At 44.3% G+C, this 60,948-nt stretch overlaps 1 protein-coding gene across 1 annotated transcript; it reads left to right on the top strand.

Moving 5' to 3' along the window:
- The first annotated feature begins 841 nt into the window (after positions 1-841).
- Positions 842-38,037, top strand: LOC310867068 (NACHT, LRR and PYD domains-containing protein 3-like). The gene is made up of 19 exons (XM_083776862.1): positions 842-940; positions 4,196-4,290; positions 4,443-4,556; positions 6,599-6,712; positions 10,264-10,377; positions 11,936-12,049; positions 13,335-13,448; positions 20,735-20,848; positions 22,148-22,261; positions 23,215-23,328; positions 24,512-24,625; positions 26,052-26,110; positions 26,425-27,825; positions 28,276-28,792; positions 29,692-29,865; positions 32,250-32,423; positions 32,505-32,660; positions 35,478-35,518; positions 37,043-38,037. Exons 2-19 carry the CDS (start codon positions 4,214-4,216, stop codon positions 37,612-37,614), a joined length of 4,197 nt encoding a protein of 1,398 aa, XP_083632988.1. The 5' UTR covers positions 842-940; positions 4,196-4,213; the 3' UTR covers positions 37,615-38,037.
- The last annotated feature ends 22,911 nt before the right edge of the window (positions 38,038-60,948 follow it).

Below are 60,948 nucleotides of genomic sequence, written 5' to 3'. Positions count from 1 at the left end.
CAACCGTTCTCAATGTGTGAAGGTCTTAGTTTAAGACAAGACACACCAGAGACAACCGTTCTCTCAATGTGGGTCATTTGGCTTGTTGTCATCAACATTCTGTGTAGGCTAGACGTGTCATGATCAGTTGTTTGTGTGAACCAGGTAACCAACCAGTTTAACAACCTCTTCTCTTTCCTTGTCTGTCTGTCTGTCTGTCTGTCTGTCTTTCTCTCTGTCTGCCTCTCTGTCTTTCTCTCTGTCTGCCTCTCTGTCTTTCTCTCTGTCTCTCTGTCTCTCAATTTTCAACAGGCTTTATTGGCATGACATTTTACAAGTGTTGCCAAAGCACAATCACAGATATGACAAACAACAACATAACAACATAATATCAATGAAAAAAAAAAAAAAAAAACATTTTTGCAGCCAAAACTGCACATTGTTTCTGTTCCCCCAGAAGGAGTGGTAATTTCTCCCTTTCTGACGTCTCTGTCATACTTCGGAATTCTGGGAAATTTGTTTTGTCTGTCTCTCTCTCTGTCTGTCTGTCTGTCTGTCTGTCTGTCTGTCTGTCTGTCTGTCTGTCTGTCTGTCCGTGCACATTGTCAAAGTCTTTCTCAGGTTTGTATTAGTTACTGTGGTTAGGTAGTCTGCCACAGTATACTGTCTGTTTAGAGCCAAATATGTTTCTAGTTTGTGTTGTGATTGTGTGAGTTCGTTCCAATGTGATGCATTTATCTTTTCTTTAGTTAATCTAATACTCTCTCTCTGTGTCTCTCTCTCTCTCTATGTCACTCTCTGTCTCTCTGTCCCTCTCTCTCTGTCTCTCTCTGTCTCTCCGCCCATCTCCACTTTATCTAATCAGAAGTCATTTTATTATCCAGTCCAAAGTCTACAGTACAGAACCAGAACCAAGGGTGGTGTACAGTACAGAACCATGGGCGGACAGGATTCATGACAGGTAAAGATTCAAACAAACATTTGATGACTTAATTGTAGGTCTACATCATACATGCATGTGTTATGACTGACTGCACACAGGGTCCTACGCATAACATCTAGTTATGACTGACTGCACACATGTAGGGTCCTATACGCATAACATCTAGTTATGACTGACTGCACACAGGGTCCTACGCATAACATCTAGTTATGACTGACTGCACACAGGGTCCTACGCATAACATCTAGTTATGACTGACTGCACACAGGGTCCTACAAATAACATCTAGTTATGACTGACTGCACACAGGGTCCTACACATAACATCTAGTTATGACTGACTGCACACAGGGTCCTACAAATAACATCTAGTTATGACTGACTGCACACAGGGTCCATCTTTGTGGTGTGAATTTGTCCCCAGCGGGACAATAAAGATGAGATTTCATAAGATGAAGCGATGAATTAATATTCATAACTGGACATGTAACATTTTATTCAAAGGATTTACTCTTGTTTTCTTTCTTAAGATTTATGTTTTGGGGCTTTTATGCCTTTATTGATAGGACAGTAAATCACAGCATAGGCCTATGGGGAGTAACACGCAGCAAAGGTCGTCAGGATCGGGATTCGAATCATTGCAGCCTAGGGCGCCCGTACCACCACTGCACCGGTGACCCGGGGTGTCTTGTTGGTCTTTTTATCGTCTACTCGGGCTTATGAGAACACCACAGACAGTTTGAAGTTGCTCGAAACTCCTTCAACTTGTTTTGTTTCATAAATATGTGCTGCCTTTGGAATGGCAGTGTTTGGTAAATGTTTAATAATTCTGTCATTTAATTAAGTTACGTTAAAAGGTGAAGTGTATTGTAACAGGTTTTTACTGCCCTCCAGTGGTGGAAGTAGAAAGTGAAACGAAACTCAGTAGGGCCAGCATTTCCAGTAAAACGAAACTCTGTAGGGCCAGCATTTCCAGTAAAACGAAACTCAGTAGGGCCAGCATTTCACCACGGAACAGTGAGCTGTGCGCATGGTCTGCTGATAATTATTCTTTAATGCTTTGCCTTGGACATTATTGTATGTAAGTACTTTGAAGTTGTAGTTAATCGGTTCAAAGAGTATATTTAATTTAGGATGTGATGTTTGCAGAATGCCTTTGTAGTTGGTTATTAATTATTATGTGTTTGGAAATTGTGTAAACACTTGTGGTCTGCATGTCAGTTTACTGCTGCAGTAGCAGTAGCCATTTTCTGTGTTTGATTTCAACATTGTGTACCTAGTTCAGCGCAAATAGCCTACTAATAACTATGCATACTATATTACTCACACACTCACACATATTGCCTGTGTGTTCATTCATTTGTTCGGGTATTTCTGTATATATTTTTTTTTTTCAGTTTTACAAAATTACCTGCAGAGACCCAGTAAATTCAACAAAGTCAAGCCTTGTCTGTTTATTGGAGGATGTCAGAACACTGTTAACTAGCTGTCTATAGCTACACATGGGCACGTGTTGTAAGGGCAGCATAATCAATATGCATTCTGTAAGGGCAGCATAATCAATATACATTCTCAAAGTTTAATTTAGTTTGACTATTTTTGGGGCTTTTTGCTCTTATTGTTAGATACAGTAGGTTGACGGGCAACGGGGAGACACACAGCAACGGTCGTTGGGATCGGGACTCGAACCCACGCCTCGCTGTCGGGCTGGATTACCAGCCTAGGTGCCCGGCCCGCTAGGCCGGCGCGGGCCTGCATGCAACTGTTGTAATAGGCTCTGCATTACACACACCCCTGGCCAATAGGACGCATCATGGCCTGCATGCACCTATTCTAATAGGCTCTGCATTACACACACCCCTGGCCAATAGGACGCATCATGGCCTGCAAGCACCTATTCTAATAGGCTCTGCATTACACACACCCCTGGCCAATAGGACGGGTTCCTACGGCACCTACGGCTACCTACAACCAGTGTTGATTTTGTTTCGACTGAAACTGACGACTTTTTTCACTGGCAAAAACTAAATGAAAGCTAAGCTATGATGACTAAAACTAAGACTAAATATATTGACAATTTTGTCAACAAATCAAAAAATATTATACATTATACATTCAATATACATTAAAAAAAACAAATAAAAACTACACTAAAATGTCAGGAAGGGACCAGTGGACAAGAGATCTACTATTAGTCATTTTACACTTGGACTCATGCTGAAAATAGCAGATCTACAATTTATCTATATTGTTTATAGCATATGAGAGTTTATGAGTTTTGTCCCCTGTGGTGAGAAAATAAAACACAGACTGGTTGTTAGAGGGTTTCACTAGACATTATACCCACAGACTGGTTGTTAGAGGGTTTCACTAGACATTATACCCACAGACTGGTTGTTAGAGGGTTTCACTAGACATTATACCCACAGACTGGTTGTTAGAGGGTTTCACTAGGACATTATACCCACAGACTGGTTGTTAGAGGGTTTCACTAGACATTATACCCACAGACTGGTTGTTAGAGGGTTTCACTAGGACATTATACCCACAGACTGGTTGTTAGAGGGTTTCACTAGACATTATACCCACAGACTGGTTGTTAGAGGGTTTCACTAGACATTATACCCACAGACTGGTTGTTAGAGGGTTTCACTAGACATTATACCCACAGAGTCTGTGGGTATAATGTCTAGTGAAACCCTCTAACAACCAGTCTGTGGCACAGACTGGTTGTTAGAGGGTTTCACTAGGACATTATACCCACAGACTGGTTGTTAGAGGGTTTCACTAGGACATTATACCCACAGACTGGTTGTTAGAGGGTTTCACTAGACATTATACCCACAGACTGGTTGTTAGAGGGTTTCACTAGGACATTATACCCACAGACTGGTTGTTAGAGGGTTTCACTAGACATTATATCCACAGACTGGTTGTTAGAGGGTTTCACTAGGACATTATACCCACAGACTGGTTGTTAGAGGTTTTCACTAGGACATTATACCCACAGACTGGTTGTTGGAGGGTTTCAACAACTTGGGATTCCCCAAAAGGAGGCAAAACACCATATATGCCAGAGAAACTGTTACTTTTACCCATATAGTGCTGAGTGACATGTCTATTGTATCATGAAAACACATCCCATGATTTTGTCAAAGTAACTCTACTGCACCAATAATATTTGTGTCCTTCGATGCATCTCCTTTGTGTTGACATAAATAAATGGTTAAATAAATAAATGGTGTGTGTGCGTGCGTGCCTGTAATCTTGACAGGTTTCCTGAAGACCAAAGATGAGTCAGTGTGAGGAGAGAGAGGAGGAGGGAGCTGACAAACATCACATCCACAGACCAGAGTCTCCACATACAAAGTATGTTAATCCTGCTATTTGATTTTACTTATAAACATCACTGTTACATTTTATTTTGTATTAATAATAAATAAATAAAATTACGCTCCTTAACTTATTCACATATTGTACACATATTGAATAAATGGGTTCCTTCGTTTCTATGATTCCAGAAGTCTGTACCACAGAGCAGGGTCTCCAACACCCAGCCTTCTGTCTATGAAGAGTGACGTGTCTAAAGGAGAACCTCCTAACTTCAGTAATGAACCTGGACCTCCACACACACAGTATGTCAATCCTCCTGTTCACAACACTATAAAGTATGACGAACAGCAACTGTGTGTGTGTGTGTGTGTGTGTGTGTGTGTGTGTGTGTGTGTGTGTGTGTGTGTGTGTGTGTGTGTGTGTGTGTGTGTGTGTGTGTGTGTGTGTGTGTGTGTGTCGTACACAGCATTTAGTCAGGGGATATTAATAAAATCTGGGAATACATTTCTTATCAAGAACTTTCTTCACTAATGTGTTTGTAAAGGTGTCTACTAACATATCTATAGTCACCAATGTGTTTGTAAAGGTGTCTAACATATCTATAGTCACCAATGTGTTTGTAAAGGTGTCTACTAACATATCTATAGTCACCAATGTGTTTGTAAAGGTGTCTACTAACATATCTATAGTCACCAATGTCTTTGTAAAGGTATCTACTAACATATCTATAGTCACCAATGTGTTTGTAAAGGTGTCTACTAACATATCTATAGTCACCAATGTGTTTGTAAAGGTGTCTACTAACATATCTATAGTCACCAATGTGTTTGTAAAGGTGTCTACTAACATATCTATAGTCACCAATGTCTTTGTAAAGGTATCTACTAACATATCTATAGTCACCAATGTGTTTGTAAAGGTGTCTACTAACATATCTATAGTCACCAATGTGTGTGTAAAGGTGTCTACTAACATATCTATAGTCACCAATGTGTTTGTAAAGGTGTCTACTAACATATCTATAGTCACCAATGTGTTTGTAAAGGTGTCTACTAACATATCTATAGTCACCAATGTGTTTGTAAAGGTGTCTACTAACATATCTATAGTCACCAATGTGTGTGTAAAGGTGTCTACTAACATATCTATAGTCACCAATGTGTGTGTAAAGGTGTCTACTAACATATCTATAGTCACCAATGTGTGTGTAAAGGTGTCTACTAACATATCTATAGTCACCAATGTGTTTGTAAAGGTGTCTACTAACATATCTATAGTCACCAATGTGTTTGTAAAGGTATCTACTAACATATCTATAGTCACCAATGTGTTTGTAAAGGTATCTACTAACATATCTATAGTCACCAATGTGTTTGTGAAGGTGTCTACTAACATATCTATAGTCACCGATGTGTTTGTAAAGGTGTCTACTAACATATCTATAGTCACCAATGTGTTTGTAAAGGTGTCTACTAACATATCTATAGTCACCAATGTGTTTGTAAAGGTGTCTACTAACATATCTATAGTCACCAATGTGTTTGTAAAGGTGTCTACTAACATGTCCCACATTGGTTTCTATTCAACCACCCTAGGGGAATTTTTGACAGCTGCTGAAAGTTGGGGTGCCATACAACCATTCTAAGGCAAAATGTTTTAAGTAGCATGTGACGTGTCAAACTAGGGTGTTTTCATGATTCTGAATCCATTCCAAGCATTAGTTTTGCACGAAAAACTCTCCTTGGGCTAAACATGGCCATAGCCGTCATCACAGATGTGATGAGGTCAGCACATTAGGGCATATTTGGGCAAGTGGCTATGTCCACACTATAGGGTCTATGTCCACACTAGGGGGTTTATGTCCACACTAGAGGGTCTATGTCCACACTAGAGGGTCTATGTCCACACTAGGGGGTCTATGTCCACACTAGAGGGTCTATGTCCACACTAGAGCGTCTATGTCCACACTAGAGGGTCTATGTCCACACTAGAGCGTCTATGTCCACACTAGGGGGTCTATGTCCACACTAGGGGGTCTATGTCCACACTAGAGGGTCTATGGCCACACTAGGGGTCAAACTAGGGGGTTTTCATGATTCTGAGTCCATCCCAAGCATTAGTTTTGCATGAAAAACACTCCTTGGACTTAGTGTGTCAGAAACGGCTTTCCATAAAGCAATTATACATTTTGAACTCACAAAAGTGACTACTGGCCAATATCGGCGCGTATTTTCCGGTACTTCTGTTTTGTATTAATAATGAAATAAAAAATTACGCTCCTTACGATAATTCACATATTGTACACATATTGAATAAATGGGTTTCTTTGTTTCTATGATTCCAGAAGTCTGTACCACAGAGCAGGGTCTCCAACACCCAGCCTTCTGTCTATGAAGAGTGACGTGTCTAAAGGAGAACCTCCTAACTTCAGTAATGAACCTGGACCTCCACACACACAGTATGTCAATCCTCCTGTTCACAACACTATAAAGTATGACGAACAGCAAGTGTGTGTGTGTGTGTGTGTGTGTGTGTGTGTGTGTGTGTGTCGTACACAGCATTTAGTCAGGGGATATTAATAGAATCTGGGAATACATTTCTTACCAAGAATTTTCTTCACTAATGTGTTTGTAAAGGTGTCTACTAACATATCTATAGTCACCAATGTGTTTGTAAAGGTGTCTACTAACATATCTATAGTCACCAATGTGTGTAAAGGTGTCTACTAACATATCTATAGTCACCAATGTGTTTGTAAAGGTGTCTAACATATCTATAGTCACCAATGTGTTTGTAAAGGTGTCTAACATATCTATAGTCACCAATGTGTTTGTAAAGGTGTCTACTAACATATCTATAGTCACCAATGTGTTTGTAAAGATGTCTACTAACATAGTCACCAATGTGTTTGTAAAGGTGTCTACTAACATATCTATAGTCACCAATGTGTTTCTAAAGGTGTCTACTAACATATCTATATTCACCAATGTGTTTGTAAAGATGTCTACTAACATATCTATATTCACCAATGTGTTTGTAAAGGTGTCTACTAACATATCTATAGTCACCAATGTGTTTGTAAAGGTGTCTACTAACATATCTATAGTCACCAATGTGTTTGTAAAGGTGTCTACTAACATATCTATAGTCACCAATGTGTTTGTAAAGGTGTCTACTAACATATCCCTAATCCCACATTGGTTTCTATTCAACCACCCTAGGGGAATTTTTGACAGCTGCTGAAAGTTGGGGTGCCATACAACCATTATAAGGCAAAATGTTTTCAATTTCATCATGCTTTAAGTAGCATGTGACGTGTCAAACTAGGGTGTTTTCATGATTCTGAATCCATTCCAAGCAATAGTTTTGCACGAAAAACACTCCTTGGGCTAAACATGGCCATAGCCGTCATCACAGATGTGATGAGGTCAGCACATTAGGGCATATTTGGGCAAGTGGCTATGTCCACACTAGGGGGTCTATGTCCACACTAGGGGGTCTATGTCCACACTAGGGGGTCTCTCCACACTAGGGGGTCTATGTCCACACTAGGGGGTCTATGTCCACACTAGAGGGTCTATGGCTACACTAGGGGTCAAACTAGGGGGTTTTCATGATTCTGAATCCATCCCAAGCATTAGTTTTGCATGAAAAACACTCCTTGGACTTAGCGTGTCAGAAACGGCTTTCCATAAAGCAATTATACATTTTGAACTCACAAAAGTGACTACTGGCCAATATCGGCGTGTATTTTCCGGTACTTCTGTTTTGTATTAATAATGAAATAAAAAATCACGCTCCTTACGTTAATTCACATATTGTACACATAGGGGAGGATGGGGGAAGATGAACCGTCGGGTAAGTTGAACCACCCCCTGTATCTTTAAAACTACACACATGAGTTGTCATGTGACCTCAAAATCAGGACACACCCACCATTTCAACCTGACTGTGAAGATGAGAGACACATGGACAAAGTGGAAAGTACATTTATACACAAAAAAGTGTTTTTTGCTGGTCAAAGTAAAAAAAAAACTTTTCTGGAATAATCATTTTTATGTTAAAGCAAAAGCACCCAGGTCTAAACTTATATATCATGCATGTTGGTGATATACCAATGTATAAAACCCATGTGAATCATTTAGCTAAACATTAGCCTGGAGCATTAAGCTAGCCATGTTTTGTCAAAAAGTGGCCATGGGGCAAGTTGAACCAATTCCTTGGGGTAAATTGAGCCAATTTTCTTAATGTGAATCACCATTCATATTTTTGTATCAAGTATTTCGTTAGCCTCATAGGATAAATGCCTAAGTCATTTTTTATGATTTTCGGATAATAAGAAAAAACACATTTTCTCGCAAGTATGTAAGAGTTTTTAATGCAGATTTTTTACAATGGCTTCCTGAGGGGTTAACAAAATGTTTTTTACAAAAAGATAAACATGAGAGTCATTCCATAACAAAAAAAAGTGACGTAGGCCATTTTCAAGAAAATAATCTGTGACTTAGGCATTTTTTAATACATGTCTACTAAACACCTGGGGGTCTATTAGAGTGATGTTAACTCCATACTAAACACCTGGGGGTCTATTAGAGTAATGTTAACTCCATACTAATCACCTGGGGGTCTATTAGAGTAATGTTAACTCCATACTAAACACCTGGGGGTCTATTAGAGTGATGTTAACGCCATACTAAACACCTGGGGGTCTATTAGAGTAATGTTAACTCCATACTAAACACCTGGGGGTCTATTAGAGTGATGTTAACTCCATACTAAACACCTGGGGGTCTATTAGAGTAATGTTAACTCCATACTAAACACCTGGGGGTCTATTAGAGTAATGTTAACTCCATACTAAACACCTGGGGGTCTATTAGAGTAATGTTAACTCCATACTAAACACCTGGGGGTCTATTAGAGTAATGTTAACTCCATACTAAACACCTGGGGGTCTATTAGAGTGATGTTAACTCCATACTAAACACCTGGGGGTCTATTAGAGTAACTGTTGTTTGTTGTGTATGCAATGTAAAAATGCCCAAGTCACACAAAGTGAGTTAGGCGGCAACGTAAAAATGCTCAAATCACACAAGTGACTTAGGCAGATCATCATTTTTGAAGATAGTGAGCTTTGTGATTGGCTGAGGACATAGGCGCTAATCCAGGACGATGCAGCAGCCCCAGGAGAGCACCTGTAGGCAGAAATCTCAATTTCGCCAAAAAATGACTTAGGCATTTATCCTATGAGGCTAACGATTTGCTACTCAAATTATACTGAATGACCTTTAATTTGGATGTTTGCTATATTGTATTAACAATATTGCAAATATTATAAGGTTCTGAATAACAAACTTTATTTAATTGTCTTTATATTGTTTAACCCATTCTGACCTGAGATCAGATTCATACGAGGTTTCCGCCGGACACACACTGGTCTGATGAACCCATTCTGACCTGAGATCAGATTCTAAAAATGTCAGTCGTTCTTCGATTTTTCAAAAATAGCAGACCTACAAGCTCGTAGCGCGCCACTCGGTGGCGCGCTATGAGCTTGTAGATCTGCTATTTTTCAATAGCTAAAGCATAACATGATGCCGACACCAAAATGGGTGCCCGGTCAGAATGGGTTAAATAATAAATAAACAGATAAATAAGACTATTTGCAAAAGGGAAAACTACTAGTGAATACATTATCTGTTCAAGTTTAAGCTCTTTACATTAAAATATCATGTGGTTCAATTTTGGATCAACTTACCCCTTACCTGGGGCAAATTGAGCCACTTTTTTTTGTTTTTTGTTGAAAAGGTCATATTTTCATGTCCCTTTGTCATAGCTGCTTACTCATCATTTCAATTGATAGAGGACATCCTGAAATATGTGTAGATCATTAGATTTGACTGCCATCTCATTTTGCCTTGCTTCCAGGACAACCTAAGTAAAAAGTGGTTCATCTTCCCCCATCCTCCCCTATTGAATAAATGGGTTTCTTCGTTTCTATGATTCCAGAAGTCTGTACCACAGAGCAGGGTCTCCAACACCCAGCCTTCTGTCTATGAAGAGTGACGTGTCTAAAGGAGAACCTCCTAACTTCAGTAATGAACCTGGACCTCCACACACACAGTATGTCAATCCTCCTGTTCAATATAGACCGATTCACAGAGGGGTGCCCTGGGCGCGGCCATTACTGAGGTGTAATCCATGGAGCAGGTGCTCCGTAGGCCAGGTGTAGCTAATCAGTGCTGTTGCGCTTAATGGTACACCTCAGTAATGGCCGCACCCAGGAAACCTTCTGTGAATCGGTCTATACACACTATGGACCTCATTCACAACAGCAGAAAGTTGACATTTTAAATAACTTATAACTGAAATAGCTGTGGTCAATGTTTACAGCTGAATGTTTAGGTTTAACTTTATAAGCTTTTTGTTTGTTTTCAACTAAGAATAATCACGTTTGAGTAGAACTTCCTATAGACTATGAAATTGCCAAGCCTGATATGATTGTCTATAAATCCTGCTGATCCTCTCTTTGTAACAGGGTTGATCATCACAGAGCAGTCTCTCCTGTACCCAGCTGTGTCTCCATGAAGAGTGACTCGTCCATGCATGGACTTATTGACTTCAAAGATGGACACCACTCTACTGATCAAAGGTTGAAACATGAACTCCATCTGGTGTCTGAATTGTGTACTCCAAGTCAAATCAAATCAAACTTTATTTCTAAAGCATCTATCTGAGCAGATCTAATGGGGAGGGGCAGAAATGGAGTAATGTGTTCACGTTTTATAGTGCCGGTGAGAAGGCGGGCAACTGTGTTCTGCACTAGCTGTAAACGCCTGAGTGATGCCTGGTCGATGCTAATATACAAAGAGTTGCAATCTATTATTGATTAAATCAAAGCATGGATAACCATCTACAGCTGTTTTTAGGGGAGGTAGGATTTGACCGTGGGGATGATTGGAAGAAGATAGTTTTAACGACGGAGCTGATTTGTTTATTAAGTTTTAAATCTTTATCAAAAATAAAACCAAGAGGGGGGACAGTGGTACAGCCGGTAGTGTTGTCGCCTCACAGCTAGAAGGTCCTGGGTTCGATTCCCGCTGTGGGCGCTGGGGGCGTGTTCTCTCCTCTGCGTCATCAGTGCCCATACCCGATGCGGGGTTGGCGAAAGGGCCTTTCTGTGTGGAGTTTGTATGTTCTCCTCGTTTCCCCTAGGGTAGGTACCCTCACATGTTCTCCCAGTGTCCCCTAGGGTAGGTACCCTCACATGTTCTCCCCGTGTCCCCTAGGGTAGGTACCCTCACATGTTCTCCTCGTGTCCCCTAGGGTAGGTACCCTCACATGTTCTCCCCGTGTCCCCTAGGGTAGGTACGCTCACAAAAACATGCAGTAATCCTGGTCGGAATGTGTTAAGAAGATAACTGTTACAATTGCTCAATTCAACAGACCCATTCAGGATTCTAAAAACACCTTCTCAATCCTGACCTAAGTTTTAAGTGTTTAGAGAGGCACTTGCCTTTATCTCCTTGGGCAAATCATTCCATTGCACCGTTTGCACTACATGAAATACAAGCTGCTGTTATGCTAATTACTGTCTGTTATTTACTTAGTATTATTTCTAGTATTATTATTCACTGTCTCTGTTGTTTTTGTATTGTTATTTCTATCTGTATGATTCCAGAAGTGTCCACCACAGAGCAGAGTCTCCAACTCCCAGCCTTCTGTCTGTGAAGAGTGACAAGTCTAAAGGAAAACCTCCTAACTTCACTAATGAACCTGGACCTCCTGATTCACAGTATGTCAACCCTCCTATAAATATATACAACACTATAACACTGTAACACTATACAATATACACTATTACACTATAACATATTTTATAGTGCCGGTGAGAAGGCAGGCAGCTGTGTTCTGCACTAGCTGTAAACGCCTGAGTGACGCCTGGTCGATGCCAATATACAAAGAGTTGCAATAATCTATTATTGATTAAATCAAAGCATGGATAACCATCTCCAGCTGTTTTTAGGGGAGGTAGGATTTGACCGTGGCGATGATTGGAAGAAGAGAGTTTTAACGACGGAGCTGATTTGTTTATTAAGTTTAAAACCTTTATCAAAAATAAAACCAAGAGGGGGGACAGTGACACAGTCGGTAGTGTTGTCGCCTCACAGCTAGAAGGTCCTGGGTTCGATTCCCGCTGTGGGCGCTGGGGGCGTGTTCTCTCCTCTGCGTCATCAGTGCCCATACCCGAGGGGGGGTTGGCGAAAGAACCTTTCTGTGTGGAGTTTGTATGTTCTCCCCGTTTCCACTAGGGTAGGTACCCTCACATGTTCTCCCAGTGTCCCCTAGGGTAGGTAGATACCCTCACATGTTCTCCCCGTGTCCCCTAGGGTAGGTACCCTCACATGTTCTCCCTGTGTCCCCTAGGGTAGGTACCCTCACATGTTCTCCCTGTGTCCCCTAGGGTAGGTACCCTCACATGTTCTCCCTGTGTCCCCTAGGGTAGGTGCCCTCACATGTTCTCCCTGTGTCCCCTAGGGTAGGTACCCTCACATGTTCTCCCTGTGTCCCCTAGGGTAGGTACCCTCACATGTTCTCCCTGTGTCCCCTAGGGTAGGTACCCTCACATGTTCTCCCCGTGTCCCCTAGGGTAGGTACCCTCACATGTTCTCCCTGTGTCCGCTAGGGTAGGTACCCTCACATGTTCTCCCCGTGTCCCCTAGGGTAGGTACCCTCACATGTTATCCCCGTGTCCCCTAGGGTAGGTACCCTCACAAAAACATGCAGTAATCCTGGTCGGAATGTGTTAAGGAGATAACTGTTACAATTGCTCAATTCAACAGACCCATTCAGGATTCTATAAACGCCTTCTCAATCCTGACCTAAGTTTTAAGTGTTTAGAGAGGCACTTGTCTTTATCTCCTTGGGCAAATAATTCCATTGCACCGTTTGTACTACATGGAATACAAGCTACTGCTATGATAATTACTGTCTGTTTTTTACTTAGTATTATTTCTAGTATAGTAATATTCACTGTCTCTGATGTTGATGTATTGTTATTTCTATCTGTATGATTCCAGAAGTGTCCACCACAGAGCAGAGTCTCCAACTCCCAGCCTTCTGTCTGTGAAGAGTGACAAGTCTAAAGGAAAACCTCCTAACTTCAGTAATGAACCTGGACCTCCTGATTCACAGTATGTCAACCCTCCTATAAATATATACAACACTATAACACTGTAACACTACAATATACACTATAACACTATACAATATACACTATAACATATTTTATAGTGCCGGTGAGAAGGCGGGCAGCTGTGTTCTGCACTAGCTGTAAACGCCTGAGTGACGCCTGGTCGATGCCAATATACAAAGAGTTGCAATAATCTATTATTGATTAAATCAAAGCATGGATAACCATCTCCAGCTGTTTTTAGGGGAGGTAGGATTTGACCGTGGCGATGATTGGAAGAAGAGAGTTTTAACGACGGAGCTGATTTGTTTATTAAGTTTAAAATCTTTATCAAAAATAAAACCAAGAGGGGGGACAGTGGCACAGTCGGTAGTGTTGTCGCCTCACAGCTAGAAGGTCCTGGGTTTGATTCCCGCTGGGGGCGTGTTCTCTCCTCTGCGTCATCAGTGCCCATACCCGAGGCGGGGTTGGCGAAAGAGCCTTTCTGTGTGGAGTTTGTATGTTCTCCACTAGGGTAGGTACCCTCACATGTTCTCCCAGTGTCCCCTAGGGTAGGTAGGTACCCTCACATGTTCTCCCCGTGTCCCCTAGGGTAGGTACCCTCACATGTTCTCCCTGTGTCCCCTAGGGTAGGTACCCTCACATGTTCTCCCCGTTTCCCATAGGGTAGGTACCCTCACATGTTCTCCCCGTGTCCCCTAGGGTAGGTACCCTCACATGTTCTCCCCGTGTCCCCTAGGGTAGGTACCCTCACATGTTCTCCCCGTGTCCCCTAGGGTAGGTACCCTCGTACCCTTGTACATAGCACAGAGTTCTACAGCAGAATTAAACTGCACGATAACAGAACTATTGCTTTGCTACTACTAAGTCGCCGGTAGTCCCGCGACCATTGTTGGTCGGAGCTGTGACGCGTGCGTTCGCCCTCCAGGGACTGCGACTTAATACTACTATTATTGTATCGTTTTCGAGTGGAGCTGGGCTTCACATCGTCTTCTTTCCCCGTGGGAACAAGGTAAGCAGACAACCCCTGTTCGCATAGGCTGCGTGCGCGCTGCTTCCCTGCAACACACACGGTTGCGTGCTACAAACGGCGACCTGAGCGTCCCGTTTTAGCACCCGTCAAAGTTGAACGGATAGCTCGTTCTCTTTGACAGCTTACGCTGTCTTGTTTTCCCACGAAGGCTGCGCCGCAGTGCTGGTGACGGCAAGCGTTAGCACTACCCGCTCCCAGCACGTGAGTCGACGCTAGTATTATTTGTTTACTACTTACCTATACTACTTATACTTATACTACTTATACTTATAAGTGTACTTATCTACTGCTATATTACTCTGCCTCTCTGAGCGAGTCTTTGCTGGCACTGGCCAGCTATATAGCACCGCCGCGTGCTACAAACGGCGACCTGAGCGTCCCGTTTAGCACCCGTCAAAGTTGAACGGATAGCTCGTTCTCTTTGACAGCTTACGCTGTCTTGTTTTCCCACGAAGGCTGCGCCGCAGTGCTGGTGACGGCAAGCGTTAGCGCTACCCGCTCCCAGCACGTGAGTCGACGCTATTATTATTTGCTTACTACTTATACTTATACTACTTATACTTATACTACTTATAAGTGTACTTATTTACTGCTATATTACTCTGCCTCTCTGAATGAGTCTTTGCTGGCACTGGCCAGCTATATAGCACCACCGCGAGGTTACGTCAGTAACCCCGGTTATATGAATTGGCTTGACTGATTTAGTCACTTGTTCTCAAATAGTGTACTTTAATTTCGGCACAGAGCCATTGCCACTTTATAGGTTGGTTTTTCTGAAATTATATATATATATAACTATATCATTATATATATATCATATATACTGGTCTCTGCTAGAGCACCCCTTACCTGGCATAGGCGGCGTGCGCGCCCCCTCCCTCCAGCTAAGCGGCCTTTAGCAGCTACAGTAGCCTCTACTGGCACAGGCAGCGTCCGCGCTCCCTTCCTACCAGTTTACGGCTCCACCCCTAGCGACCACTAGCGTCCGCGCTCTGGGCTACATCTGCGGGTTTCCAATGGACGAACCCCGCCACCACCTGTGCACCTCCTGCCAGGCTCCTCTGCGGCCAGAGGATGGGCATGACCTCTGCCCTGGGTGCCTTGGCCCCCAACATCTGAGGGAGGCACTCGGTGACAACCCATGTCACGTGGACGCAGGAGCGTCCAATCTCTCTCGCCGGTAATGAAGGCTAACAAAACCCTCCCCGGACAGAAGGTACGTTATCGTTTAAAGCGGCGCTATCCCCGCTAAACAGACGTTCATATGATATCATATACTTATCATGGCATAACCTCCTGTGTGTGGGTAAAGGCTGCGTTCGCGCCGCCTCCCTGCTCTGCATACGAGGTCTGTTCGACTGTGAACGCTAGCGCTTATTATAAGCGACTATAAGACTTGCCGAAGGATAAGAACACTGTCATATTACCTTCGTTTGTTGAACACGCTACTTTTTAAGCTTTGTTTAGCCCCTGCTTGTGATGGCAAGAGCCTTGCTGGCCAAAGCCATATACCGATATTGGCAGCATTCAAGCTTAACTGCTTTTGCGAATAGCTGTATTGTTGTTGTTATTATCAGCCCGGTACAGGAGCAGCTTCCTGCGTCCTCCCAGGGTATTGATGTTGCTACCAGTATAGTTTGTAGCAAAATAGTATTAACAGCTACTGGTGTACATAGCCTGTCTGGTTGTTAACCCAGCTGGCCCCCAGTAGTGGGCCTAGCTGAAGCTGCTACCAGTATGTCTGGAGCTCAAAGCTCCATTAACAGTTTTTTGCATATACAGTGGGTGCAACCTGGTTTGTTCCCACAGGTCGGATTAGTGCCCCTGGGTACCTGTAGGTCCTATTAGCCCAGCTGGTCCCCAGCACAGAGTATCTGGCGCTGCTGACAGCGTAGCTCACAGCTGCTACCAGTAGCTTAAAGTTAAAGCTGTTTATGAACAGGCTATAGCTTGTCTTGTTTTTTAGTAGCCTAGCTGGTCTCCAGCATAGCTCTCTAACTGGCGCTGCTACCTGTAGTTGTAGCCCAAGCGCTTATTATACTATTGAAGATAAAAAGCTATCTGTATATAGCTTGCCTTACTGTTTGTTGGCCCAGCTGGTACAGGGCAGGCAGCGTATGCGCTCCGCTCCTCCAGCATACGGCCAGCTTGATGTTACTTACTACTAATCGTTTGTTAGCTCAAGCATTTATTAACAGCTATTGGTGTATAGCTTGTTATGTTCATTAGCTGCAGCTGATACAGGCAGCGTACGCGCTCCCTTCCTTCAGCAGGTGGCCCCTATCGGTGGAGCTATCGGTTGTAGCCTTTTCTCCAAAACTAGCTTGTGTCGGTTTATTTAACCGAACCTGGCTGGGGTAGGCAGCGGTAGCGCTCCCTCCTCCCAGCATGAATGCGTAGTAGTGCACACGTGACTAGTGTATTGGAAGTGTCTTTTGTTTCGCTCTGGACTAGCAAACATAAATAATAATGCACTGGAGTTTGGATAAGCGTCATAGTGCCGTGATAAACGGTCACATAGGAAACACTACAGCTGCTACATAGCAGCGTCCAAACCTTGACTGAAGGCTACTTTATTATCATAAATTATAAGTAAGCCTCCGCCGGGGGTACAGGTAGCGTAAAGCTCCCCTCCCCCACCGCGACCATGCAGGTCGCACAGTCTATCTAACAGCAACGTTTGTGTGCTGTTTCTATGATGCACTTTACATCTGGTTGAATCTCAAAGTGCTGCAATGAGCATTTGCATAAACGTAAATGCATATTCACATGCTGCGGCAGGTATAGCAGCATTCAGTTTTTCGAGTCATTATATGCCGATCTAAGTTAAAGCCTCTGCTGGCACAGGCAGCGTACGCGCCCCCTCCCTGCAGCATATGGCCAACACCTAGCAAACCAGTAGCGTCCGCGCCCTGGGCTAGTTGGGACTGGTGTGCACCGGCCGGTCCAAAGGAACCGGTGCCACCACAACGGAGAGCACCCACTTTCGTACCTCGAAAGCCTCTGCTGGTACAGACAGCGTATGCGCTCCCTCAAGCATATGGCCAACACCTAGCAACCAGTAGCGTCCGCGCCCTGGGCTAGTTGGGACTTGTGTGCACCGGCCGGTCCAGAGTAACCGGTGCCACCACAATGTAGAGCTCCCACTTTTGTACCTCGTGTGAAGCTCTCCTTCAGCCGTGAGCCGACCTTGGTCCTGCCCCGTGTACCAGGAGGAAAAGGTCTGACCGCTGACTACAGCAGATCCGAGAGGGCTCAGCTATCTGCAGAGTTGGCCCGCATGAGGGCCATGCTCACTTCAGATAACACCTAGGCACCTCGGAGGGTGCCGAAGCGCCTACCTCTCCGATGCCACAACTGACTCGAGGTTGATGTGCTCTCCCCGACAGCTTAAGCTACGCACTTCCATGACTATGAGGAAGATGCAGAAGGCGGTGCCTCCCAGGCATCAGAGCCGGCCTCCCACTTCTCAGCTCATGCGCATAGCCGTGGAACGCATACTAAAGCAGGCAGTCGGCTCCTCCAAGCGCCTTCTTCTTGCTGTCTTCGCCGTCCCCCACGCCTGTACCTGAGACAGCTACAGGCCTGCCGGGCGAACGATCAGGGCCCTCTCCCATCTCTATACCGATGGTGAAATCCTGGCAGCCCTGCCCTGATTGGGAAAAGTGTCCTGAGACAACCCGTTGCGACGTGACACTTTAATAGATTTGAACGCACAAGGCGATAAGGGCTGGCCTGGGTTACATGCCAGCCACCAAGCCTGTCATTGCATCCCTCATTGTGTTCCCCAACGAGGCCCGGCGGCAGAACGCTAGGTGACCTCGACCCCAGTGCAGGAGCACAGACAACCTGCTCACTGGGGCCTCCCGTTCACACTTAATAGTGGCAACGTTAATACTGGCTCAGTCACCTTTGGTGTGTCACTGGAGGCATTGGCGTCATGTCCTCAGAGCGTGGGCGTCCATCGTATCTCTAGCCCGTCGCCAAGTCGGGTTTTCACAGTCAAGCTTGACTGATGAGCCTAGGCCAACTCTCCGTAGTCTCCCTGAGGAGCCAGGAGCACTAGGTGGTTCAGCCGGGCGAGAATCGCCGGAGCGAACCATCCAGGGGGGGAAGACCAGGCTGCAGCTTGCAGGCCTACGACACATCCCGCCTCCCAAAGGGCCGAGCTCCAACATTGATGAAATCATCTTGACTGCCCTCGGAGCTCGCGTATCACCGCCGGCCCACACTAGAGGCCAGCGTGTTCCCTGGCGTCCCACGCAGGGACCTGACTGTGACTGTGACTTTCCGGGCTGTGCAGTGCCTTCTGACGCCAGCCCCCCATATCCGGCGGGTCAAAATGGCCATTATCAGCAACATGACGAGAGCCCTACTATCAGACCAGGAGTGATGTGTCCTCCTGCCCAAGGGCGCAACAGGGGCTGTATATCCTCAGTCACACTAAGGGAAGTCCGATCTACATACTTCCTCGTGACGCAAGACAGACGGGTGTCGACATGTCTTGAATCTGATGGGACCCAACAGGGTTATGAAGTTTATGCCAGTCTACTGGGCCGAACACGGCAATGTGCTGGAGCGGCAAGTGGTGCGCTCCGCTCTATAGCACACATTCTCATACTCATGGGACCTTAACCGGGTACTGGACGCCCTGTGCGGGCCTACCTTCGAACCCTTGGCACAGGCAGAGCTGAAGTGGGTGTCATGCAAGACAGCCCTTCTCCTGGCCATTACATCGGCAAAGCGCGTCAGTGAACTGCACGCTCTGTCAGTCAGCGAATCATGTCTGAGGTGGAACGCAGACGGCTCGGGGGTCACGCTGTGGCCAAACATAGCATTCCTCCCGAAGGTGCTGTCGCAGGCTCACCTCAACCGGCCTATCAGGCTGGCTCGATTCAACCCCCCACCTGGGGAGCTGACAGACAAACTGGAGCTGTTGTGCCCAGTCCGGGCCCTGAGAGCCTACATTGAAGCTACTGCACGCATCAGGCGAGCAGAGCAGCTGTTCTTTTGCCATAGTGGTGTGAACAAAGGCGGCGCTCCCTCCAAGCAGCGCCTGTCCCACTGGATTGTAGACACAATCAGCCACGCCTATGAGGCAAGTAACCTCCCCGTACCATCAGGGGTACGGTGCCACTCTACAAGGAGCATTTCCACATCATGGGCTGCCATGAGAGGGGTGCCCTTGGAGGACATTTGTGCCGCCGCCTCATGGGCTTCGGCAGGCACTTTCTCAAGGTACTACAGGGTGAATGTTGCCACTCCCCACCCAGTGGACGTGGCCCTCTTCCCCGAATCCTCCGGTTCTACCCTTTGAGGTCTGTAATCAGGATTCCTCGTGACTTGGCTGGTATAAGTCATTCAGTGCTTAAAGCACCGCCTCTGGCGGTCAGCAGGGACGAAATAGAACGATAGTTACGTATGTAACTACGGTTCTATGAGTCCTGAATGACCGCCAGAGGCACTCTTGTCACTCAGAATCCTCGTGTTCTCGCGAGAAGATTCTGTAGGGACTGAGCCCCGGATGACTGCCGGAAGTTATAGACGACTCCGGGTCATCACGGGGTCAACCGACATTGTTGGTATAAAATACTCGAATGCGCATGCGCGAAGGGACGTATTCAGTGCTTAAAGCACCGCCTCTGGCGGTCATTCAGGACTCATAGAACCGTAGTTACATACGTAACTATCGTTTTAAGTGTTTAGAGAGGCACTTGTCTTTTAACCTGATGCTGCCAGATGAGGGCGGTATTGGGTAACCATGTTCCCCAACACAGCACTCATCTGGAATCTCTCAGGGAGTTGAGCTGACAAAAATCCGTTCCGTACCGGACCAATCAGCGTGAGCTAAGGGCGGGATATGTGCGAAACCGGATGTGAAGCTATATAGACACGTCAATATGATTGGTTGTGTTTGCACGCCCACACGGTGATAGACAGACGGTCCCATCCAATCATCTACCAAGTATCTTGAAAAAAAGGAACAGCCCCGTCATCGAATTTGCTTCCGCGATCCCAGATCCCAATAAGCTGTGAAACAAATTTGTGTAGCAAGCTTCTTGGATCTGGCAGCGTCAGGTTACTTGTCTTTATCTCCTTGGGCAAATCATTCCATTGCACCGTTTGTACTACATGGAATACAAGCTACTGCTATGATAATTACTGTCTGTTTTTTACTTAGTATTATTTCTAGTATAGTAATATTCACTGTCTCTGATGTTGATGTATTGTTATTTCTATCTGTATGATTCCAGAAGTGTCCACCACAGAGCAGAGTCTCCAACTCCCAGCCTTCTGTCTGTGAAGAGTGACAAGTCTAAAGGAAAACCTCCTAACTGCAGTAATGAACCTGGACCTCCTGATTCACAGTATGTCAACCCTCCTATAAATATATACAACACTATAACACTGTAACACTATACAATATACACTATAACACTATACAATATACACTATAACATATTTTATAGTGCCGGTGAGAAGGCAGGCAGCTGTGTTCTGCACTAGCTGTAAACGCCTGAGTGACGCCTGATCGATGCCAATATACAAAGAGTTGCAATAATCTATTATTGATTAAATCAAAGCATGGATAACCATCTCCAGCTGTTTTTAGGGGAGGTAGGATTTGACCGTGGCGATGATTGGAAGAAGAGAGTTTTAACGACGGAGCTGATTTGTTTATTAAGTTTAAAATCTTTATCAAAAATAGACCAAGAGGGGGGACAGTGGCACAGTCGGTAGTGTTGTCGCCTCACAGCTAGAAGGTCCTGGGTTCGATTCCCGCTGTGGGCGCTGGGGGCGTGTTCTCTCCTCTGCGTCATCAGTGCCCATACCCGAGGGGGGGGTTGGCGAAAGAGCCTTTCTGTGTGGAGTTTGTATGTTCTCCCCGTTTCCACTAGGGTAGGTACCCTCACATGTTCTCCCAGTGTCCCCTAGGGTAGGTAGGTACCCTCACATGTTCTCCCCGTGTCCCCTAGGGTAGGTACCCTCACATGTGCTCCCTGTGTCCCCTAGGGTAGGTACCCTCACATGTTCTCCCTTTGTCCCCTAGGGTAGGTACCCTCACATGTTCTCCCTGTGTCCCCTAGGGTAGGTGCCCTCACATGTTCTCCCCGTGTCCCCTAGGGTAGGTACCCTCACATGTTCTCCCTGTGTCCCCTAGGGTAGGTACCCTCACATTTTCTCCCTGTGTGCCCTAGGGTAGGTACCCTCACATGTTCTCCCCGTGTCCCCTAGGGTAGGTACCCTCACATGTTCTCCCTGTGTCCCCTAGGGTAGGTACCCTCACATGTTCTCCCCGTGTCCCCTAGGGTAGGTACCCTCACATGTTATCCCCGTGTCCCCTAGGGTAGGTACCCTCACAAAAACATGCAGTAATCCTGGTCGGAATGTGTTAAGGAGATAACTGTTACAATTGCTCAATTCAACAGACCCATTCAGGATTCTATAAACGCCTTCTCAATCCTGACCTAAGTTTTAAGTGTTTAGAGAGGCACTTGTCTTTATCTCCTTGGGCAAATCATTCCATTGCACCGTTTGTACTACATGGAATACAAGCTACTGCTATGATAATTACTGTCTGTTTTTTACTTAGTATTATTTCTAGTATAGTAATATTCACTGTCTCTGATGTTGATGTATTGTTATTTCTATCTGTATGATTCCAGAAGTGTCCACCACAGAGCAGAGTCTCCAACTCCCAGCCTTCTGTCTGTGAAGAGTGACAAGTCTAAAGGAAAACCTCCTAACTTCAGTAATGAACCTGGACCTCCTGATTCACAGTATGTCAACCCTCCTATAAATATATACAACACTATAACACTGTAACACTATACAATATACACTATAACACTATACAATATACACTATAACATATTTTATAGTGCCGGTGAGAAGGCGGGCAGCTGTGTTCTGCACTAGCTGTAAACGCCTGAGTGACGCCTGGTCGATGCCAATATACAAAGAGTTGCAATAATCTATTATTGATTAAATCAAAGCATGGATAACCATCTCCAGCTGTTTTTAGGGGAGGTAGGATTTGACCGTGGCGATGATTGGAAGAAGAGAGTTTTAACGACGGAGCTGATTTGTTTATTAAGTTTAAAATCTTTATCAAAAATAAAACCAAGAGGGGGGTCAGTGGCACAGTCGGTAGTGTTGTCGCCTCACAGCTAGAAGGTCCTGGGTTTGATTCCCGCTGTGGGCTTTGGGGGTGTGTTCTCTCCTCTGTGTGCCCATTCCCGAGGCGGGGTTGGCGAAAGGGACTTTCTGTTTGGAGTTTGTATGTTCTCCCCGTGTCCCCTAGGGTAGGTACCCTCACATGTTCTCCCCGTGTCCCCTAGGGTAGGTACCCTCACATGTTATCCCCGTGTCCCCTAGGGTAGTTACCCTCACGTATTATCCCCGTGTCGCCTAGGGTAGGTACCCTCACAAAAACATGCAGTAATCCTGGTCGGAATGTGTTAAGGAGATAACTGTTACAATTGCTCAATTCAACAGACCCATTCAGGATTCTATAAACGCCTTCTCAATCCTGACCTAAGTTTTAAGTGTTTAGAGAGGCACTTGTCTTTATATCCTTGGGCAAATCTTTCCATTGCACCGTTTGCACTACATGGAATACAAGCTACTGTTATGCTAATTACTGTCTGTTATTTACTTAGTATTATTTCTAGTAGTATTATTCACTGTCTCTGTTGTTTATGTATTGTTATTTCTGTCTGTATGATTCCAGAAGTGTCCACCACAGAGCAGAGTCTCCAACTCCCAGCCTTCTGTCTGTGAAGAGTGACAAGTCTAAAAATGATCCTCCGCACTTCAGTAATGAACCTGGACCTCCTGATTCACAGTATGTCAACCCTCCTATAAATATATACAACACTATAACACTGTAAGACTATACAATATACACTATAACACTATACAATATACACTATAACATATGTTATAGTGCCGGTGAGAAGGCGGGCAGCTGTGTTCTGCACTAGCTGTAAACGCCTGAGTGATGCCTGGTCGATGCCAATATACAAAGAGTTGCAATAATCTATTATTGATGAAATCAAAGCATGGATAACCATCTCCAGCTGTTTTTAGGGGGAGGTAGGATTTGACCGTGGCGATGATTGGAAGAAGATAGTTTTAACGACGGAGCTGTTTTTTTTATTAAGTTTAAAATCTTTATCAAAAATAAAACCAAGAGGGGGGACAGTGGCACAGTCGGTAGTGTTGTCGCCTCACAGCTAGAAGGTCCTGGGTTCGATTCCCGCTGTGGGCGCTGGGGGCGTGTTCTCTCCTCTGCGTCATCAGTGCCCATACCCGAGGCGGGGTTGGCGAAAGGGCCTTTCTGTGTGGAGTTTGTATGTTCTCCTCGTTTCCCCTAGGGTAGGTACCCTCACATGTTCTCCCAGTGTCCCCTAGGGTAGGTACCCTCACATGTTCTCCCCGTGTCCCCTAGGGTAGGTACCCTCACATGTTCTCCCAGTGTCCCCTAGGGTACGTACCCTCACATGTTCTCCCCGTGTCCCCTAGGGTAGGTACCCTCACATGTTCTCCCTGTGTCCCCTAGGGTAGGTACCCTCACAAGTTCTCCCTGTTTCCCCTAGGGTAGGTACCCTCACATGTTCTCCCTGTGTCCCCTAGGGTAGGTACTCTCACATGTTCTCCCCGTGTCCCCTAGGGTAGGCACCCTCACGTGTTATCCCCGTGTCGCCTAGCGTAGGTACCCTCACAAAAACATGCAGTAATCCTGGTCGGAATGTGTTAAGGAGATAACTGTTACAATTGCTCAATTCAACAGACCCATTTAGGATTCTAAAAACGCCTTCTCAATCCTGACCTAAGTTTTAAATGTTTAGAGAGGCACTTGTCTTTATCTTCTTGGGCAAATCTGTCCATTGCACCGTTTGCACTACATGGAATACAAGCTACTGTTATGCTAATTACTGTCTGTTATTTACTTAGTATTATTTCTAGTAGTATTATTCACTGTCTCTGTTGTTTATGTATTGTTATTTCTGTCTGTATGATTCCAGAAGTGTCCACCACAGAGCAGAGTCTCCAACTCCCAGCCTTCTGTCTGTGAAGAGTGACAAGTCTAAAGGAAAACCTCCTAACTTCAGTAATGAACCTGGACCTCCTGATTCACAGTATGTCAACCCTCCTATAAATATATACAACACTATAACACTATACAATATACACTATAACACTATACAATATACACTATAACATATTTTATAGTGCCGGTGAGAAGGCGGGCAGCTGTGTTCTGCACTAGCTGTAAACGCCTGAGTGACGCCTGGTCGATGCCAATTTACAAAGAGTTGCAATAATCTATTCTTGATGAAATCAAAGCATGGATAACCATCTCCAGCTGTTTTTAGGGGAGGTAGGATTTGACCGTGGCAATGATTGAAAGAAGAGAGTTTTAACGACGGAGCTGATTTGTTTATTAAGTTTAAAATCTTTATCAAAAATAAAACCAAGAGGTGGGACAGTGGCACAGTCGGTAGTGTTGTCGCCTCACTGCTAGAAGGTCCTGGGTTCGATTCCCGCTGTGGGTGCTGGGGGCGTGTTCTCTCCTCTGCGTCATCAGAGCCCATACCCGATGTCAGGGGGTAACCGGCTAGCCGGTTAGCCGACCGTTAAGAAATATCCAAGTATGCTTATCAGCTTTACGGTTAATTTGCATGATAATAAATGCGTGTTCTGATCTTAAATCCCTTTATTTTAGATTGTTTTTAGTAATAGTACAACATAAACATTACAGAGACTGTAGTTGTCACTGTACAATACTGTACAAAACAGTTGTCATGTTGCACACATGCCTAAAATTGCTGTTATTTGCGCCGCCCAGCTTGTCACACTCCAGGCTGCATGAACAGCGCTGCTCGGGCGCTGTTTTCTGCCCCCTCAATGTCCCAAAGTTCTCCCCACACTGGCACGGCTTACGGCTATCAAGTTAGCCATGGGCTATCCATGTTTGAGGGGTTTCTCGTCAGCGAAAAGTCAACAAACAGAACACGGTGACATGCATGCTGATCTTCCTTAATAATTAAAAAAAGGCTTAGCCCATGCGTCCAGTGGCTTTATAGTTAGGCTATAGGCTGCTCAGATCTGGACTGGACTTATTTATGTTTTGGAATAGAACCGGCGGACCTCTGTACTGTAGACGCGCAGATGCATGCATGCAGATGCGATGCGTTGTTTATTGATGATTAAGCCTACAACAACGTATTTATATTGTTAAATGTTGCTTTAACAACATTTAGTTTGTCTTTTAAAAATGAGCATAAATAAATTTATACCATTCGTCTACCAACTTTAATTATGTAGCCTATACATGCATATTACATTTGGGGTAGCCTATTAAAAAAAATCAACAACCGTTAATTAACCAGATAATGCCATCGGCTACCCGGCTGGAAAATTAACCGTTAGATACATATGTATCTATATGTATATATTCTATTGTCTTCATCTATATGTATATATTCTATTGTCTTCATCTATATGTATATATTCTATTGTCTTCATCTATATGTATAAATTCTATTGTCTTCATCTCCACAGCGAGACATTCAGAAACACACCTGGACAGAAGACATTCAGTCAAACCACACCTGGACACAGTAAGACTGGACACATTTTACACCAACATTTTATTTCAATGAATGAAATGTTTAAATAGCAGCAGACTCATCAGATTAAATATACTCGTTGTATTCCTGTCTCAATGTCCAAATACTGATGATAAACACATACATTTAGACTAAAATTTATGTTATTTATTTTAGCCAATTTTCTCATTTTTTTTTCTTTTACAAATTTATATTTTCTGGAGGATATATATTATACATAGTTGTTTTAATGCTATGGATTGTCCAATGTAAAGTTGTAAATGAAGCATAATGTTTAACATGTATTAATTGTCTCCTCATATCAGATGTCCGTCTGCCGGAGTATGTAAAGGTCTATAAGGTCACTGTGGACGGTCTTGATCATGTGGCATACGTCACTGAAGAGCCCTCCTCCCTCTCCGACATCTACACAGAACTCCACCTATCAGCGGGAGGGAGTGAAGGGGTTAATCAGCAACATGAGGTGTGGCAGCTTGAGACCGCCTCCAGCATGAAGACCCTCTATGACGTCATAATCAAGTGCCGTGCCATCTTTAAGACCCTCCTCCCTGGCAGAGACACACCCAGCAGCAGAGTTCTGACCATTGGCATCGCTGGCATCGGGAAGACATTCTCCGTGCGTAAGTTCGCTCTGGACTGGGCGAGAGGTTTGGAGAACCAAGACATCAATCTCCTGGTTCCCTTCGCATTCCGGGAGCTGAACTTGGTCCGAGATGAGCAGCACAGTCTTCTCTCACTGATCCATGTTTTCCATCCAACGTTAGAGAAGCTCACAGCAGAGCAGCTCGCTGCCTGGAAAGTTGGCTTCATCTTCGATGGTCTCGATGAAAGCAGGTTTCCGCTGAAATTCCAGAACATTGACGTCGATTCCGACACCTTCGACAACAATGACGTCGTCTCTGATGTCACGGTGACATCATCGGTGGGCCTGCTGCTGACGAACCTCATCAAGAGGAATCTGCTCCCCTCGGCTCTCCTCTGGATAACCACCAGACCTGCAGCAGCCTATCAGATCCCTCCTGAATGCGTTGACATGGTGACAGAAATACGAGGGTTCACAGACCCCCAGAAGGAGGAGTTCTTCAGGAAGATGTTCAGTGATGATGAGGAGCTGGCCAGCACCATCATCTCACACGTGAAGACATCAAAGAGCATCCACATCATGTGTCACATCCCAGTCTTCTGTTGGATGACCGCTACCGTTGTGGAGGACCTGGTGAAGACAGGCAAGACAGGACAGCTGCCCAAGAGCCTGACGGGGATGTTCAGCCACTTCATTTCGATCATGATAAAAAAGATGATGACGATGTATGGCGAGACTGACAGGGATGTTCTTCTGATGCTGTGCCTGCTGGCGTTTAAACATCTGAAGAAAGGCAGCGTCACGTTCTACCAAGAAGACCTGGAAGAGTGTGGTCTCGATGTGAACCACGCCGCGCTGTACTCGGGAGTGTGCACAGAGATCTTCAAAGAAGAGACCGTTCGATCTCAGAGGAAGATCTACAGCTTTGTTCATCTGAGCATCCAGGAGTTCCTGGCTGCAGTCTACCTGATGCACTGTTTCACACAGAAGAACATGAAGGTACTGAAGACATTCCTGGGAGGAGGAGAAGAAGAAGAAGAAGAAGAAGAAGAAGAAGAAGAAGAAGAAGGAGGAGAAGAAGAAGACGTCATCCTGCAGAGAGCCATTGAAGAATCCCTGAAGAGTATGGAAGGAGGAGGAGGAGGAGAAGAAGAAGAAGAAGAAGACGTCATCCTGCAGAGAGCCATTGAAGAATCCCTGAAGAGTATGGAAGGAGGAGGAGGAGGAGGAGAAGAAGACGTCATCCTGCAGAGAGCCATGGAAGGAGGAGGAGGAGGAGAAGAAGAAGAAGAAGAAGACGTCATCCTGCAGAGAGCCATGGAAGAATCCCTGAAGAGTATGGGAGGAGGAGGAGGAGGAGGAGAAGAAGATTCCATTGAAGAATCCCTGAAGAGTATGGAAGGAAGAGGAGGAGGAGGAGGAGGAGGAGGGGGAGGAGAAGAAGAAGAAGACGACGTCATCCTGCAGAGAGCCATGGAAGAATCCCTGAAGAGTATGGAAGGAGGTGGTGGTGGTGGAGGAGGAGGAGGAGGAGGAGGAGGAGGAGGAGGGGAAGGGGGAGGAGGAGAAGAATATTCCATTGAAGAATCCCTGAAGAGTATGAATGAAGAAATGACCCTGGACGACTTCCTGCAGAGAGCCTTTCAAAAAGCCCTGAAGAGTAAGAACGGCCACCTGGACCTCTTTGTCCGCTTCCTTCATGGCCTCTCGCTGGAGTCCAACCAGAGTCTGTTAGGAGGCCTGCTGGGTCACACAGAGAACAGTCCAGAGAGCATTCAGAGAGTCATCAACAACCTGAAGGAGATGAAAATGGAAGATGTGAGTCTCTCTCCTGACAGATTCATCAACATCTTCCACTGTCTGATGGAGATGAACGACCTCTCAGTACATCAGGAGATCCAACAGTACCTGAAGTCAGCGGACAGATCAAAGACACGACTGTCTGAGAGCCAGTGTTCAGCTCTGGCCTTCATGATGCTGACGTCAGAGCAGGTTCTGGAGGAGTTTGACCTGCACCAATACAACACACCAGTATCAGGATGGGGGGAATCCAGACTACTCCCAGCTGTGAGGAACAGCAGAAAGGCTCGGTTAGTAGTCATGTGGATAGAAAACCTGTTAGAATCAATATACCATCACACCTAATTACTATAATAATAATCGGGTCTCAAAGTGTGTGTGTGTGTGTGTGTGTGTGTGTGTGTGTGTGTGTGTGTGTGTGTGTGTGTGTGTGTGTGTGTGTGTGTGTGTGTGTGTGACTGACACGCACAGAGAACAAAGTAAAAAGAATAAATAAGATAACATTCATAGATCAATCAATGCAAGTTACACACTGTAGTATTAAACCATATTGGGCGGGAACCCCTTTTGGTGTTTTAACCCATTTTGGGCGGGAACCCCTTTTGGTGTTAGCATCATGTTATGCTTTAGCTATTGAAAAATAGCAGATCTACAAGCTCATAGCGCGCCACTCGGTGGCGCGCTATGAGCTTGTAGGTCTGCTATTTTAGTCGAAGAACGACTGACATAGAAACAGCTTTTTCAGAAAACTGTCAGGATGTAGAAGACATTTTTAGAATCTGATCTCGGGTCAGAATGGGTTAATACAGATTATCTGTCTTTCACTTTGATGTTTTCTGGTTCCCTGTTCTTATATAACCTGTTCTTATATGACCTGTCAATATCTGACCAACTAGACTGTTCTTATATGACCTGTCAATATCTGACCAACTAGACTGTTCTTATATGACCTGTCAATATCTGACCAACTAGACTGTTCTTATCTGACCTGTCAATATCTGACCAACTAGACTGTTCTTATATGACCTGTCAATATCCGACCAACTAGACTGTTCTTATATGACCTGTCAATATCTGACCAACTAGACATTGGTACATTTACATTACACTTTATAGTTAATTTCATTGAACATGAATTTGATCTAATCTGTGTTGATGATCACTGATTTTACATCATCTACATTTACAGACTTGTTGGCTGTCAACTCAACAAGACAGAATGTGAGATTGTGGCTTCAGCTCTCAGCTCTAATCCTTCACATCTAAGAGAATTGGACATCAGTTATAATGGCATAGAGGATCCATCCATGGACCTGCTCACTGCTGCATTGAAGAGTCCAAACTGTCATCTGGAGATACTGAGGTCACATTATTATTTTATTATTAGTTCTGTTTTATTATTTATAGTTTGATTCTTAACCCATTCTGAACGGGAACCCATTTTGGTGTTAGCATCATGTTATGCTTTAGCTATTGAAAAATAGCAGATCTACAAGCTCATAGCGCGCCACCGAGTGGCGCGCTACGAGCTTGTAGGTCTGCTATTTTTGAAAAATCGAAGAACGACTGACATTTTTAGAATCTGATCTCAGGTCAGAATGGGTTAATCAGACCAGTGTGTGTCCAGTGGAAACCTCGTATGAATCTGATCTCAGGTCAGAATGGGTTAATAATAAGAGTGTTAATAAAGTTGACATCATGGTATACCACTGATTAGAATAATGATATGTGACCAGTGCCAGTGATTTGAACCACAAGTCGCCAACTCTGTTATGTCACTATAGGACAAAATAGATTCTTTCTTTTTTTTTGGTGTTTTTCGTTTTTAGCCACATTAAAACAGTTGGAATGTTAAAGAATGTTTTTATTCCATCAGAAAGTCGACTTAAGTGTCATTAAGTCGTTGTATTTACATTGCAAAAATGTCTCTATAAGTACAGTTTATTTGCCGTATTTTGGGGGTGTGAACATTCCTGCACGTATTTACATAGAGTCGTTTCGATTGGCCATAGCTATCTTTGTTCTCCAGTTACAGTAGCCGTGTGTTTGTGACAATAGTCAATAAATAGCCTACAACATCAGCATTTTTGTTAACTTGATATGATGCTGTTGGATGTTGTAATAAAAGTATAAATTAACTGATTTACCCGTCGTCCACTGAAGAAAAAGTTGCTGTTTGTTTGTGGTCTCCACACGGACCACACGCATTCTGACGATTGTCTTAGTTGTAAATCCATTCTTCTGCCCTTTATTTCAGTGCACACATGTGCATGTTTAGCACTGTGTTTTAATCTCTGTAACTTTATTACCGTTGGATGCAGCTGCCTGATGATCAATAGCGTACATGAATTAATAACATCGCGCGTGATCGCGCATCGCGGTAAAATCCGTCTTTTATATAATTTGATCAATCCATGACATCCATGCGTGATCGCGCGTCGCGGTGAAATCCGTCTTTAATATAATTTGATCAATCCGTGACATTGTTGTTCAAATATTGAATGAGAAGACATAGTGTAGTACTTCAAAGTGGAAGCATCATAACACACGTCTAAGGTATTTTTTCCCTGGACTTCCTGTTGGTAAGGTTTTGACTCTTTCACATCAGTGCACGGCTGATTCAAGCCATGCATTTAGGGGTAAAAAGGTACCTTTGTACATACACTTACATTAATAATGTAATGTAAACATACAGCATTTTTAAATTTAGCAATTAAAAGCATGGGTCTAAAACTACACGTAACTCCATGGAATAAATTATAGCCTACTTGCAGTGTTAGCGGCAAGTAGTTTCACTCCACATGTAATTATTTGAAAACTCAATTAGCCTACTAGTTATTTTTTAGATTGTATTATTACAAAACATACACTAAACAACGTCCGTCCTATATTTCTATATTGCAATATTGATACTTTATCATCTCTATTTATTCTTATTCTAAGAGTTCTAGATGACCTTCTGGCTTCTTTTACTAAGTGTCCACTCAAGTCATTCTGTGCAGTTGACAGTGTGGAGTGGTTAGAGGATGGGGGGAGTGTTTATGCAAGTATCTAGAGGTGGAGACAAGTAACCATTGTCACACCCATTCCTTGGCTCAGAGATGGTAAATAATTTGAAATCTTAGAATGGCTAATTCTGTACTTTGGTGTTTACAGTTAAACAAGTTTCAAATGGTCATATCTTGTCATATCTTCTTCATTTCCCCCCCAATTTGAGCAATACATCATATGAAAGGTTACAGTGTGCAGTTTCATAATATGTAAAGAACTGAAAAATGACCATGGCCCCCTTGTATATTAAACCACTGGCACTGGTCACATATGGTCAGAGTTTGTGTTGTCTAGTTCACACTCTCACATCACAATGCTACGGTACAGTAACTACAATATGTGATCCATCATGGCTGCTAGGGAATTATCATTATCAATGCTACGGTACAGTAACTACAATATGTGATCCATCATGGCTGCTAGGGGATTATCATTATCAATGCTACGGTACAGTAACTACAATATGTGATCCATCATGGCTGCTAGGGAATTATCATTATGTGGACTAATGGGGTACAGTGATTACAGTATGTAGTCATGTTGGCACACACGCACGCACACACAATTTCTATGTTGGAAGATTAAGATTATGATGATTTACTTCACATTATCCCTGCCTGCCTTCTCTTTCCATCTCTTGGCGTCTTTACTCCAAAACTGTGATATTCAGTCCAGATATCTCATGTGTAATTACAGACTTGCTGGCTGTACCTTCACACAGACAGGATTTGAAGTTCTGCTCTCAGCTCTCAGCTCTAATCTTCTCCATCTGAAAGAATTGGACCTCAGTTTCATCTGCCTGCAGGAATCACAACTGCTCCAGCTCTCTGCGTTACTGAAGAGTCCACAGTGTGGACTGCAGATCCTGGGGTAAAGAATGTGTGTTCTCTCTGTGTGGATCTCTACTTGAACATCAATACAGCACTTTGTTAAATGTGTATTTCTCTGCAGGTTGTCAGGCTGTGGAGTCACAGAGGAAGGCTGTTCTTCTCTGGCTTCAGCTGTGACCTCCAACCCCTCCTCCCAGCTGAAACAGCTGGACTTGAACTTCAGCCACTTAGGAGACTCTGCTCTGAAGAAGCTGTCTGCTGCCCTGGAGACTGTCAAGTGAGTAGACTTGTGTAGAGCGGCCGTCAAAGGTTCCAGGTTAAATTCCCGTCTCCTCCTGGCTGCTACATGTCGAAGTGTCCTTGAGCAAGACTCTCTGAACCCCTAACAGCTCCCGATGAGCATGCATGTTTTCCTCTGCCATCGGTGTGAACTACATTGTAATGTAAAGCGCTTTATAAATGCAGTTTCCCATATTATCATATCATATTACCATATGATCCATGGTTCATTCTAGCAGAGATTTAATATACAGTAGATAGTGTCTATGTTCCATGATTCTATAACATAGATTTAATATACAGTAGATAGTGACTATGTTCCATGGTTCTATAATCTATAACATAGATTAATATACAGTAGATAGTGTCTATGTTCCATGGTTCTATAACATAGATTAATATACAGTAGATTGTGTCTATGTTCCATGGTTCTATAATCTATAACATAGATTAATATACAGTAGATAGTGTCTGTGTTCCATGGTTCTATAACATAGATTAATATACAGTAGATAGTGTCTATGTAACATGGTTATATATAACATACATGGGGGCCCAACTGGCGGCCCGGGGGCCACATGCAGCCCCCACCATCACTTAAAGCGGCCTGCAGGTATATATATCCGAACATTTATATATTATTGTTTTGTTTTATTCTATTTTTTATGTCCAATGTATTTTGTATTTGGTTCATAAAGGTAAATGCATTTGAAATTATAAAATTATAAAATAGCAAAAGAATAATTCAGGATTTCAGTTCAAATAATAGCAAAAATAGCTGATCCACAAGCTCAAAAGGCGTCACATTGCGGCGTGTTTTGAGCTTGTAGATTGGCTGTTTTTGCTACGACAGTAGTGTGCAATGTAATGTGTAATATGTGTCCCTCTGGGGTGAGGGTGGAAATATAGCACAACTCTGACTAGGGAGATAGGTGGGTTATTGTTCTGAGTTTTAATTAATGTAGAATGAAATTAGATGTAATTACTTACCTCTGTCATCGGTATATGAATGTGTGTGTGTGTGTGTGTGTGTGTGTGAATGGGTGAATGTTTCTACATCCTGTCTGTCTGTCTGTCTGTCTGTCTGTTGTCTGTTGTCTGTTGGGGGGTTCCAGGGGTCTTCTACATCCTGACAGTTTTCTGAAAAAGCTATGTTTCTATGTCAGTCGTTCTTAGATTTTTCAAAAATAGCAGACCTACAAGCTCGTAGCGCGCCACTCGGTGGCGCGCTACGAGCTTGTAGATCTTCTATTTTTCAATGGCTAAAGCATAACATAGTGCTAACACCAAAAGGGGTTCCCGTTCAGAATGGGTTGAACACTTTATCCATATTTTATACGTTGGCTATCTTTTTTTTAATAGTTAGTTATAGTATTTTAAACCAAAAAGGCTCTTTCACACACTTATGCCGCAGTGTGCCAGTGATCTCCTTATTTGTGCCTATGTTGGCACTGGTGCCTAAGGTTGCCTATAGACAATTTTAACCCATTTTGGACGGGAACCCCTTTTGGTGTTTGAAGCATTATGTTACACTTTAGCTTTTGAAAATTAGCAGATCTACAAGCTCATAGCGTGGCACTCGGTGAGCTTGTAGGTCTGCTATTTTTGAAAAATCATGAAAGTGTGGCACAAATCTTTGAATAAAGTTACATATATTTTTTGGGGTCCTTGACATGAAATATTGAACACATAGCGTTTAACCCTGTGAGAACCACTGATACAGAAACAGGTATTTCAGAAAACTGTCTGAATTTAGAAGATTTTTTTTTTAATTTCGACGTCAGGCCTAAATGGGTTAAAATGGCCTATTACAAGCTCCGTTGTAACCAAATGGACCCAAAACAATCTCTCTGTTCTGTAGGGCAGCAATATTATGCAGTTTGCAACGCTGCAATATGGTAGCCTGGCCAGTGTTCATTTTGACAGCTAATTCCAATTTAGTCTTTTGAATAACACACGCTTTAGTTTTAGTCCTATTTTACTCATCTGAAATGGTCTAGTCTTAGTCTAGTCTTAGTGTTAGTCAATAAACCTGGTAACAGATTCCTCCAAGCGTTCCTTTAGGGGGGAAAGTACAAAGTTGCCCACCCCTGTATTATAACATTAATATACAGTATAGTCGGTGTCTGTGTTCCATGGTTCTATTTCTAACATTTTGAATGTACAGTGATTGATACAGACAATGATTTACAGTGAGTGTTATGATGTTCACCATGATATACTAGAATGATAAACAGCATCTGAATCTAAACAGTGTTCTAAATGACATCATAGTCTAAAGACATGAGGATAGAAGTATTGATATATTTAACATGTCTATAATCTATCTATAGAGATGATAGAAGTATCAGTGTCTAACAATCGCCCTCTTCACAGCAAGGCAAATTATTAACTAAGGAATAAATCAGCAGGATCGTGGGGTTTACTCTGAACACTTTATGTAGGAAGTTGTAATAGATGAAATCACATGGTAAACGGTACACTTCACAATGACGTCTCTCCCTGTCTCTTTCCCTACTAAATGAAATGAACAAACAAGAAAACAAACTCAAACCAACAGTCAATAATTACATTCAAACCCCCCCTCCCGCCCCAAACCAGTCCCAAAGTCAGCGGAACGCAACTGCGCTTCGAATTAAACAAATAATAAAAACCGCATCCGACCTCCTCTTCCAACGAGTGATGTTTGGACAGAGTCTGTGGGAGAATGATGACAAAATGTGTTTAGTAAATATTTGGTGGGACTAAAACAGGCCGATGTGAGACATTAAGCAGCAGGTTTTGACTTGATTCATTGTTGTTCTACTTCCTACAGTGTGAATCATGGAGGAGAACACTGGACTAAACCTCAACGCTGTGAACCTCAACTCCTTACAACACGTGAGTCTGTCTGTCTGTCTGTCTGTCTGTCTGTCTGTCTGTCTGTCTGTTCCAGGGGGTCCGTGGGGGGTTCCAGGGGTCCGTGGGGGTTCCAGGGGGTCCGTGGGGGGTTCCAGGGGTCCGTGGGGGTTCCAGGGGGTCCGTGGGGGGTTCCAGGGGTCCGTGGAGGGTTCCAGAGGGTCCGTGGGGGGTTCCAGAGGGTCCGTGGGGGGTTCCAGAGGGTCCGTGGGGGGTTCCAGGGGGTCCGTGGGGGGTTCCAGGGGGTCCTTAGAGGGTTCCAGGGGGTCCGTGGAGGGTTCCAGAGGGTCCGTGGGGGGTTCCAGAGGGTCCGTGGGGGGTTCCAGGGGTCCGTGGGGGGTTCCAGGGGTCCGTGGAGGGTTCCAGGGGGTCCGTGGAGGGTTCCAGGGGGTCCTTGGGGGGTTCCAGGGGGTCCGTGGAGGGTTCCAGGGGGTCCGTGGAGGGTTCCAGGGGGTCCGTGGGGGGTTCCAGGGGGTCCTTGGGGGGTTCCAGGGGGTCCGTGGAGGGTTCCAGGGGGTCCGTGGAGGGTTCCAGAGGGTCCGTGGGGGGTTCCAGGGGTCCGTGGGGGGTTCCAGGGGGTCCGTGGAGGGTTCCAGGGGGTCCGTGGAGGGTTCCAGGGGGTCCGTGGGGGGTTCCAGGGGGTCCTTGGGGGGTTCCAGGGGGTCCGTGGAGGGTTCCAGGGGGTCCGTGGAGGGTTCCAGAGGGTCCGTGGGGGGTTCCAGGGGTCCGTGGGGGGTTCCAGGGGGTCCGTGGAGGGTTCCAGGGGGTCCGTGGAGGGTTCCAGGGGTCCGTGGAGGGTTCCAGGGGGTCCGTGGAGGGTTCCAGGGGTCCGTGGGGGGTTCCAGGGGTCCGTGGGGGGTTCCAGGGGGTCCTTGGGGGGTTCCAGGGGGTCCGTGGGGGGTTCCAGGGGTCCGTGGAGGGTTCCAGGGGTCCGTGGAGGGTTCCAGGGGTCCGTGGGGGGTTCCAGGGGGTCCGTGGGGGGTTCCAGGGGTCCTTGGGGGGTTCCAGGGGTCTTCTACATCCTGACAGTTTTCTGAAAAAGCTATGTTTCTATGTCAGTCGTTCTTCGATTTTTCAAAAATAGCAGACCTACAAGCTCGTAGCGCGCCACTCGGTGGCGCGCTACGAGCTTGTAGATCTTCTATTTTTCAATGGCTAAAGCATAACATGATGCCAACACCAAAAGGGGTTCCCGCCCAAAATGGGTTAAACACTTTATCCATATTTTATACGATTGGCTATTTAAAAATAGCAGATCTACAAGCTCACTGCGAATCACTGCTTGCCTGATACTGTGTGTGTGTGTGTGTGTGTGTGTGTGTGTGTGTGTGTGTGTGTGTGTGTGTGTGTGTGTGTGTGTGTGTGTGTGTGTGTGTGTGTGTGTGTGTGTGTGTGATGATACGTGCACGTGCGGTCGTGCTCCGTGCACGTATCATTCAGTGAAGGATGTATTTAATGTGTACTGTGTTGTTTTCTCATCAGATTCCCAACGTCTCACTCTGGACACAAACACAGCACACTGTCGCCTCACTCTGTCTGAGAACAACAGGAAGGTGACCCGTCAGGATGGTCAGCGTCATTCATATCCTGACCATCCTGACAGGTTTGATAGACAGGTTCAGGTTCTGAGTTCAGAGAGTCTAGATGAACGCTGCTACAGTGAGGTACAGTTCAGTGGAGAGGTTAGGATAGGAGTGACTGACGGAGACATCAGTAGGAAAGGAACGGGTCTGGACTGTGTGCTTGGAGGGAATGAACGGTCCTGGTGTCTGTCCTGTGCTGATGGTCAGCATGGTGACCTTTACATTGTCACACACAATAGTAAGCAGACTGTCCTTCCTATCCGTCCCTCTGGCTCCAACAGAGTAGACGTGTATCTGGACCGTCCCGCTGGGACTCTGTCCTTCTACAAAGTGTTAGAGGACACTCTGACTCACCTGTACACCGTCCAGACCTCCTTCACTCAACCGCTCTACGCTGGGTTCAGTGTTTGGTCTGACTCCTCTGTGTCTCTGTGTGAGGACAGACAGGCTGTTAGGACAGACGGGCTGTGAGGACAGACAGACAGGCTGTGAGGACAGACAGGCTGTGAGAACAGACAGGCTGTGAGGACAGACAGACAGGCTGTGAGGACAGACAGGCTGTGAGCACAGACAGACAGGCTGTGAGCACAGACAGACAGGCTGTGAGCACAGACAGACAGGCTGTGAGGACAGACAGACAGACAGGCTGTGAGGACAGACAGACAGGCTGTGAGGACAGACAGACAGGCTGTGAGGACAGACAGGCTGTGAGGACAGACAGACAGGCTGTGAGGACAGACAGACCGGCTGTGAGGACAGACAGACAGGCTGTGAGGACAGACAGACCGGCTGTGAGGACAGACAGACAGGCTGTGAGGACAGACAGGCTGTGAGAACAGACAGGCTGTGAGGACAGACAGGCTGTGAGCACAGACAGACAGGCTGTGAGCACAGACAGACAGGCTTATTTTCTTAAGATTCGTTTTTGGCTTTTCTATTGTATTCTATTCTATTTATATTCTGTAACAATCATATACCTCAAGGAAACATGCACACGCACACACACACACACACACGCACGCACACGCACACACACACACACACACACAGTGTGATGTGCATTGGGTCCAGATGGTTCAAATGGACCGCGACGGGGCACGGCACCTCCAATAAACATCCACCCAATCCACTTCTCTCCACCTGAGTCGTGCCCTGAGAGACAAAGACTTTGAGAAGCTGCCCAGTGTTGTCCAGTGTGTCGCAGCGTGAGCTTGTAGATCGGCTATTTGGTGTAAAAACAGTCATTACGACCGCATCAAGGCCCGCCAAATGTTTTATTCCAAAGACTGACTAAAACTAAAATAGAAATGTGCTGCCCAAAACAACACTGTTGTCACAATGCTGTTATCTTATATAACTATATATTTGTTGTTCTATTTGAGATGTGTTGATTAAAAACATATTTACATTTCATGCTGTTGAACGCCTTCTTTGACCCTCCTATCATGTCCTATGACCCTTCTTTGAGGGGCGCTAGTCCCTCCTATCAGCAGCTTTTCAGGGTGTGTGTGACCCTCCTATGAGCAGATTTTCAGGGTGAGTGTGACCCTCCTATGAGCAGCTTTTCAGGGTGAGTGTGACCCTCCTATCAGCAGCTTTTCAGGGTGAGTGTGACCCTCCTCTGAACAGCTGTTCAGGGTGAGTGTGACCCTCCTATGAGCAGCTTTTCAGAGTGAGTGTGACCTATCAGCAGCTTTTCAGGGTGAGTGTGACCCTCCTATCAGCAGCTTTTCAGGGTGAGTGTGACCCTCCTATGAACAGCTTTTCAGGGTGAGTGTGACCCTCCTATGAACAGCTTTTCAGGGTGAGTGTAACCCTCCTATGAACAGCTTTTCAGGGTGAGTGTAACCCTCCTCTGAACAGCTTTTCAGGGTGAGTGTGACCCTCCTATGAACAGCTTTTCAGGGTGAGTGTGACCCTCCTCTGAACAGCTGTTCAGGGTGAGTGTGACCCTCCTATGAACAGCTTTTCAGGGTGAGTGTAACCCTCCTATGAGCAGCTGTTCAGGGTGAGTGTAACCCTCCTATGAGCAGCTGTTCAGGGTGAGTGTAACCCTCCTATGAGCAGCTATTCAGGGTGAGTGTGACCCTCCTATGAGCAGCTGTTCAGGGTGAGTGTGACCAGAACACAAACATTGAAGCTAAAAGTGAGGGCAGAAAGATTGAAGACGGAAACGGTGAGGACACAACATTGCGATTGGCCGGAATGACATTCCGGATGATTTGATTGGTTGAACACGGAAAGTGATGTATGATGAATGATAAGAGCGCCCCTCACTTCACACGGGTGTGATTAAAATGTTCACTCTGTAATAATACATATTCAAATATTTGAGGCACATTTTCACAAATTTTCAAAAATAGCAGATCTACAAGCTCATAGCGCGCCACTCGGTACACCCCTCTGTAATTAAATAATTACTCGCTGACTTATGTGCTTCAACTCATTACTAACTACTTACATAACTATACTCTATTATCAAAATTTATCTCTTTTATATACACATCATCCATATTAAAAATATCCATTTTAAACACATACTGTATAAGCACCTGAATTATCAATTTCCCTTCTCCCTGTATTTCGTGAAAATCACATTTTACTTTAAACAGATTTATGCTAGAACATTGTTTTAGCTCATCCCTCAAATTGTTCCACAGTGTTACACCCCTTATCGAAACACAAACACTTTTCATTGTGGTATTTCTGTTTAACGTTTTAAAATAAAATGAATCCCTCAAATTATAACCCCCCTCCCTATCCTGAAACAAATTCTGAATATTTGCTGGTAAATTATGGTTCCTAGCCTTGTACATTATTACTGCTGTTTGATAAGCTACTAAGTCAGTGAATTTGAGCAGTCTTGACTGTAAAAATAGAGAATTAGTATGTTCCAGATAGCTGACCGTATGAATGGTTCTTATTGCTCTTTTTTGTAGAATGACTAGCGACTAAACTGGATTCTTATAGTTATTTCCATATAATGAAAATAATTATGGCAATACTAATTGAATTGAACAGTAGAGAGTGTGAATCAATACTAATTGAATTGAACAGTAGAGAGTGTGAATCAATACTAATTGAATTGAAGAGCAGAGAGTGTGAATCAATACTAATTGAATTGAACAGTAGAGAGTGTGAATCAATACTAATTGAATTGAACAGCAGATAGTGTGAATCAATACTAATTGAATTGAACAGCAGATAGTGTGAATCAATACTAATTGAATTGAACAGTAGAGAGTGTGAAGTGACTTGGAATGGAGAACCTGCTTTGCCTTATTTATGACTGCTATACTTCCAGCCACTTTGTACTTGACGTTAGTAATGTGTGGTTTCCAGCTAAGCCTGTCATCTATTGTCACGCCCAGAAATGTATTTCCATGGACCCGGTCAATAGCAATCCCATCAATATGTATATGTACCTGTGTGTTAGTCCTGTGATTACCAAATAGTATAAACACATTCAAAGATAATTTATTATAATCAAACCATAACTTTAATTTACTTAATTCTTCATTGATGTCAACCTGCAGTTTATCCAGATTATCACCAGAGCAAAATACACTAGAAAGGTCGTAAAAAATAAATAAATTGCAAAGTGTGGTTTTGCCAAAAGTGCCCCTCCAAGAAATGTCAAGCTACTAGAATACAACCGGTCCACCCTAAACCCAACCCATCAAAAACCCAACTATGCAGCTCCCACCTGAGGAACCCAGACGCCACGTTTTCTAACCCATTCTGACCTGAGATCAGATTCATACGAGGTTTCCACTGGACACACACTGGTCTGATGAACCCATTCTGACCTGAGATCAGATTCTAAAAATGTCAGTCGTTCTATTCGATTTTTCAAAAATAGCAGACCTACAAGCTCATAGCGCGCCACTCGGTGGCGCGCTATGAGCTTGTAGGTCTGCTATTTTTCAATAGCTAAAGCATAACATGATGCTAACACCAAAAGGGGTTCCCGTTCAGAATGGGGTAATGATAATGTTTGTTTGTTTGTCATGTTTATTTCGAATATGCCAACAAACAGAACAATTCCTTGCATTTCACAATGAAAAATAATTAAAATAAAATAGTTAACAAAAAAAAAAATAGCAAGAAGAAATAAAAGGAAAATAATAAAATAAATAAATCTAAGCATATCCGCAAAGGAGTGAGAAGACGTAAAAACGTATAAACTACCACCCCTCTATAACTGAAATTACTTTCTGTATTCTGTGCCAGTTAAGCTGCTCTTCAAGAGTAATACTAGTAAACATATAAACATATGAACACCCATATTCTTACACACATACATCCATATTATACATATCCAAAGAATGTCTATTTTATAGACAATGTAATGCCAATATAACAAAACATTCTACACAAATATAATATAATATACATGAATATAATATATTTTGAGTACTCGTGAAATCAATTTTCTTCCTCCCTGTATCTTGAAAATATCATGTTTTTGTACATTGCTTTAAATTGATTGATGCTTGGACATAGCTTTTGTTCCCAACGTAACTAAAGCTGTCAATAAATATATACACTGTCTACTAGCACAGCATGTCAGAACATGCCAGCTCCATATATGGAGATCTACAGTATAGGCGTAACCGGTGCCCATTGGGGTTGATCAATAAAGATTCAGAGTGTTATGTCAAATGCGGTTTGTTACAGTACAGTAGACGGTAACGTTATAATCAGTCCATGTACAGTACATCTTAGTCTGTGTATACTGGAACTTGAGACACAGTGTACTTGATATGTATACTGCCTGCACTGTATAGCCTTCTTTAATCAGACCAGTGTGTGTGTGTGTGTGTCCAGTGGAAACCTCGTATGAATCTGATCTCAGGTCAGAATGGGTTCATCAGACCAGTGTGTGTGTGTCCAGTGGAAACCTCGTATGAATCTGATCTCAGGTCAGAATGGGTTCATCAGACCAGTGTGTGGGTCCAGTGGAAACCTCGTATGAATCTGATCTCAGGTCAGAATGGGTTATGGATGTAGGCTATACGAGATACATCTCAGCACCAGCACCGTCAGCATTAGTCGTCATCATGTCACGTTTCTACGTCTCATTATCTTGTCACTTGTCGCGTCGTTATGATCCAGCGCTACACTATGTTCCTGTCGTGTAATAAACTTTGTGAACCTTTAGCTCAGGGGTGGGCAACCGGCGGCCCGGGGGCCACATGCGGCCCCCCCACCTTCACATAATGCGGCCCTCAGGTTAATGTCAGAATACTGATATAGTATTGATTTCAGCTGTTCACAATTCCAAACCCGACTAGTATTAAATGACTAGTACTTTAATGACTAGTATTAAAATGTTATTGTCTTTTTGTGTCCAATGTAGTCACGTTAACAGTTCATAAAGTTAACATAGCTATGACTAAATGCATTTGAAATGCAATAAAAAGGTTACTTTTCAGGATTCTAATTCAAAAATAGCAAAAGATTATTCGGGGTTTCAATTCAAATATAGCAAAAAAATAGCCAATCTACAAGCTCAAAACGTGTCGCAGCGCGACGCGTTTTGAGCTTGTGGATCGGCATGCACTGTGGCCCCCACTGGAGTGAGTGTGGAAATACATTGGCCCTCGCCATCGTCAAAGTTGCACCACCCCTGCTTTAGCTAAAGGCTGAGTGAAGAATGCGAGCTCAGCGAGCCTGCAGCGCAGCACAGCGAACATTATTTGCAAAGTCTCAGGACTCAGAGCCCAGACCAGCAGGGCAGCAAGCCAGGCTCCGACCCTCGCAGCGCAGCCTCAGGCCGGAGAGTCCGTCCGCCCCCCCCCTGCCTGCACTCGTGTCGAGCCTTCCGATGACACGTTAGCCAGGACCTCTGATGACGTCACTTCAGTCGGACCTTATATGTGCTGTGATTATAGGTGATGTAATGATGATGTAAAACAAATGGTGTCAAAACAATAACTTATCTTTGTTGTTAATGGGCTTGTATTAGGGACAAAACAAACATTAATTTCTCTTCATTGTCAATGGCGTTTTTAAAACAAACATTGAACTAAAAACAAACATTAAACCTGTATATAGGCCCTCCAAAATGGACACTTTGACGTAAATTCTCCATTCATTGTCAATGGATTTAATTGTGTTTAATTGTGTTAATTGTTTGTGTTGGGCCAACATTTGGGTTACACACAACACAAGCTAGACTTTTTAGGGGATATCCCCCCAAAAATATTAATAATAATAATAATAATAATAGTAATAATCACACCCGTGTGAAGTGAGGGGCACTCTTGTCATCATGACATCATCTCATTCCGGCCAATCTCAATTGGCGTCCTCACTTCTCCGTCTTCACCTTCCTGCCCTCACTTTTATATTCAATGTGTACTTTGTGCTCAGCCAATCACATCATCGCTATGGGGGGGGATCAGCCAATCACAAGCCAATGTTTGTGTTTACACAAACCCGGAAAGCTGGGCGTAGGAGGAGCTAGCGCCGCTCCGGAAAATGCTTATCAATGATATGCAAATATCAAAGATTTGCAAATATCAAAGATATCCGGCACAAAAGAGTCCATTGGATCCCATTCTTGCCCAAATATGTACTTCTGTACTGATGTCACAAATTATGCTACGTTTTCCCTAATATGGTGTTCGTGGGGCTGTACCGATATATAAGTGTCAGCACGTGGAACAGAACTGCATTGTTAGAGACACTCGAGGACTTCGCTTTCAAACGCATGCATTGTGATCGTCTGAAATATGGCGTTGGACCTTGCACCTGAACAGAGGAACAAAGAGATCCTACGATGCTGCCGTAGCGGTGGGAAACAAGCTGTACTCCTTCTAGGCCGTGTTGGGACCCATGAAAAAGTGCTTAGAAAATGAGTTTCGTTCCCATGTCAAGCGAACTACGCATTCAATGCATTCTTTCATAGATAATACCCTTCTAGACTTTGGGTTAAAAGTTCTACTCATAATATCCTGCTGTTTTTTTTTTAAAGCCATAAATGTATAAACAGTGTATAACCAAAAAACGAAAATCTTGTGCTGCTGTTTTTGCTTGTAAAATGTGTTTTTGGCAACACAAAATCTTTCTCAAATGTCAAATGCATATACTTAACATCTGAAACAAGTATTGGTGCCTTTAGTTTACTCATATGTGAATTTAGATCATGTAATGTAGCATATTTCTTAAAGAATATGCTTCAACTTAAGTGTTTGCCACACAGTACAATGAAACCTACATGGCTACACAGTAAATTGTGCCAAGAGCTTATGTTTCATACCCGTTTCAACCTACTGTGTAATGAAAGGTAGAAAAGAAAATCAGGGCACCTTGGACCAAAATGGCAGAAAATCTATCCAAATGTTACCACGCCCCCTAAATTGCAATAATGCAAAAAATGCACAAGACTAAAAATTAGGTACTAGAGGTCAGAATGATTACAACATAATTGTATGAAACATTTATTTATTTACAAGTACCGCAAAGTGTCACAGCATCTGTCATTTGTACACCCCCCCCCCCCCCCCCCCCCTGCCAAGGAAATATATGAAAATACAAAATAGCATACGAATGCCTCACAATAAAACCTTCTGTTGGCTGTGTAAGTAGTCTGTGCTGTTTGCATTTATGCATTGCATTTAAATGGATGTAGGTAGTGTGGCAATTCTTTAACATCTTAATAATTCTTGAACAAAACAAGTAGTAGGCCTACATGGTAACATGTTGGGTTACTCATCCCTATCACTTTCATCAGTCATCATCCCATGTACCTCTTTCTTCTGTTTCTTTTGACACATTTTCACAGTCCTGGCAGTGACATAAATCAGTGCAAGACAGTTTTGCAGACATACATGAACATCTTTCAGTCTCACATTTGCGTTTTTCTAGTCAGCCATGTTACTTTTAACTCCCCATCCTCCATGCCCCATCCACTGCCAATGGGTGAAGGAGCACACATCCTACTAGTCAGAGAACGTCTCATCACTGCTGCTTGGTAGTTTGCCCTTTTGCAATGTTGGTGGAGAGCATCACTTGTTGGGGGAATGGACAGTTCTGGCAAAGCTGATGATGCCGTACAGAATGATTTGTACCTTGCATCATTCACGTTTTTGGCAGATGATTGGCCATACAGGTAGCACACATATTTGCTCAGTGTGTTGAAAGTTGACTGGTCAAGGTTAAAACTGCTGCCAAGATGAACCTGCTTGGCTTACCTCAGTTGACTCAAAGAATGCCAAAGAGGTAACCTAAAAGTTCCTCAGACAGATTGAGGCGCAGCTTCCTCAGTGTAAGCAGAAGTCTCTGAGTATCACTAAGTGACTGTTTTGCAGGAGGTGGTAAACTTGGTGACACAAAATTGAACAACAACATGAAAGTCCTGTGAAGAATTTCATTTTGCTGTCATCAAATTCTGAAGGATCAAGAGTACGATGTTTCAACTCACTTTCTAATTTGTTGACTTTATCCCTAAGTGATTGACATTCAGCATTTAAAGATTTAATCTGTTCATGTAATGAGGCAATGTCATTTTGTGTTTCCTCTGTCTGGACCCCAATGCCTGGGACTTCAACAACAGTCTGTACCTCTGCTGTACTTCGATCAGTGATGGAGGTGAAACCAAATAACCTTGGCACGTAGTCAGGATGTAGAGGATCATCACTCTTTTCCCCTTAAATAACAAAAACAACAAAAACATTTACTAGAAATATGATATTAATTTGTTTACATATATGGGGTGTTTTCACATATGTCCTGTTTCAGACATCAGCCTCAAAACAAACTCATCCGGGACGGGGCTGCCAAATCATTGTGAGATTATTTTTTTACATTAACCACTGGAACAATAGCATCCCTATTCTGGAGGGAACATTTGCAGAAAATAGCAGATCTACAAGCTCACAACATTGTTGGTGTAGAGCAGGGGTAGGCAGCTTTAACCACGGGTGCTAAGGGTGACCACTGGCACACACTGGCAATGCCAGTGTCTCACTCTAATGCCAGTCTGGCATTAGAGTGAGAGAGGATTAGCCTGCATGTCTGTAACTGTGTACAAATGGAACCAATGGACCCCATTGGACCCCAAATGGACCCTTCTTAGGAACCAAATGGACCTTACAGGTCTGTAACTCTGAGAGATGGAACCAAATGGACCCTTACAGCCTGAGTGTACAAATGGACACATGCAGGTCTGTAACTCTGACACTATGGGTCCATTTGGTTCCATTCGTACACTCTCAGAGTAAGTCCATTTGTGCAATAACAATCAAACGTTATGTGGGTCCATGAAAAAAAAAAAAAAAAAAAGTTTGATATTAAACCACTGTAGTGGTTATCAGTGGACTCTTAATGTGTCATATAAATCAGTGTCATACGATATTCTGAGGGAAACCATGGAGACTTAACATTCAGTAACTGCAGGGTGTGTTGATCAATAAGAACATTAACATTAAAGTCTTTCCACGGACTCACGTAACATGTTGATGAGTAATTACTCCTGACCAGATCTCTTTTAGGGGAACGGACTATGTTAATCCACTTCTTGGTCCACAAGAAGAGAACTCCGTTAAGTTCGTTTAAAACGGGACATTGTGTGAAAAGGCCCTTTTACATTGAACGTATGGTTTTACAAAAAAAGCAACATACCTGACACAAAGTGAAAGTGGCACCAGCAAATCCATGTAGCCCTGAAACATGACTACATCGGCGAAGTGCAGCGATCCATTTACTTCTTTTTTCTTTACATTTCGGCAGTCTGTAAAAGGATAGCTCCGAGTTCTTTTTTAATCTGTTTGTACAGTCAATCGCACAACGGCTCTTTCCCATTTTCCCAGTTTAGAGAATGAAAACAGCGTCGCAACAGTGAGTTGCTAGGTTGCTATGGACAACAAAAAGTTCTTCCGCATACGAAGACGTTACGCGCATACTCAAGGGAATAAAGCGGCTACGCGATTGGTCCACGTGACCAAAACCACACCACTCCCCTTGCACATATTATTACGCCTTGTAAGAAATAGTCCCGTTTTAGATCGCGGATTATAAAATAACTGCAGCGTCGGACGAGTAGAACTTTTTTATTTAGACTGTCTACCTATAAATCTCTTTTATGGAGAAAAAATTGTGTAGTCCCCCTTCCGTGGGAACGGACCTGAACGAAAAGGGACCTCACAATACGGCCTATTCGGAGGGTACTGTAACCTGATCGACAGGGACCAGATTGCAGTGCACGTCTTCAACCCAGTGTCTTTGCGTTGGACTCAGTTACCTCCTCCTGTGACAACCGGAAGAGGAGAAGAACAGCCCCCTGAGGATCCCTCCAACCGTGTGCTCCACACAGCTGTGCTCATAGAAGACATCGTCTACATCTGGGGGGGTGTGGTGAAGTTTCAGGTAGAGGAGGGTGCCAATGGTATTTCTATCCAGGGGAACTACTCCAAAGTGCTTTATGCATTCGATGTCGACGCCCACAGATGGTTTGAGCCCAGTGTTTCTGGGACAGTTCCAGAGGGGAGGATAAACCACTCAGCCTGTGTTTTGGGGAAGGTCATGTTTGTCTGTGGAGGATCGAACCATCTGACTGGATGCACTAATGACATGTACAAGTTGGACACCAGCACGATGGTCTGGACTTTGATTAGCGCCAGAGGACCTCCACCACCTGCTTCATCATGTCACTCTGCCACCATCATCGGGACAAAGATGTTTGTATTTGGGGGATGGGTGAGGGGTCAGTCCCACAACACCATCAGAGTGTTTGACACAGAGACCAACGTCTGGTTGAGCACGCCATCTGCACAGCTGCTTCCAGAAGGACGCTGTTTTCATTCAGCCTTTACCTACAATGGAGAGTTGTACATATGTGGTGGCCGTAAATATATTAACAGAATAACAACAACCCTCAATGATGTGTGGAAATTCAATCCAGAGACCTTCACCTGGAAGAAGGTTGAGCCCAAGGGGAAACTCCCGTTTCGGATCGACATGATGTCCTGTTGCATGGTGGGAGATCGTATCGTGCTCTTTCGAGGATACAGAGACAAGCCCAGCGTCCTCTACGTGCTAGACGTGAATCCTGGTTTGAAGATGTTATGTAAGCTAGCAGTTATTCAGTACGGTCTGGATCAGTCTGAACTCCCTCACAACATCAGGTGGGAACTCGCAACCATGACGGAAAAACAGAGTAAATGATAAATCCACCAATGACAACTACGTTGTCTATTGTGAATTATAAACTTGAAAATCACACCCGTGTGAAGTGAGGGGCGCTGTTATCATCAAACATTATCAAGTAAAAAAGGACAAAGTGCTTTTTGCAGGTCAGTTATATCAAGTATAGAGGGTTTTAACCATTAACACCTGGAACGCTTCTGTGTCACCTTAGTTTTTAACCACTTTAACCATTATTTGAAACTTTAGCTGTTGAAAAATAGCAGATCTATAAGCTTGTAGATCTGTACCACAACAACTGCAGCCAGGGCATGCATGTGACGAGCGGCACTGACAGGCGCAGCACAGCAGTGTCACACAGACAAACACGTACCTCTCCCATTTGGAAAACATTTTGAAACAGCAACGTTTATAACGTTTTATAATAAGACATTACAAAAAAAATAATAATACAAATAAAAGCGATTTTTCGAGTCATACGTTTTTGAGTCGCGGTAGGCATGAGTCGAAAATCGAGTCGATTTTCGACTTTTTTCAACATCCCTAATCTCCATGTCTATTTGCTCAGACACGTGACGTAAATTCTCCATTCATCGTCAATGGGAATTTAATGTTTGTGTAAGACGGAAATATACACTAATAGCTGAAAATAGGAGGGGCTAGCACCCCTCAAAAATCACACCCGTGTGAAGTGAGGGGCGCTCTTATCATCATCTAGCCTCGATACCAGGCTTTCATTTCGTCTGCGCGAAAGATGAAAGCCTGGAAAAAGCCGTGGGCTGAACCAGTCTAAAAGTGGGAGTCAACCCTTCCGGGTGGGCGTCGCTCTAAATGATGTGACGTAGCGCTGCACTAGGGGGGAGAGGAGGGGCCGGGGGTGACGGACAGATCGATGAGATCCAATCAGGGTGCGCGCATTTCTGAGGCGCGACCCGCCCCTCTAGACCAGAAATGTCTCTGCTTAGGTCAGGCTAATCATCATCTAATTCCGGCCAATTAAAATTAGTGTCCTCACTTTTCCGACTTCACTTCTCTGCCCTCACTCAGCCAAATATTGTCCTCACACGAGAGTACATTTGATCCCATTCTTGCCCAAATATGTAGTTCTGTTCTGATGTCAGAATTTATGCTACGTTCTCCCGAATATGGTGTTCGTGGGGCTGTACCGATATATAAGTGTCAGCACGTGGAACAGAACTGCATTGTTAGAGACACTCGAGGACTTCGCTTTCAAGCGCACGCATTGTGATCGTCTAAAATGTGGCGTTGGACCTTGCACCTGAACAGAGGAACAAAGAGATCCTACGATGCTGCCATAGCGGTGGGACACAAGCTGTACTCCTTCGGAGGGTACTGCAACCTGATCGACAGGGACCAGATTGCAGTGCACGTCTTCAACACAGTGTCTTTGCGTTGGACTCAGTTGCCTCCTCCTGTGGCAACCGGAAGAGGAGAAGAACAGCCCCCTGAGGATCCCTCCAACCGTGTGCTCCACACAGCTGTGCTCATAGAAGACATCGTCTACATCTGGGGGGGTGTGGTGAAGTTTCAGGTAGAGGAGGATGCCGATGGTATTTATGTCAAGGGGAACTACTCCAAAGTGCTTTATGCCTTCGATGTCGACGCCCACAGATGGTTTGAGCCCAGTGTTTCTGGGACAGTTCCAGAGGGGAGGAGAAACCACTCAGCCTGCATCTTGGGGAAGGTCATGTTTGCCTGTGGAGGATGGACCCATCTGACTGGATGGACTAATGACATGTACAAGTTGGACACCAGCACAATGACCTGGTCTTTGATTAACGCCAGAGGAACTCCACCACCTGCTTCATCACATCACTCTGCCACCATCATCGGGACAAAGATGTTTGTATTTGGGGGATGGGTGAGGGGTCAGTACCACAACACCATCAGAGTGTTTGACACAGAGAACAACGGCTGGTTGAGCACGCCATCTGCACAGCTTCTTCCAGAAGGACGCTGTTGTCATTCAGCCATTACCTACAATGGAGAGTTGTACATATGTGGTGGCTGTAAATATAATAACGGAATAGAAACAACCTTCAATGATGTGAAATTCAATCCAGAGACCTTCACCTGGAAGAAGGTTGAGCCCAAGGGGAAACTCCCGTTTCCGATCGGCCAGATGTCCTGTTGCATGGTGGGAGATCGTATCGTGCTCTTCCGAGGATACAGAGACAAGCCCAGCGTCCTGTACTTGCTAGACGTGAATCCTGGTTTGAAGATGTTATGTAAGCTAGCAGTTATTCAGTACGGTCTGGAGCAGTCTGAACTCCCTCACGACATCAGGTGGGAACTCGTGTCCATGAAATCTGTATCGGGAACTCAGTCAGTAAAGAGAAGGAGACAATCAATTGAGGCAAAGAAGCGTTTTAAAGATTGTGTAATTATTATTGAGGTACCATCAAGGAGAACACACAACTTACATTCAATGTATCCACAAATGACATAATGGAAACCCACAGCCGTGTGTCACACCACACATGTGAAAACACAGTGTTGATATACTCAAGAGAAGGTCCAACCCCGAGCCCATTCATGAGAAGGTCTAAGGCAATAAGGATTTACAACAGGTAATCAGAGCTATAACGAGAGGGAAGAAAACACAGTAAACCACAGCTGTGTTTTCCAACTGCCTTGAGGTGCTTCTTAAATGTTTAACCCCAAATTCCTTGACACTCGCAACCATGACGGAAAAACAGAGTAAATGATAAATCCACCAATGACAACTACGTTGTCTATTGGGAATTATAAACTTGAAAATCACACCCATATGAAGTTGTTATCATCGAACATCATCAAGAAAATAAAAGGACAAAAAAGTGCTCTTTCCAGGTCAGTTATATCAAGTATAGAGGGTTTTAACCATTAACACCTGGAACGCTTCTGTGTCACCTTAGTTTTTAACCACTTTAACCATTATTTGAAAATGTAGCTGTTGAAAAATAGCAGATCTATAAGCTTGTAGATCTGTACCACAACAACTGCAGCCAGGGCATGCATGTGACGAGCGGCACTGACAGGCGCAGCACAGCAGTGTCACACAGACAAACACGTACCTCTCCCATTTGGAAAACATTTGAAACAGCAACGTTTATAACGTTTTATAATAAGCCATTACAACAAAATAATAATACAAATAAAAAAGATTTTTCGACTCATATGTTTTTGAGTCGCGGTAGGCATGAGTCGAAAATCGAGTTGATTTTCGACTTTTTTCAACATCCCTAATCTCCATGTCTATTTGCTCAGACATGTGACGTAAATTGTCCATTCATCGTCAATGGGAATTTAATGTTTGTGTAAGACGAAAATATACACTAATAGCTGAAAATAGGAGGGGCTAGCCCCCTCAAAAATCACACCCGTGTGAAGTGAGGGGCACTCTTATCATCATCTAATTCCGGCCAATTAAAATGTGCGTCCTCACTTTTCCGACTTCACTTCTCTGCCCTCACTCAGCCAAAAACTTGTCCTCATACGAGAGCACATTTGATCCCATTCTTGCCCAAATATGTAGTTCCGTTCTGATGTCATGAAATGTGCTATGTCAATACTTATGTATACTCTTGCCCGAATATGGTGTTCGTGGGGCTGTACCGATATATAAGTGTCAGCACGTGGAACAGAACTGCGTTGTTAGAGACACTCGAGGACTTCGCTTTCAAACAAGCACGTTGTAGTCGTCTAAAATGTGGCGTTGGACCTTGCACCTGAACAGAGGAACAAAGAGATCATTCGATGCTGCCGTAGCGGTGGGACACAAGCTGTACTCCTTCGGAGGGTACTGTAACCTGATCGACAGGGACCAGATTGCAGTGCACGTCTTCAACACAGTGTCTTTGCGTTGGACTCAGTTGCCTCCTCCTGTGACAACCGGAAGAGGAGAAGAACAGCCCCCTGAGGATCCCTCCAACCGTGTGCTCCACACAGCTGTGCTCATAGAAGACATCGTCTACATCTGGGGGGGTGTGGTGAAGTTTCAGGTAGAGGAGGATGCCAATGCTATTTCTGTCCAGGGGAACGACTCCAAAGTGCTTTATGCATTTGATGTCGACGCCCACAGATGGTTTGAGCCCAGTGTTTCTGGGACACTTCCAGAGGGGAGGAGAAACCACTCAGCCTGTGTTTTGGGGAAGGTCATGTTTGCCTATGGAGGATGGACCCAGCTGACTGGACTCACTAATGACATGTACAAGTTGGACACCAGCACAATGACCTGGTCTTTGATTAACGCCAGACGACCTCCACCACCAGTTTCATCATGTCACTCTGCCACCATCATCGGGACAAAGATGTTTGTATTTGGGGGATGGATGATGGGTCAATACCACAACACCATCAGAGTGTTTGACACAGAGACCAACCTCTGGTTGAGCACGCCATCTACACAGCTTCTTCCAGAAGGACGCTATGGTCATTCAGCCTTTACCTACAATGGACAGTTGTACATACGTGGTGGCTGTAAATATAATAACGGAATAAAAACAACCCTCAATGATGTGTGGAAATTCAATCCAGAGACCTTCACCTGGAAGAAGTTTGAGCCCAAGGGGAAACTCCCATTTCCGATCGACCAGATGTCCTGTTGCATGGTGGGAGATCGTATCGTGCTCTTCCGAGGATACAGAGACAAGCCCAGCGTCCTCTACGTGCTAGACGTGAATCCTGGTTTGAAGATGTTATGTAAGCTAGCAGTTATTCAGTACGGTCTGGATCAGTCTCAACTCCCTCACGACATCAGGTGGGAACTCGCAACCATGACGGAAAAACAGAGTAAATGATATATCCACCAATGACAACATATCTATTGTGAAGTGTAAACTGAAAATCACACCCGTGTGAAGTGAGGGGCACTCTTATCATCGTACATTATCATGACATCATCTCATTCCGGCCAATCACAATTTGCTCTAAAACTGTCCATTCATCATCAATGGCATTTAATGGTTGTGTTTGGACAAAATTTGGGTTACACACCAAAAGCTGGACATAATAAATAATAATAATAATAATAATAATAATAATAATAATAATAAAAACCTGAAACGCATCTGTGTCACCTTAGCTTTAAACCACTTTAACCATTATTTGAAACTTTAGCTGTTGGAAAAATAGCAGATATATATGTGCTTGTAGATCTGCTATCTTTGCTTCTGGGGATCCCTGGTACAAAACATTTTCAGATTGGGGTCGGCGGCCGAATAAATATAATTTTGGGGGTCCTTGAGTTATAAGATATAGAAGATACAGTAACTTTTTTTTTCATGTGTCAATTATCTAATGTGATCCTGGGCTCTACACACCCTCCGCCAACCTGGGGAGAGCAACGGACTTGAACTCATGCTTCCTTCATGCATGAGTGTCCAACCAGGGAGTTTCCCTAGTTGGACGTAGCGCGTGGAAGGAACGCGCTATTCCGACCAGTTCCTTTCCCCTCCATCAGGCGCCCCGGCTGGCCAGGGGGAGGCAGTATAGAGACCAGTATTACTGCATTTTTTTTGTGAGGGTACCTACCCTAGGGGACACGGGGAGAACATGTGAGGGTACCTACCCTAGGGGACACTGGGAGAACATGTGAGGGTACCTACCCTAGGGGACACGGGGAGAACATGTGAGGGTACCTACCCTAGGGGACGTCACTCGCTCATCCCCTGGTTCTAAAGTATCTGATGTCACTCGCTCATCCCCTGGTTCTAAAGTCACTGACGTCACTCGCTCATCCCCTGGTTCTAAAGTCCTGACGTCACTCGCTCATCCCCTGGTTCTAAAGTCCATGACGTCACTCGCTCATCCCCTGGTTCTAAAGTCACTGACGTCACTCGCTCATCCCCTGGTTCTAAAGTCCTGACGTCACTCGCTCATCCCCTGGTTCTAAAGTCCATGACGTCACTCGCTCATCCCCTGGTTCTAAAGTCCTGACGTCACTCCCTCATCCCCTGGTTCTAAAGTCCTGACGTCACTCGCTCATCCCCCTGGTTCTAAAATCTCTGACGTCACTCTCTCATCCCCTGGTTCTAAAGTCCTGACGTCACTCTCTCATCCCCTGGTTCTAAAGTCTCTGACATCACTGGCTCATCCCCTGGTTCTAAAGTCCTGACGTCACTCTCTCATCCCCTGGTTCTAAAGTCCTGACGTCACTCGCTCATCCCCTGGTTCTAAAGTCCTGACGTCACTCGCTCATCCCCTGGTTCTAAAGTATCTGATGTCACTCGCTCATCCCCTGGTTCTAAAGTCACTGACGTCACTCGCTCATCCCCTGGTTCTAAAGTCCTGACGTCACTCGCTCATCCCCTGGTTCTAAAGTCCATGACGTCACTCGCTCATCCCCTGGTTCTAAAGTCACTGACGTCACTCGCTCATCCCCTGGTTCTAAAGTCCTGACGTCACTCGCTCATCCCCTGGTTCTAAAGTCCATGACGTCACTCGCTCATCCCCTGGTTCTAAAGTCCTGACGTCACTCCCTCATCCCCTGGTTCTAAAGTCCTGACGTCACTCGCTCATCCCCCTGGTTCTAAAATCTCTGACGTCACTCTCTCATCCCCTGGTTCTAAAGTCCTGACGTCACTCTCTCATCCCCTGGTTCTAAAGTCCTGACGTCACTCTCTCATCCCCTGGTTCTAAAGTCTCTGACATCACTGGCTCATCCCCTGGTTCTAAAGTCCTGACGTCACTCTCTCATCCCCTGGTTCTAAAGTCCTGACGTCACTCGCTCATCCCCTGGTTCTAAAGTCCTGACGTCACTCGCTCATCCCCTGGTTCTAAAGTATCTGACGTCACTCTCTCATCCCCTGGTTCTAAAGTCCTGACGTCACTCGCTCATCCCCTGGTTCTAAAGTCCTGACCTCACTCTCTCATCCCCTGGTTGCTGCAGAGTGGGTACTCCTGCCGTGTCGGGCACAGAAGCGGGGGGCGTGGTTATATAGTACGCGCAGCCTGTCGAATGTGGCAGTTTTCTGACGGCGTTTTCCTCCCACACAGAAACATGGCGGTCTTCCGCAGAGTCGCGGGCGAGGAGCCGCTGTGCAACGGGGCGGGACAACGGGAAGGACCAGATCGCTTTTGGACGAGGCAGGCGCGGCTTTGTGGCGATCAATAACGACGACCGGTAAGGTTATGACAATTATGTATCATTTTACGTTATTGATTATGTGCATGTATGTGTTAGTTAACCCATTAAGACCTTTGGCTGATTGTACGAAAGGCCTTCTAAATCAGTAGTTCTTCACACTTTCAAGAGTTTTCTAAAATGTTCAAAAGGTGTGTGTACAAGCTGCATGACGGAAGCATTTATATTTTACTCATGATCGGAGCTTCCGTTGCTCCAGACTGTATGACGGAAGCATTTATATTTTTACTCATGATCAGAGCTTCCGTTGCTCCAGACTGTATGACGGAAGCATTTATATTTTACTCATGATCAGAGCTTCCGTTGCTCCAGACTGTATGACGGAAGCATTTATATTTTTACTCATGATCAGAGCTTCCGTTGCTCCAGACTGTATGATGGAAGCATTTATATTTTACTCATGATCAGAGCTTCCGTTGCTCCAGACTGTACGACAGGAAGCATTTATATTTTACTCATGATCAGAGCTTCCGTTGCTCCAGACTGTATGACGGAAGCATTTATATTTTTACTCATGATCAGAGCTTCCGTTGCTCCAGACTGTACGACAGGAAGCATTTATATTTTACTCATGATCAGAGCTTCCGTTGCTCCAGACTGTATGACGGAAGCATTTATATATTTACTCATGATCAGAGCTTCTGTTGCTCCAGACTGTATGACGGAAGCATTTATATTTTACTCATGATCAGAGCTTCCGTTGCTCCAGACTGTATGACGGAAGCATTTATATTTTACTCATGATCAGAGATTCCGTTGCTCCAGACTGTATGAGGGAAGCATTTATATTTTTACTCATGATCAGAGCTTCCGTTGCTCCAGACTGTTTGACGGAAGCATTTATATATTTACTCATGATCAGAGCTTCTGTTGCTCCAGACTGTATGACGGAAGCATTTATATTTTACTCATGATCAGAGCTTCCGTTGCTCCAGACTGTATGACAGGAAGCATTTATATTTTACTCAAACAATACGATATATGTTGCTGTTTTCATATCGACACTGTTGGATCGTTGAAATTAAAACGATGCATTGATACAGTTGCTCTATTGTTACGTGATCGTGAACCAAATGTAATGGAAGTTATTTGGTTTAATTTTATGCTCCCAAGAGTAATTAGTATTATTGTTAAACATCTGCATTACTTAATTTACCAGAAGTCTACACAATCAGAGAATCAATTTATTTGCCTGTCATCTGCTCTAATTGTACCGACATCAATACAGCATTGAATTGTGGGCAAAATTATATCCAACGAAAGACAACATATTACACATTTTTGGTCTGAGAGTCCAAATGTCATCAAAAGGTGGTTCTGAGGCTCCAACGCCGAATAAATCATAGACCTTGATGTGAACAGGGTTGAAAAGCACTGAACTATGATACGACGTCATTGTGAGGACTGTTTGGACACGGTTATGTTATGGTACACAGTCAGCAGCTGTCCATGTAAAACATGTAATGCCTCATTCGCAGGTGTAAAATACTAACCTAAACGTCAACAAAACATCAAATATATAATACAATACAGACAGAAAAACAAAATCATAATTGCCTCAGAATCACAATAATTTCCACAGTTTTACAATTTGCACGTGCACGTGCGCGCACACACACACACACACACACACACACACACACACACACACACACACACACACACACACACACACACACACACACACACACTTTGATTTATTTATTTGAGTCCACATTTATAAAATACATTATCAAGGGCACAAATAATTTCAGTTGCTTCTGATATACTACGCACTCGAAACATCACCTGTCTCAGTGCTTGAGTCCAAACAAGCCCTAAATGTACAGGATATATATAGGCAATACATGAACTTATTCACAGCCAACATTGGTCACTTCAGTCTGTCATATTACCAACACCGAAAGTAAATCATGGGTACAAAAAGCACCTTCTCCTCCAAATAGACCGACTGCCTACTGCTCACTTCTGTGGGGCTGACCTACGTACATTTCACTGCGTTTTAAAGATACTACGTTTTTAAATATGTACGTGACGAATACAGATTGAATGATCTACTGCAGTGGTTACCACACGTTTTCATGTCAAGGACCCCCATTTGAAAGAGATATGCCAGGGACCCCCATAAGAGATGATGTTGACGTTCTCAACCCATTAAGCATTTAATTTCAAGTGCGCTTGCCAAATAAATACATTGATTGCGCAGCAGATCTGAGTGTGCGGAGCTTCCCTTTATTCTCAAGTACCACCAGTTTGACATGAATGAGGCTACAGACCCCCATTTAATGGCATTTCTGTCTCTGGGACCCCCAATTGATATTGTAAAAATCAATGTTAATTTAACTCTGAGAGTGTACAAATGGAACCGAATGGACCCATCAGGGTCCATTACTTACCCAAGACATCACCAATAGCCAATAAGGGCACATCATTATTTTTTTACCTGACAATACAACGACTCAAACGTAATACATACAGGTATGTTTTACGTGTAACCTCTATTGATCTAACTGTAATATATTAAAGTCTAACTCATTTTGCTGTGATTATAGGTGATGTAATGATGATGTAAAACAAATGGTGTCAAAACAATAACTTATCTTTATTGTCAATGGGCTTGTATTAGGGACAAAGCAAACATTAATTTCTCTTCATTGTCAATGGCGTTTTTAAAACAAACATTGAACTAAAAACAAACATTAAACCTGTATATAGGCCCTCCAAAATAGACACTTTGACGTAAATTCTCCATTCATTGTCAATGGATTTAATGTTTGTGTTAGGACAACATTTGGGTTACACACAACACAAGCTAGACTTTTGAGGGGATATCCCCCCAAAAAAATAATAATAATCACACCCATGTGAAGTGAGGGGCGCTCTTGTCATCATGACATCATCTCATTCTGGCCAATCACAATTAGCGTCCTCACTTCTCCGTCTTCACCTTCCTGCCCTCACTTTTATATTCAATGTGTACGTTGTGCTCAGCCAATCACATCATCGCTATGGGGGGAGGGGATCAGCCAATCACAAGTCAATGTTTGTGTTTACACAAACCCGGAAAGCTGGGCGTAGGAGGAGCTAGCGCCGCTCCGGAAAATGCATATCAATGATATGCAAATATCAAAGATATCCGGCACAAAAGAGTCCATTGGATCCCATTCTTGCCCAAATATGTACTTCTGTACTGATGTCACAAATTATGCTATGATTTCCCTAATATGGTGTTTGTGTGGCTGTACCGATATATAAGTGTCAGCACGTGGAACAGAACTGCATTGTTAGAGACACTCGAGGACTTCGCTTTTAAACGCATGCATTGTGATCCTCTAAAATGTGGCGTTGGACCTTGCACCTGAACAGAGGAACAAAGAGATCCTTAGATGCTTCCGTAGCGGTGGGACACAAGCTGTACTCCTTCGGAGGGTACCGTAACCTGATCGACAGGGACCAGATTGCAGTGCACGTCTTCGACACAGTGTCTTTGCGTTGGACTCAGTTGCCTCCTCCTGTGACAACCGGAAGAGGAGATGAACAGCACCCTGAGGATCCCTCCAACCGTGTGCTCCACACAGCTGTGCTCATAGAAGACATCGTCTACATCTGGGGGGGTGTGTTGAAGTTTCAGATAGAGGAGCATGCCGGTGCTATTTATGTCAAGGGGAACTACTCTAAAGTGCTTTATGCATTTGATGTCGACGCCCACAGATGGTTTGAGCCCAGTGTTTCTGGGACAGCTCCAGAGGGGAGGACAAACCACTCAGCCTGTGTTTTGGGCAAGGTCATGTTTGCCTATGGAGGATGGACCCAGCTGACTGGATGGACTAATGACATGTACAAGTTGGACACCAGCACGATGACCTGGTCTTTGCTTAACACCAGAGGACCTCCACCACCTGCTTCATCACACATCACACACTCTGGCACCATCATCGGGACAAAGATGTTTGTATTTGGGGGAGGGGTGAGCGGTCAGATCCACAACACCATCACAGTGTTTGACACAGAGACCAACCTCTGGTTGAGCACGCCATCTGCACAGCTGCTTCCAGAAGGACGCTGTGGTCATTCATCCTTTACCTACAATGGAGAGTTGTACATATGTGGTGGCTGGAAATATAATAACGGAATAGAAACAACCCTCAATGATGTGTGGAAATTCAATCCAGAGACCTTCACCTGGAAGAAGGTTGAGCCCAAGGGGAAACTCCCATTTTTGATCGACCAGATGTCCTGTTGCATGGTGGGAGATAGTATCGTGCTCTTTCGAGGATACAGAGACAAGCCCAGCGTCCTGTACGTGCTAAACGTGAATCCTGGTTTGAAGATGTTATGTAAGCTAGCAGTTATTCAGTACGGTCTGGAGCAGTCTGAACTCCCTCATGACATCAGGTGGGAACTCGCAACCATGACGGAAAAACAGAGTAAATGATAAATCCACCAATGACAACATATCTATTGTGTAAACTGAAAATCACACCCGTGTGAAGTGAGGGGCGCTCTTATCATCGTACATTATCATGACATCATCTCATTCCGGCCAATCACAATTTGCTCTAAAACTGTCTATTCATCATCAATGGCATTTAATGGTTGTGTTCGGACAAAATTTGTGTTACACACCAAAAGCTGGACATAGGAGAATAAATAAATAAATAAATAATAATAATAATAATAATAATAAAAACCTGAAACGCATCTGTGTCACCTTAGCTTTAAACCACTTTAACCATTATTTGAAACTTAGCTGTTGGAAAAGTAGCAGATATATATGTGCTTGTAGATCTGCTATCTTTGCTTCCCGGGGGGTCCCTCATACAAAACATTTTCAGATGGGGGTCGGCGGCCGAATAAATATAATTTTGGTGGTCCTTGAGTTATAAGATATAGAAGATACAGTAACTTTTTTTTTATGTGTCAATAATTCTAATGTGATCCTGGGCTCTACACACCCTCCGCCAACCTGGGGAGAGCAACGGACTTGAACTCATGCTTCCTTCATGCATGAGTGTCCAACCAGGGAGTTTCCCTGGTTGGACGTAGCGCGTGGAAGGAACGCGCTATTCCGACCAGTTCCTTTCCCCTCCATCAGGCGCCCCGGTTGGCCAGGGGGAGGCAGTATAGAGACCAGGATTACTGCATTGTTTTGTGAGGGTACCTACCCTAGGGGACACGGGCAGAACATGTGAGGGTGCCTACCCTAGGGGACGTCACTCGCTCATCCCCTGGTTCTAAAGTCCTGACGTCACTCGCTCATCCCCTGGTTCTAAAGTCTCTGACGTCACTCGCTCATCCTCTGGTTCTAAAGTATCTGACGTCACTCGCTCATCCCCTGGTTCTAAAGTCCTGACGTCACTCGCTCATCCCCTGGTTCTAAAGTCCTGACGTCACTCGCTCATCCCCTGGTTCTAAAGTCCTGACGTCACTCGCTCATCCCCTGATTCTAAAGTATCTGACGTCACTCTCTCATCCCCTGGTTCTAAAGTCCATGACTCCCCTCGCTC

The sequence above is a fragment of the Protomyctophum parallelum genome, assembly GCF_964188405.1.
Source record: "Protomyctophum parallelum genome assembly, chromosome: 11".
In the NCBI taxonomy this organism is placed as follows: Eukaryota; Metazoa; Chordata; class Actinopteri; order Myctophiformes; family Myctophidae; genus Protomyctophum; species Protomyctophum parallelum.
The sequence above is the reverse complement of the archived record's forward strand: the minus strand, read 5'-3'. Positions and strand labels throughout refer to the sequence as shown.

Excerpts from the sequence above, each read along its gene's own strand:
- LOC310867068 (XM_083776862.1), top strand. The coding sequence starts at position 4,214 with ATGAGTCAGTGTGAGGAGAGAGAGGAGGAGGGAGCTGACAAACATCAC. Across the intron at positions 13,449-20,734 it reads CCTGGACCTCCTGATTCACA|AAGTGTCCACCACAGAGCAG; the intron begins GTATGTCAACCC and ends GTATGATTCCAG. Across the intron at positions 32,424-32,504 it reads TGTGGACTGCAGATCCTGGG|GTTGTCAGGCTGTGGAGTCA; the intron begins GTAAAGAATGTG and ends ATTTCTCTGCAG.